The 69,384-nt window shown below is 39.3% G+C and overlaps 2 protein-coding genes across 7 annotated transcripts; both read right to left on the bottom strand.

Annotated features, from left to right (window-relative positions):
* Positions 1-24,854: 24,854 nt before the first annotated feature.
* On the bottom strand, positions 24,855-35,369 carry clta (clathrin, light chain A). Of its 2 annotated transcripts, XM_012866957.3 has the most exons (7): positions 35,083-35,369; positions 34,394-34,422; positions 32,866-32,983; positions 31,808-31,919; positions 30,004-30,057; positions 27,019-27,054; positions 24,855-25,961 (listed from the first exon to the last, which is right to left on the bottom strand). In XM_012866957.3, exons 1-7 carry the CDS (start codon positions 35,258-35,260, stop codon positions 25,790-25,792), a joined length of 699 nt encoding a protein of 232 aa, XP_012722411.2. In that variant the 5' UTR covers positions 35,261-35,369; the 3' UTR covers positions 24,855-25,789. The 2 variants fall into 2 exon arrangements, with proteins under 2 accessions (XP_012722411.2, XP_012722412.2); XM_012866958.3 differs by lacking the exons at positions 27,019-27,054; positions 30,004-30,057.
* Positions 35,370-38,318: 2,949 nt separating this feature from the next.
* gne (glucosamine (UDP-N-acetyl)-2-epimerase/N-acetylmannosamine kinase) lies at positions 38,319-66,616 on the bottom strand. Of its 5 annotated transcripts, none has more exons than XM_021318737.2 (15): positions 61,461-62,209; positions 57,275-57,298; positions 57,090-57,164; positions 55,667-55,815; positions 55,294-55,540; positions 54,124-54,331; positions 53,230-53,382; positions 52,141-52,353; positions 50,635-50,722; positions 49,665-49,875; positions 48,192-48,321; positions 47,863-48,096; positions 46,863-47,045; positions 44,219-44,335; positions 38,319-40,031 (listed from the first exon to the last, which is right to left on the bottom strand). In XM_021318737.2, the coding sequence occupies exons 1-15, from the start codon at positions 61,500-61,502 to the stop codon at positions 39,796-39,798; spliced, it is 2,310 nt and encodes a 769-aa protein (XP_021174412.2). In that variant the 5' UTR covers positions 61,503-62,209; the 3' UTR covers positions 38,319-39,795. The 5 variants fall into 5 exon arrangements, with proteins under 5 accessions (XP_021174412.2, XP_012722407.2, XP_021174414.2 ...); XM_012866953.3 differs by having other exon boundaries at positions 47,875-48,096; positions 61,461-61,717; XM_021318739.2 differs by lacking the exons at positions 57,275-57,298; positions 61,461-62,209 and adding an exon at positions 66,462-66,616.
* Positions 66,617-69,384: the final 2,768 nt, after the last annotated feature.

Here is a 69,384-nt window from a genome sequence, read left to right as displayed (position 1 = left end):
AGAAGGTCCCTGAAAGGTGTTATATACTGGTGAGATGCAAGGTTTCATTAAAATGTGTATAAATATAAAACTGTGCTTCTTCTTTTTGATATTTATGTTATGTTTGTATTGTTACTCTGATCTTGGTATTTGTCAACAGAATATCTCTTTAATGCAATGCTCAATTTGTTAACATCATAGCATTGTCTAACATCTTGACTTCCCCTCGAATAATTTTCTGACTGTATATATATATATATCCACGTCTCCTCATATTGATGTGCTTTCCGTCTTGCTAATTGCCTATAGTTTCCACCTATTGTCTATTCCATTTAATCATAATAATAATAATAATAATAATAATAATACATTTTATTTAAAAGGTGTCTTTCTGGACACTCAAGGTCACCGTACAAAGAAACAGGGAAACACATCAAAGATAAAAACACATCAATGTGAAAAACAAAATCGAAACACAGGATAAGAAACATTTTAAAAGATACAAAGGCTGCTTATTTAATTAAGAAGTGTACAGACAGGTTTGCTTCTCAAGAACAGGTACAGCCATGCAGATCATAAATCACTGCAAAGGATTCCAACTGCAGGCGTTAACATCATTGGAGCAACAGAATTTCACATACAAACAGCAGATCAAAAACCAACCAAACACGTTAAAAAAACGGCACTTAATATCTTATAGCAGATGCCAAAATCACAGCCACACAAACGGTTAACTTGTATCAAGAGTATCAAAGACGCACGCCGCCACTTGCCCAACTATAAAGGCATCTGCCCCACCCATTAATCAGTGGTGCGATCTGATCAGCACCTGGCACCCACAGAGTGAGACACCATCTCACACAAAAGGTAATACTATAATAACACATCCTAGATCTGAATGAATGAAATATTTTTACTAAATAATTTGTTCTTTCCATAGTTTGAATGTGCCAACAACAAAATCAAACAAAAATTATGAATGTATGATTCATCCATTCACGCACACATTCACACCCTGACAGCGGTTAGATAGCTGCTCATTAAATAAGAAAAGTACAGACAGGTTTGCTTCTCAAGAACGGGTACAGCCATGCAGATCATAAACCAGCAGCAGCTGTGTACTGCCAACTGTCCAACTGCAGGCGTTAACATCATTGGAGCAACAGAATTTCAGATACAAACAGCAGCTCAAAAACCAACCAAACACGTTCAAAATCGGCACCTAATATCTTATAGCAGATGCCAAAAACACAGCCACACAAACGGCTACTGTGCATCTTCTCAAATCATTCTGCAGATTAGCATTCTCACTCGCTGTTACGCAGGAACAACTTACTGTTTTCCTGTTTTTCTTTATTATTATTATTATTATTATAGGCATAGGCGTAGGTTTGAGTTCAACTTTGGTAGGGACACTGGTCTCACTCAAGTTTCATTGGTTGGATGTCATTGGTCCTACGCAATATGCATGCCCCTATTTTTTTTATACTTGACGTGAGCATCAGGGGACATTTCGTTTAAAGAGAAAAGCAGCATTTTTTGCTACATTAATACAAATTTTTTAAGCACTATATATATATATATTGTATATAAATAAAAAGCTGCTCCTTAATTTGTAATTAAAATCAATTAGACATCACCTGAAGCACTGAAGGGCCAGCTGCTTCACCTCCAAGCTGCCCTGCATCATTATTACAGAATATCTGTGTTTCCTATAATCATATAATGTTACTATTATACAAGTGTGTTTTTAGTATTGAAGGATTAAATGTAACACAACCTTTTATATCATCCTATGATACTTACTGTCTGAGTGTTGAAATAGCTCCTTATGTCTCTTTTCTTTTTTGGTGGCATCATCTACAATCACAACACTAAGCATGAGCCTAAGTTTATTCAAATATAAAATCGGTTTTAACAATTATTAAAAGAAAATATAACACTATCGTATCCGTAATGTAGTTTTCTCCAAAATAAACAGCCAGATTCAAGCATTTTTACCAGACACTAATGTTTGTACTAATTTACTTATGGACTGTGTGGAAATCTATGTAAAATCAAACCAATGTGTTCCTCTGTTTGTACTTTATCCTATTTCTAAAAGTAGAAATAGTCAATTAAATAGCACTATTATTATGTGGAACCCTAATTATGCTTTCTAAACAAAAAAATAGCAATGTTTAGGCACCATCTCGTGTTGTTATACTCTATAAAACGAATAACACCTGCAATTTATATCTGAACCGATTTAAAGGAATTTTTTTGAAAGCTTACATTTTTCCAGAAGTCTTCAGAACTCCTGCCTGACACAGAATATTTAGTTTTATAAAATAAAAAAAAGTTTTTTGTTGATAAAATGTATTATACTTCTGAATTAAATATTATTTTAAGATGCTAACGTTGGTTTCTTACATTTCTTAAGTACCACAAATCAAAACTACTCTCTCCTGCTTCTTCTATCACCTGTTATAGCGTAGATAGTATAATTTTTTTTAATTGGGACTAGTTTCGTAGTCTAATATTCGTTTAATTCACACAGTATTCTAGCGTGAATTAAATTTAAATTTCGGAGTGCAAGCATGCACGCACATGCACGCACTAGAAAACAGCCAACCAGGGAGAGAGAAGGCGGGACTTAAGGCAAAACAACCAATGAGAGTGGAGTTAAACAGCACAGTTACGTGCGCTGCTAACAGCGCCTGGCTGCTAAGTTAAAGCGACAGGAAAGACCGACTGGACACGCAGGCTGGCAGACGAGCTGCAGCAGCAGCAGCCGCCGCCAAGCAGCGGAGCTGCTAGAGGAAAATAAGCGAATGCTGTAACAACGCTGTATTGTAAATTATAAACATGTTATTCACATCGAATTATTGGTAGGGACAATTAGGTCGGTCCAAAATTTTGGTAGGGACATGTCCCTATGGTCCCTATACAAACCTACGCCCATGATTATAGGTGAGAATGCTATACAGCATTCTCACTTGTTGTTTTCCTGTTTTTCTTTATCAGTGAGAATGCTATACAGCAGGGGTTTTCAATAGGTGAGGCGCGCCTCCCCTGGGGGTTGCCAAAGAGTCACAGGGGAGGCGCGAGAAGACAGAGAAGACAGCGCTGCCGCTCAACTCTGTGAAACTATAGCTGTGTCTCAAGTCGCAGGCTGCGTCCTTCGAAGGACCCAGCCTACACAGCCTTAGGAGGACCCAGCCATCGGAGGATGCTCCGGAGGATCCTCAACCGTTGGTAAATGGGACGGTCTAGCCTTTGGAGCACTTCCTGGTTGCGACATGACGTCCCCACGCCCGGGAAAAACAGCGCCAGACGACAAAAAAATGGATATGGAAATTTGTTTATTTTTTTATTTACTTGTTATTGAAGGAAGAGAGTTGGTTTAGACGGCTTCGGCAGCAGCAAAACCGGCGACAAATTTTTCTCATGCTGGGAGAGCGCAGTGGAGAGGTAACATTTACCTGCCATTATTTTCACCCAGGGGCCTGCTAATGATCATACCAGTTATAGGGCTCGGGATCCGCGTTGCATTGTGGGACGTGGCGGCCATATTGACAGCAACGCAACGTTAAAATACCTCTGACATAACGTTGTTGAACGAAGAGACGTAGAAGTAGAGTTGAGAAAGAATAGATATAAAAAATATGTTAAAATCCCGAAAAGGATCTGAAATTTACCGGGACACATTAAATAGAGAAATCAGGGACCAGTATGTTGACAAAATCAGCATTATTATGGAGCGCCGACGACCACTTGTTGCCACTGTTTTGCATATCGGACGTCTTCGGCTACCTTGTTTGCGATGTGAGCGCCTAGACTTCAGAACAGTTCCAAAGCTACAACTCCTTGGAGTCTCATGTGCAGTTCATGAATGGATGGGTTCAGGAGCTGCAGATCATAAAGCCAGTAAACAGTGGGAACACAGTAATTCACACAAAGGTAAGCTGTGCTCAGACGGGCTCTGGCACCTGCTAACCGTCAGTGCTAACAACCACTCACACATGTAATGTACTTTTAACTAGCTGCTATGTGTTTCAAAGGTTTAGTTAGTAACATTAACTGCCAGCCCTCCCTAAACCCTCCGGGTTTCTCACGTATTTGAGCATTTTCCCGCTGCCGTTTTAGTATTTATGTGCATGTATGTGGTGTCGCGGCTGAAGGAAAGAAACAATGTAGGCTATAAAATAAAACCGTGCATCTTTAACTTACCAGAATGAAAATGCAGGGAACACACTCTCATTGACATCGGGATACTGTGGAAAGTTATGATCGGTAGTCTTAAAGCCGCGATCCAAGCGAGCCGACAACTCCATTGCGCTTGCTGTCTCTCCCGTGGTTGCGCCTCCAGGCAGGAAAGCGGTGGAAAGTTAACCCGTTTTCTATGTTTTTCCCATGGCGATCGTGTGTTGCGCTGTTACAGACCACAACACAGCAACGGTTTACCATAGTTGAAATCAAGTTACGGTAAAATTAATCAAATTAAAACACGGCTGAGAGAGGGAGTACAGTATGCGGTAGTCATAGGCAGTAGTCTGAGTAGCGGGGGCGGAGCCGCGGAGGCTTTCAATATGGCGGCCACACAAAGTAATACGTCATGACGCCCAAGCCCTATTATACAAACGCTTGTCAGCAGATTGATGAATATGTTTAAATATAAAATTTTATATTTATTTGTAAGACTTGATATAAGCTTATGTTTGTAACTTTAGTAATTTGAATTGAATAGTTAAATGTGTACAAACCCTGTAAATAACTGACTTAAATCATTACTTTCACTATCACTAAAAAAGCGCGCAAAGCACCTCGGGAAATCTTATGGCAGGCGAGGTCACTAAGGATGGTAGCGGTGCATCCTCAGAATTCGGGGAAAAGGAGGACGCATTCGATGGCTGCAATTTAAGCATCCTCAGAATTTTTGGGACAGCCTCCCCGCATCGTTGTGACATCACTGGCCTTAAAATGCGTCCTTCTAAGGACGCAGCCTGCGAATTGAGACACAGTTTATGTAGCAATATTCGTGCCTTCTGTTTGAGTGCGCAGGAACCAATCCAAGCGCGCAGTGAGACAACTCTCAACGCTCAAAACCGGTCTGGCATGGTCTGAAAAACTCTTCTCAACCTACTGTCCTCGCGGTGAGTTCCATCTCAGCTCGCGCGCTACTTTGCTCGCGCGCACCTGCTCATTCCATGCTCAACACCAGCTGTGCGCTCGCTCGGCTGTTAAAGCCAATCACAGACAGTCTTCTTTTCCATCCAATCAGAGTATGGTTTGCAAATACTGCATTCAGATGAATTAAATCAAAATGCTGCAGCCTTTGGCAGAAATTACTAAACATCATCAAGGATTGAAGAAAAACAAAAAGTGTAATATTTTAGCCTAAAATATTTTAGGCTAAATTATTTAGACTAAAATATTAGAGTTACTAAGTGAGGTCAATGGTTTCTGCATCTTCTGCTCAATCATTCTGCAGATTAACATTCTCACTCGCTGGTATGCAGGAACAGCTTTTTCTAGTTACAAGTTGTTTTGCTGATTTATGACTTCCAGGTTTAGCTTTAGCTTTTCTACTGCTTAGTTTGGATATATGAAAGTTCCTCATGAAAAAATAGAAGTCAGTAACTGGAGAACAAGATCTACATGATCTGAGAACAATGGAGGAAGAGATAACCGCCTGTTTAATGGTCATTTATTATGTTTCTGCTTGTAGCTCCTTGGAATAATGTAAGATTGATACAACAGGAGAGAGGAAGAGAATAGGAAGATAGAAAGGAGATTAAATAGGTGGAGGAAAAAAGGGAAAACTGATTGGAAGAACGATTGATGAGAAGGGAGAAAAATTTACTTAGAGTATTATTAAAGTTCAAGTGATAAAGCGTTGACATGATTTAAGTGATAAACTAATGTATTGAGTAATGTAGTGTGTTAAGTATGCTATGTAAAACAGAGTGACTCAGGTTTGAGTTGAGAAGCCCAATGTCTGAGGATATAACCTCTTTCTGAGTCTCTGCACTGAACATGAGTTTCACTGCACTTTCCTAGCTGTGGCAGAAAGAAGAGGCAGTTTTTTTTGTGTTTTAAAAATTTCTGTTCTGCACATAATATATCCTCTTCTCCTCTTATTTTATCCAGACCTCTGGATACCGTGGCTGATGGCTCTTCAGACACAGAAGGCCTTGAAGAAACCAGAGATGATCACATGTTAGCTGACTCACTGACCGGAGTTAACTCACCTTATAGGAGCAAACAATATACTTGCACATCAACTACTACCATACACATACACATAATGTAGTTATACACACTTTATGTAAGTTTATACATGCTCATGCTGCACTACACGCACAGTCACTTGCATTCATGTCAAGGGGATTTCCAAGTCTGTGCTTTTTTGAACATGTTTAACGCCTTTTCACCTCACATCACCAAAACCTATTTTCTCATCCCAAACAGGCTCTATGCACAGCCCCACATCTTCCTGAACTTCAGCAGCTCCTTTGTTTCCTGCTTTTCATTACTGGACAGACTGATTAATCCAGGTATGTCTGACCTCAGTAACCAGCCACACACACCTGGATTAATCAGCTTGTCCAGTAATGACAGGAAACAAAGTAGCTGCTGAAGTTCAGGAAGTAGTGGAGCTGTGCTTATAGTCCATTAGTGGGAGAAATTAATCTGCTACTTTGAGATGCACAGGCCCCTGATGCGGTCAGCTGACAGTAAGAAACATTTATAATCCTTTACCTGCGGGCTTGACCTCTACTTGTTTTTAATCTTAACGCAGAAAAACCTATTTCTCATAGGTATGTAGAAGTGAACAGAATAAGTATTTGTTGCACTTTTTTGAAAAGGTGGGGTAACTCTGTCTCCACAGACAGCCACAGGCTAAATGTTTGTATTTACTGGTTTTTCTTTTCCTCGTGTCACTCTCCCCTTAGGAGGCACCAGCTTAGGAGGCCCCATCAAATTGAAAAGCCCTGCTAACCACCCTTGACCCATCCACTCCCACTCCCACCACTTTGCCCAAGAGACTCAGTTCTAGTTTTCTATTAATAACACGATTGATTGATTTATTCATTCTATTAATCTTATATAGATATACTAAAAGTGTGGAGAGGCATACTCCTGGCTTTTACACTTGATTTTTGTTGTTTAAATATTAATAAATATGTTTAAATATGTTTAATATTTTGTTTAAATATTAAATATTGTTTAAATATAATAAATATGTAAAAATAAATGAAACCATTACTGTCCCCATTTCCTAATTTCATCTTGATGAGATGTATTGATTTTTATCCACGAGCAAGAAATGTCCCCAGATTTGATTTCAGAAATCTGGTCACCTTAGCTTTTATATTTTAATATTTATACAATAATGACCACCTGCCCTATTTACTAGGGGGCAAATATAACTCAAGTCACTTCAGCGCGATCTCTCACACACGCGCACATATATATATATATATAATATATACATATATACATATACATATATATATATATATATATACATATATACATATATATATATATATATATATATATATATATATATATATATATCTTGGGGGGCCTGACTGAGTTTGCACTGCAAATAAGTCCGGTTTCTGTCAAGAAACTCTTCTAAAAATTCCATATCGCTATCAGATGATAGCTCCACGGAACTCCCATCACTGTCACTAAGTACTTCATCACTCTCTGCTTTGTACTGTTAAAGATTGGGTTTACCGGCATGCTGTTACATGTCTATTGAAAACCCATCTTATCCCGGTTCCAGATTTGGCCGCAAGTGAGAAAACATTAATCAAGAGGTAGAACAGTTTAATTTGCATATTTAATTCATAGAAATTAAATATGTAGACAGAGTTTACATTACCAATCAAGATGATTTCACCGTGCAGTCACGAAGTCTGTCTGAAGTCAGTTTTACCAAGACATTCCTTTTATCAACTTTAAAACTCCTCCTGCAAGCTCAGGGGAAGATGATTGACCCCCTCTCCTTCTGACCAATAAAACTCCATGTTTATCTTACGCTGGAGCAGGGAGAGACAGACACCACTCTGCTTGACTAAGATATTTTCTTAACAGTACAGAGCACCAGTCGTCGCCATCTTGGAAAATAGTGCGTCGTGACAAACAACAGAGCGTTGGGACTTGCTCAACAGTGGGTCCGCCGAGTGACGTCACAAAATGGGAGGTGACAGTACTATTCTTGAACAAGATGGGTTCCTCCACATAAACGTGATTAAATGAAAATTATTCTTAATTAAAAAAAACGTATAATTTATTGCACAGTATGTAGTAGTTTTATATTTAAAGTACTTTCAGCAGTTTGATTTCTGATTTTGACTGGACTTCTCCTTTAAAAACAAATCAATCGTTAGGAAGCTAGACTAACAGAAAAGGCAATTATGGATGCCAAATTTAATTATCTGAAGGGTTTAAATTATTTGAAAGACTTCTCATTTTAATAACAGTGGTTTGAAGAAGCAATACTTATTGAAAACATGCAAATCCCAAGCATTTCTGAGATTACAATGGAGCAACTTTAATGGAGTGTTATGACAGCTGTGTAGAGTTGATCCTTTAAGCCATATGTTGAAGTAGTATTTTGCAGGATGTCACGATTTGTCTTCGATGAACTCAGAACCACACACGGAGCTAAAATTGAAAGTTTATTGAAAAGGTTGATGGAGTGGTGGATGATGAAACCAGAGAGTCAGGACTGAACTGGAACGGGGGTGTAGATGAGAGCAGGAGCTGACGGCCCGGAGAGGGAGAGAGTTCTCGCAGGAGCTGAGTGGAGACAGGGATACACAGGCGGAACCACCAGCACAGAAGAAAGGGTTCTTGCAGGTCAGAGTCACAACGGGATTATTAGCTTGGCTGGATGAATACTTGCAAGCCAGACCCACAGCAGAATAAGCAGACAGGCAGGGTGAGTACTTGTAGGCCAGAACCAGAGCAGGATTAGCAGCAAAGCGGGGTGAATACTTGCAGGTCAGAGTCTCAACAGGATAGTAGCTCCTCCTGAGGTTCAGAAGGGAGACAGGGTTAGATCCAGTAGCAGGCAGAGACAACAAGGTAAAACTAAGGCAGGAAACAAACATCTAGCAGGAGCAAACCAGGCAGACAGGCGGGAAGAAGTGGAGTACTGAAGACGAACCAGCAGAGGAGTGAAAGCAGAGAGAGGCTTAAGTAGGGAGGCTGGCAGGTGAAATGAGTCTGACTGATTAATGACCAACAGGTGTGACTGACTGCAGAGGGGGTGAAGGGAAAGCTGAGTGAGGGGGAGGAGGAGCTGAAAACTAACAGAAAATAAAGTAAAATCATAACTAAAACGAAAGTAAAATCATAATTAAAACCCTAACAAGGAGGAAAAACAGAAAACTAATAGTAAACAAAAGCCAAGTCAAAACTAAACCCTGACACAGGGTAGTATTTTTTCGTGGTGATCCAAATTGAACTATTTCACTCTTAGTGTTGGCTGTTAGGATCTGCATGTAATGCCCTTCTATGTCCATCTGTGTCAGTGTTTTAGTCAATTCATAGAGATTTAGTAAAATCATTGAATACATGTTTTGGTTACACTATGAATCATATCTAATTATTACCAAATAATCTAATAATTACATCTCTTCAAATTATTCATGAGTTTTATATTTAAAAACATAATAAACTAAAGCTCTGTTTCAATTGAAACTAATGATACAACTACATGTAATTTTAATTGACCACACCCTGAAGTAAATCCTTGAATTTTAGTTTATGCAGAAACATATGTTGACCTTTCAAACTGCTGTATTCGTTTGCTAATGTTTAAATTTTTCGGATACGTGCTAGAACATATATGTCCTCTTTGCTATCCAATGAAACAATCAACACATCCGTTGGCCATAGCTTATTGTCCCTGCGCTCTCTTCACTCGGGACACATAAACCTTTTTCTTTGTTTTACGCCTTCCCTTCCATTTTTCCTCTATAACACGAGAGGACTGAAACAGAATTTACAAATAAAGGAATTGTCATAGAGCAGTTTTTATTTCTTTGTTTATTGTGTAGGTGTTTGTCTGGTTTAGCTGTAAATGTTGCTAACAAGTTCAATTTTATTCCAAAGGTTATTCTTGAATTAATTCTTGAACAAATAATCAAGATTTCTGAAACCAAATCTGGGGACATTTCTTGCTTGTGGATAAAAATCAATACATCTCATCAAGATGAAATTAGGAAACAGGGACAGTAATGGTTTCATTTATTTTTACATATTTATTGATATTTAAACAACAAAAATCAAGTGTAAAAGCCAGGAATGTGCCTCTCCATACTTTTAGTATAACCTAAGATTAATAAAATGAATAGATCAATAATGTTATTAATAGAAAACTAGAACTGTGTCTCTGGGTTGGGGCAAAGTGGTGGGGGTGGGAGTGGATGGGTCAAGAGTGGTTAGCAGGGCTTTTCAATTTGGTGGGGCCCAAAGAGCTCTGCCGCCTCCTAAGGAGAGAGTGACATGAGGAAAAGAAAAAACAGTAAATACAAACATTTAGCCTGTGGCTGTCTGTGGAGACAGAGTTACCCCACCTTTTAAAAAAAGTGCAACAAATACTTATTATGTTCACGTCTACATACCTATAAGTAATAGTTTTATTCTGTGTTAACATCAAAAAGAAGTAGCGGTCAGGCCTGCAGGTAAAGGATGATATATGCTTCTTACCGTCACCTGGCCGCATCAGGGGCCTGTGCATCTCAAAGAAGCAGATTAATTTCTCCCACTAATTGGCTATAAGCACAACTCCACTACTTCCTGAACTTCAGCAGCTCAGGAAGATGTGGGGCTGTGCTTAGAGCCTGTTTGGGACAAGAAAATGGGTTTTGGTGATGTGAGGTGAAAAGGTGTTAAACATGTTCAAAAAAAGCACAGACTTGGAAATCCCCTTGACATGAATGCAAGTGACTGTGCGTGTAGTGCAGCATGAGCATGTATAAACTTACATAAAGTGTGTATAACTACATTATGTGTATGTGTATGGTAGTAGTTGATGTGCAAGTATATTGTTTGCTCCTATAAGGTGAGTTAACTCACGGTATCCAGAGGTCTGGAAAAAACATAAGGGGAGAAGAGGATATATTATGTACAGAACAAACATTTTTAAAACACAAGAAAAAAATACAACTAATCTGCCTATTCTTTCTGCCACAGCTAGGGAAGTGCAGTGAAACTCATGTTCAGTGCAGAGACTCAGAAAGAGGTTATATCCTCAGACAATTGGGATACTCAACTCAAACCTGAGTATATAGCCACTCTGTTTTACAAAGTATACTTTGCACACTACATTACTCAATACGTTACTTTATCACTCAAATCATGTCAGCGCTTTATCACTTGAACTTTATTAATACTCTTCTAAGTTAATTTTTCTCCCTTCTTGTCAAACGTGTTCCAGTGTTTCTATTTTTCTCCACTCTCATTTAATATCCTGTCTTCCTATCTTCTTCCTCTCTCCTCTTGTATCAATCTTACATTATTCTTAAAACAGACATTATATAATTAAAATCACTTCCAAAAACATTAGAATGTACAACATGAAAACCTCCTATTATTATTATTATTGTTATTATTATTATTATTATTATTATTATTATTATTATTATTATTATTATTATTATTATTATCTCATCTGATTAAATACAAAAAATGCTAATTGCTGCGGGGGCTGTCGGGTCGGATCGGTCAGCTGACGGTTGCTTTCCTCACCTGCCGGCAGAATCGCCCTTCCGCGCCGCTTCCCGGCGTCATGTCTTGTCCAACGTATTGTACGAGATTACAGCTACTGGACTGCAAAGTTGGTTGCCATGGAAATTACAGATAAACTGACTCTGAAGGCAAAGTGTCTGACATACTCAGACTGGACAGAATCACTGTTATGGGTGATATGTGTCAGCAAGGAAGTCTGCATTACAGATCTTCTCCACCAATGGGATAAATGGAACTCAGGGACCGGTTGCATTGCGTTGTTATGAGAACACAGTTCTGTCTGTAAACATTCCTCTGTGTCATGGTGCAGTTTTTGGCCTTCCTGTCTCCCCATGAACTTTCCAGCACTTTTCACCTCTCATCTAGCCCAGTTACTTCATTCTCCACTGCACCTTCTGATTAGTTCCACCTGCCATTCCTAATCAAGCCCAGACTCGGTTCACCTGTCAACACTCCTACTTAAGCCTCCCTCAGTCTGCTCCTCCCCGCCGGATTGTCTTCACCCAAACCTCGTCTGCCAGTCAGAGCTTCCCACGTCTGCCAGTCAGAGCTTCCCACGTCTGCTAGTCAGAGCTTCCCTCGTCAGCCTGTCAGAGCTTCTCACATCAGTCTGTCAGAGTTTCCTTCGTCTACGCCTCCCTGCCCGCCTGCAAGTACTCTCTTTGCTGTGCTGTTGGTTCTACTGCTACTCCAGCGCTCCAAGTAATCTTTGCCTATTAGATTAAATATGGAAAAAGGGTTAGGCCGAGAACAGGTCAATATGTGAACAGATGGTGCCCAAACCTCGGTCTGAGTGGTGTTTGTTTTGAATTTGAGTCAATCTGCAGTAGAGATGGGCATCACAGCGGCTGCGTAGAAACACAATAAAGTGAGATTTCCTCTTTTTTATTAAATCTCTTGAAGCTGTGATGTCAGGTCCCATGGAAGCAGAATATTTTGTAACTTTTAAGGGCAGAGGAATGTTTCAGGATAATTGTTTGCAAACGTGACGGTAAAATGTAATTTGCATGCGGTTACAATAATGATAAGCCCCGGGGGACCCTGGCCAGGTCTCTCAGAAATACTGTAACTTTGAAAATGTGGGTTTAGAGCTCCCTTGTTAGGCACAGGGGAAAATGTCTCTTCCTCTGTGTTTAACATTTAAAGCTGCCATTCTGACAAACAGGCACGTGGTCGACTTGGGGTTAAAGTTTGAACATCCGTAATCGAAGCCAAGTGTTTCTGTAAAGATAAAAGGAACAACTTCACCTTGATGGGGAGACCCCAAGTCGTGGGTGGATATTGGGTTTAAATGGTTCCCTAAGGGTCTCTTAAAGACACTTAGAAATAGACTTATCCACAGATACTTGATGAAAGTACAAGTAAATGATGCTGTAGGAAACTGACCAGTGTAAAACAGTAGGATGAAAACGTAGAGAGAAAAAAAGTTGGAAGCTGAAATTAAAGAGAGTGCTGTGTGGAGGGAGTGTGTCAGAGAAAGACCGGTAATCTTTAGAATCTATGGTGTAAATGGATGTAAAGGTGTAAAAAGGGAATTTGTGTCCACGTGTTTGTGAAATAAAGACATAAATCCTTATGGAGCCAAAGCAAAATGAATAATGGCAACAGTCGGCTTGGTTAAACTGCCACACCCTCCCTTCTTGGATAAGCTGTAACAAACTAATTATTTTGGCAGTTGGAACATTTAAATCATGAACAACCAGAGATCTGTGTGTGTGAAAATGGTGTGAAAGTGCAGGCCTGCATGTGTGTGTGTATGTGTTTGTTTAAATGTCTTGTTGGCATGTTATTAACTGTGTGATGTTTTCTGTGTGATGTAATTCAGTTTAAATTATAGAATACCACTGTTTCAAAATGTTTATTTGTGTTGAATGTCTGCAGCATTTAACATTAATACATTTTGGAGACCTCCAATAAAAGAGAAAACGTTTAACTAAAAGTTTGAAAGACGAAAAAGAGAGACAATTTAATAATATTGAAGTTTAGTGTTTTACATTACATGTCTAGCCAATAATAAAGTGATACACGGAGAAATGAACGTGGTTTGAACGGATAATATTTGAAGTTTGTTAGAAATAATTAATTGGAACTGAGAATAAGCTGTACATGGTGGCTCATTTTGGTTACAGAATTAAGCTGCTGAAGCCTTGAGGCTGTGTCCTGGTTGTTTTACACTGTAAAATTGCTCAGAAGTTGTTTTTTTAAAAATGGATTCATGATAGTTGCCTGTAGAAGAGCCAGATTAAACACTAAAATTATAATTATGGAATATGAATGGTATGGCAAAGCAGTAAAGCAGAGATATATATAAAAGATTATTGAGATTATGAAATTGCTTTTAACAATAATGATTCCTCACAAACCAGTCCACTGGAAAGAAGTCTTTAAATATACTTTGCATAAAGATTTTCCGAAAATATATGAGAGGAATATGACAAGTGCAAGGCTCATGGTTTTTAGTTTACTTTATTTATTTAATTAAAATAATAACTTTAAGATGCATACACACAACACTAGCAAATTGATTCATCCCTTGATATCTGCCCCTTAACTTATCTTACTACAATGGTGCATCAGTTCTGTTATGGAATTATGTTTTACAGTATTTATATCCATCTTGTCCCAGTTAAATCATGCATTCTGAGTATTTTATGTCGTATGAATAATGGATTGGAAGGATCTCTAAAATGACTATTGCTAATTTTTAGGGTTTTTAATCCAAAATAAATAATGGCTGTATATAGGTTTGTATGACAATCCCAAGATTTTTAGGCACTGGAATGGGTTTGAGACAGCCAAAGAGTTGGCAGGCCAGAACTATTTAATGAGAGTTTTGCTTTAAATAGGACAGCAATTGTTTTCTGATGTTTTTCTTTTTATATGTGATTTCAATGTAGGATCTTAATCTATCATGACACCTAAGAAATTTGGTTTGCTTTACTCTTAATTTCCAATCCATCTGGATTTGGTGATAAATTGTTTTTCTGTCGTGAAATAATATGAAATTTGTCTTTTTAAGATTGGGTGACAATTTGTTTACATCAAACCAACATTTTATTTTTCCAACTCAGAGTTTAGTACCTACATTACTTCTTGTATAAAATAATGTGTCATAAGCAAATAATAGGCTGCAGAGTACATTTGCAAGATCATTGATATACAAAATAAAACTTGGTTTTTCAGTTAATACATGTTTAAATTCAAAAATTCATTAAATTCTGGATCAGCTTTGGCTGAGATTGAAAACTATAAATTTGCTTTGGATGCAGGAATCAGCTGTGTTGCAATATATATTCAATCACTAATAAAAGGAGTCTTAGTTAAATAATAAATATAACATAAAATAAATTAATTGAAAATTAGTTGCTTTTCTAAAGGACAGGGAAAAAAGGAAATTTGATAGCATTCAGGTTTTCAACAGGCCAGGTCTGAAGTTTTGCTAAAAGCTGAGGAAAACCTTGAACAATTTCCAGACAGGATAGCTCAAGCCTGGGAAACAGAAAAAAAACAAATGTTAAGACTAATCTAACATCAAGGTAAACATCCGAATATGTTGTGTCAGTGTTTTTTGGCCTTCGACAGGAACTGCAGCAAGACATATCAGATGGTGTCTGCAGGACGGGGTAAGAGGTAACTCCTAATAATTATTGAAGGACAGAGTGTCTGCCATCAGATTAACCACATGTAGCGTTCATTCATATATATATATATATATATATATATATATATATATATATATATATATATATATATATATATATATATATAAAAAATATATAAAAAATATATATAAAATATATATATATATATATATATAAATATATATAAAAATATATAGCCTGTGTTACCACTCTGCAGCTTTAGTGTGTTCAGTTTTGCAACATGGTGCAGCCTTAGTTTATTGAAGGCAGATACAAGTAGTGAAATCAGCCAGAATACATTTCCATGCAGCACAGGAATGAGGCATCGTCTCTGATTCACGTTCACAATACAATACAATACATACAATATGGCGGTGACGTTGACGTGCGAACCTGAGCCCTATGACGCGTCTACGTATATATGTCTGTGGTTGGCAAGCAACTTAAAGGTATACTATGCAACCGGGGTTGATTTTCCAGCGAGGCTCCCCCCAGAGGGTGAAAGTAAAAGTGCACTGTCATAAAGATGCTCAGCTGTTCTGGTTTCTCCGTCAAGCCAGGCGCGGTTGTTTTGAGCTTAGCAGACAGGCGAAAGCAACGAAAAGTTGAAAAAACGGCAGTACAAACAATGACTAACACAGTGAAAGTATGAACATCAGGGTTTCCCGCAGCGCTATCTTGGTGTCCGCCTCGCCAAACTCACGCTACCGCCTCGCCAACATTAAAAAATAATAATAATAATAAATAATAATAATAATAAAAAAACTCGATATTCTTGCATATTTATTTGACGTTAACACGCGGTTCTTTGTTGTTGCTTTCGCGCGTGCATATAGTGAATGGCAGGAGCCTGTTTCAGAAAGGAGGTTAAGTGAAAACTCTGAGTATGTTAACCCTGAAATGAGGGAAACTCTGGGTTTTCTGTTTCAGAAAGGGAGGTAAGTTAAACCTGAGAAAGAAGAGTAAGTCAAGCCCGTTTCTGAAAGAGAGGTAACTTATACTCAGAGTCAGTTACCATGGCAATTTACTCTGTGAACCTAACCTGGTCGGGAGCAGGTTTTCTTCAGAAAACCCAGAGTTTATTTTGGTCTCCTCCCCTTTTTTAAAGAGGAAGTGGTGTTTAAACACCTCATTGATTTTTTGGGGGCATATTAATTGCGCACATTTCAGTCACGCAGAGCGCATCAAAGGGAATGAAATGACATGACCTTTTATGGATGATCCTGTTGACGAAGAGGTTGTATTACTTCGTAGGGAGTTACATTTACGTCGGGAAAGGATTTTGAGGCCCACAGTGGATTTTTTGTCATATCCCTATCCTATCACAGCAATTTATATGGTGTTGTTCATCTGCTAAAAAAAAAGAAAACAAAAAAAAAGATTTTAAAATAGTTTCAATACTTCCTAGAATTCACCTGTGACCATACACTCACCTCTCACTTTAGTTTCAGAATGTCGATTTCCAGATCTGCCTTTTGGATCTGGCGGTCCAAGTATACAAGTTCTTTGCTGTTTTTTTCTATCTTTTTAATAAGAAGAAGTCTATATAACTCCTTAACTGGCAACTGAAAATACATTAGATTAGAGTTACATCATGAATGTAGTCTAAAATTCAGAATGAAACTGTGGCATTTACTGTAAATCACTGAACTGTGTCCATCTGTGCACCAGAAGTTGATGGACCTTCCTCCTGCCGTTCTTCCATAACTCTGGGGGGTAGAGATAAGAATGACCATTTATAGATATAAACTTGGATTCTATAGGCTACTCCACATATAAATGTGAATGTGTAGATTGTTTGATGTGTAGACATATAATATTAAAATTACCTCTGTAGGCCTGTCTGTGGCAGCAGAAACGGTTTCTTCATCCCCATCATCCTGTGAAGATGAGCATTTCATAGAGTACACTTTATAATACTATTTATCATAATTGATGGTGTATGGAGTAGGCTACTGACAACTGTATGGGGTACTGTTGGGACAGGAGGCTCCAAGAGGCAGATATTACCATCTGAATCTGTTGGGACCAACAAAAAACCCAACCCAAAGTAATATAAATGGAAATATCACATTTAGTCTATATAAAAAAATAACACTGTAGGTAGACCTCTTACATTTTATGAAGGCACTTAAATCTTCTGGAGTGACTGGCTCTGATTAAGTCCCTCCAGGAATTCCCTCAGCCATTGGCCTTCCAGCATTTAGGCTCAGAGCCATCTCTTCTGCTTTTGTCAGGGGTGGTGGTGCAGGTCCTCCCCCTGTTTTACGAGCCTCTGCCTTCTGTCTGTTGGCTGAGTAGAAGTCAAATGAGAATGAACATTTAGACATATGTCAAAAATGCTACACTGAATGCCATTTAGTCATTTAATATGTCAATTGTTTGTAAAGCCAGGTAGCAACTTCTATGATGTGCTCAAGGCTTACCTGCTTGAAGTATGTTTTTATATTTCATTTTCAGCTGCTGCCATGTTCTTTTGATGCCTGCAGGATTGCACCTATCCATGAAAATTAAATTAGGTTTAATAAAATACTGTTCTTCCAGTTTCACCTCTGATATTATAACAGTTGGGTAAGTTACTCTAAAATAGTTCTTAATTACTAACTACAAATTTTATCTTCAACAAGTCTAATTAGATTAATGTAATAATTACTGTCTCGAGAAAGTATTGGTCTACTTACTAATTTGTTTTATTTACTTATTAATTACTTTCTAAATCCCAAATCAACCTCAACCACTTGAACAATACAAGGAGAGACAAGAAACTGCACTTCTAATGCTTTCAAATTAAAACAATATTCAATTGCATGAATTAATCTTAAATTGACCAAAGTGTATTATAGAGTAAGAAAGTTAAATTAAAAATATACCTTTTAAAATTTGATATTAAATCCACTATTGTTTTATAGTCTTTAATTTAATTACAGTATTTAGATGACTTAGTAACTTAATTCATTACACCCAACACTGTATAAAAGTAATTAAAATGTAAACTTACGCACTGACTCGAGCAGCTATTTTCACCCAAGCTAACTCTCTCTCCTTCGCCGCTGCAGCCGTGTTGCTTTTTTTTTTAAAATACATGCTCAAATTCTGCATATGCTTGCATAAGCACATCCAGTTCTGCTGGTGAGAAATATGCACACCTTTTTTTGTCTGACGCTGTTGCCATGGTGACTCGTAATATCTGCGCTCCATTGATAATGGCTTTTTAAAGTTGTGGTGCATGCACTTAACTCAGAGTCAGCCAACTCAGAGTTGATTGAACTAACTAATTTCAGCTGTTCTGAAACCCAAAACTCAAAGTTTCCCATCTCAGGCTAAGTCAACTCAGAGTTCAAGTTTTAACTCAGAGTTGGTTGAACCTCCTTATTGAAACAGGCCCCTGGGCAAAAACACATGGAGTTCTCGCCGTAAAGCAAGACCGACTCTTGCGGTCTTGCACGAGACTTCTGAGCCTGTGGGTGCGGGCCGAGTGCTCTTGCAATAGGGGGTTTTCAGGTGACGTCACGCTCAGGTGACTACTCAGCGCGTCCGCCATATTGGGTGTCAGTCGTTTCGCTTCGTTGACCCTGCATTGTATGACGCCTTAGGCAGTATTGAAAGTGAACAATGGGGAAAACGTGTTTAATGGTTGGTTGCACGGCCCGTGGAGGTGGAGATCAACGCTCTTTCTATCGCCTACCAGCCGTAATATTGAATCAGTGTGAAAAAAAAAACAGCTGTCTGAACAACGCCGTCACCTATGGCTGACACGGATATCCAGGTCCGATTTGGACGGTGTTAAGCTGGAATACGCCAGAGTCTGCGGTGCTCACTTTGTCACAGGTAATTAACTGTTAAGTATTTAAAACATGTAAGAATATATTAATAATAGGGCTTGGGCGTCATGACGTATTACTTTCCGCGGCTGCCATGTTTCTCTGCCTCCGCCGCCTCTACTGCCTATGACTACCGCGTACTGTACTCCCTCTCTCAGCCGTGTCTTAATTTGATTAATTTCACCTTAACTTGATTTCAACCATGGTAAACCGTTGCTGTATTGTGGGCTGTAACAGCGCAACACATGATCGCCATGGGAAAAACATAGAAACAGATTAATTTTCCACCGCTTTCCTGCCTGGAGGCGCAACCACGGAGAACAAGTGTCAGCGATAAAAAGAGTCGTCGGCTCGCTTGGATCGTGGCTGTAAGTCGACCGAACATAACTTTCCACAGTATCCCGATGTCAATGAGAGTGTGTTCTAAACCTTTGAAACACATAGCAGCAAGTTAAAAGTACATTACATGCGTGAGTGGTTGTTAGCGCTAACGGTTAGCATGTGCCAGAGCCCGTCTGAGCACAGCTTACCTTTGAACGAGTTACAGAGATAACAAAGAGTCGTCGGCTCGCTTGGATCGCGGCTGTAAGACCGAACATAACTTTCCACAGTATCCCGATGTCAATGAGAGTGTGTTCTAAACCTTTGAAACACATAGCAGCAAGTTAAAAGTACATTACATGCGTGAGTGGTTGTTAGCACTGACGGTTAGCAGCTACTAAACTAGCATGTGCCAGCCCGTCTGAGCACAGCTTACCTTTGAACGAGTTGCTGTGTTCCCACTGTTTGCTGGCTTTATGATCTGCAGCTCCTACCGGCGCCAATACGGTAAATACAACTTAATTTTGCACTGGTCATTGTTCTGCTTAAATAATTAAAGCCGCGAGCGGCGTCGATCGGCCTTGCAGCCAAGCGCCTTCGCGCACCGCCGGCCGCCGGCCGTCAGCCACCGCAGAAGCATGCGCCGCATTTGCGTCGGATTGTTTACATTTTTACCATCTTATTAAAACTCACCCGTCCACGTATGATGGCGATTTCCTTGATGTACATAACCAGATGTGAACTGGTTGTGAGCCTCTAGACCCTTGTAAGCTCTCATTTCCTCAAGAGTGTGCAGAGGGTTTTCACTGAACACCAGGTAATGCACTATGTCGCCGTGCTCTACATTTGGCCAATCATCTGGATTAGTGCTAAACAAGGCACCGTGGAGGGCATAGGGGTCCATATGGTCGATCACGGAACATTTCCTCAGATATACGTCCTTATCTGGTCGCTCTAGCGTGCTGGCGTACTTATCCATTCGCGATACGATAATACGTGTACGACAACTAGAGATAAGGAAGTGTGCCACCCAATATGGCGGACCGGAAGTTGGCCAGTGACGTCAGTGAAAACACCCTATTGCAAGTACGGTATTTCCTCCACAGACCACCAGGACGGCCGAGAAAACCTTTGTTCGACCTGAAATGACTCATTTAATCATCCAAAACGGTATGGAACACATTAATTAACTGAAAAATGTTGCATAGTATGCCTTTAATGATGTGCACTACCGCCATCTACTAAAGTAGAGTGTGGATCAGGATGCTGTGTATATATTTGTCAGGTTTAAACACCTAAAACATTCATTAACAACACAAGAAGGAGAGACAACAATGAAGTTGGTTTTCAAATAATCTTGCAAGGAGATCGAACGGAGATGCTTACTACCTGTCTCCAAATCCGATCTGAAGCAAATCTGTTGCCTCCTCTCTATTTATTAGGAATAGGAATCCCTGGTTCCATTGTCAAGCTAAGGGTAGATATAAGCAAAACAACTGTGACCTTCGAGATAAAACCAAGCAGTTCACACAGTGCAGCACTCCAGATGGCTGAATAGAGTTCATAAAAACACTTATCATGGTCACAACATATTTCTCTGCTTTCTGCAGGCCTTCTGCAACTATTAGAGAGAGATCTAAAACCTTAAAACTTCTTAGTAGTAAAGAGTAAATATATATGATAAATACAATGAAAATAGTAAATAACATAAAATATGTAGAAGATAGAATAATTCTATCAATATTCTCCCACCAAAAAAAAAAAAAAAAAAAACAACTGACGCCCTCCTCCTGGTTCCAGCTTCTAATAAAGGGTGGTAATCAGCTCTGATGTGGTGCACCTGCCCGTCCAACCCTGCTGAGGAGAGGGAGAAAACAACCCAGACCTGAACCTAGACCACAGAGTATGACAAGATGCTCAAGGAGGATGATGACTTTTCACACACGGGGGTGTGTGGAGACACCCAGGACAAGCTGCTGCGGTTTGAAACTGTTATGAAGTTGTCACAGGTGGCGAAATTGTCGATGGCTGAGGCACTTGGAACCAGGTTGGACACAGGAGAGGATGAGGTGGTCCCACAGGGATTACCTGTAACCTAACACTGGCTGTAAACAGGATTTTCATTTTGGGTTTGCTGGGTTTGCCAAAACGAGGAGCATCACATAAGACTTTCTCAGTCCTGACCAGGTCCACGCTTAAAACACTAAGATCCAATTACAAAAACCTTTAATTATTGACGTGATTACTTGGATGGGACAAAATGTAGTGCAAAAAATATAAGGGTTTATAGATCACTGAGTGATATAATTTAACAAACTCTGCGGCCTAAAGTTGGGAAAAACTAGGAAATGCAATAGTAATAATAATGGATAAATGAAAATAAAGAAAATCACTCTGAGTAATGTTTGCTTTTTTTTTTCAAGTTTAGAGTGTACACATGAGAACTGGAAACATCATACTTAATAAAGGACAGAATTGCATGAGGTTAAAAGTGTGATTGTGTGTATTATCAATGAAACAATAGTTTGATGAATGAAACAGGTTTTTCTTAGAGCTGTATTGAGGAGTTAAATGAACAGGGGGAGATGCTTTTAAAGAGAAACAATGGGTTACTGTTCACAGCATGATATTACCGTTTAATGGTTTGTTTTAAAACCATTCAACCAGGGGGAGATATATTACAACCAGGGTTGAGCAGATAACCTGTTAAAGCCAACAAATTACTAACTTATGGAATAAAAGGGGTTAGAATTGTTCTTCGCTTTAGGCAAAAGGAGTACTGTATTCATTTAGAAGTCATTTTGGTTTGATGCATGTCAAGCTGAAGCTGATTCACAGAATTCCTTCCTGTCTCCTCCCTATGCTACGCCTACTTCCTGAATATCAACCAATTACGACTTGAGGTGCTCTAGGGCGTGAACACACTTCCTTTTTCTCAGCTGAGCTTTTCAAAATAAGACAAAATCTATAGAAATGCTTATGATTAAAATTCTGGAAATCTACATAGTGGTACCTGTTTTACTGTTTAAAAATTAAGAACACATATAAAGTATTTTAGAGCTGGTTCAGCAAGGGGTTTCTGAAAGGTTTTTGTAGAAGTCATTGTTGAGACTGTGTTGAATGAGATAAGGTGAAACCTTGACAATAGGTTGCAGAGAACTTTCAACTATCAGACATTGAAAGGTGAGACACACAGTGGATGAATTCTGTTAAGAATTACAGAGAAAAACTGCTGCAGATACATCTGAAGTTTAAGATTACTCCATTGATATAATTCATGCAGGAAGTAATAAATACAATGCAGGATTTTAAGCTTAGAGCTAAATAACTGTGGGCAGGAATATCTTGAATGTGAAAGTGTTTGAAGAAGGTTTTTAATAAATGACACATGAATGGGGTTTTTGATAAGAACACCAATTGCACCTTGTTTCTGGGGAGAAATGCCCAGGCCAGAACTGAACACTCACCGCCATCCAGCTCAACCGCCTCTGCAAGCGGGAAACAAAAAGAGGACTTGGGATGGAGAAGCCAGAGAACTCTGATTCTTATTCTTCAACAGGAGGAGTTGCCTAAGAACCCTAAGCATGAATGGCCTAGAGGCTTTCTTAAATTTGCATTCTTAACGTACGGACTCTTTGTATATTGTGTTACTGTGTTTTTCAACTGCCCTATTCCACTGATTTACGATCCTGTTGATCAAACAGGATCGTAAACAGGATCCTGATGATCCTGTTTGATTTTGTGTTATGACATTTATACTGTGATGTTGCATTATGTTGAGCATTATGGTTTCATGATTAGGAATGGAAACTGCCTTCTTTGGATCCACACACCAAGACCAACATTTTATGCAATCTTTTTGCTTTGATATAAGAATGTTGAGCATTATGGTTTCATGATTAGGAATGGAAACTGCCTTCTTTGGATCCACACACCAAGACCTACATTTTATGCAATCTTTTTGCTTTGATATAGGAAAACCAAGATCTGGTTTTCCTAAGTTTGTTTGTAAAGCACATTTCAGCAGCAAGGCGGTTCAAAGTGCTTTACATCATGAAAACCTAAAAACATCATGAACTCACCGAAACAGTCACTGGTTGTGAGACCAGTTACAAACATTAAATTGTATCAGGTGAAAACATCAATACACATCACATATGCTGGGCAATGTTCCTGTTATTATTGGCCAAAAGCAGCTCTAAACAGATGGGTTTTCAGTCTTGATTTAAAGCAACTCAGTGTTTCAGCTGATTTGCAGTTTCCTGGAAGTTTGTTCCAAGTTTTTTGGAGCATAGAAATTAAATGCTGCTGCTCCAAGTTTGGTTCTGGGTATGCAGAGTAGAACAGAACCAGAAGATACAAGTGGTCTAGAGGGTTGGCACACCAACAGCAGTGGCTTCTCTTGCATGAATTAAGTGGGGCACAAAAACAACACCGATTGGCAGCAACTAATTTGTTTTGTGACGCATACAACTGACTTTGATTACTGAAAATCCATTTTATATAAAATGGCTAAATGTAATTTAATTTTTACATATAAAATTACAAATAAAGGCTCACTCATACTGTTCATTTATTAATCAGAAAAGATTCACATTAATCCTTCAATGAACCAGCAAGGCCAACCACTCGATTAATATTTGCTTTTAGTTTACATTTTCCTGTTTTATTTTGTTTAAAATTTCCTACATTTATTACAACAATTTTATACTTTTTATTTTCCAAGATTTTAATAATATAAAGCACTTTCCATTGCCCTTGCACTGAAATGTGGCATATAAGTAATTTTGCCTTGCCCAGATGGTTGCACACTATCCAGCAGAAGTAACGTGAACGTTTCCAGTATTTTGATTGGACGATCCAAGCTTGGGGCCGGAGTATTTGTGCCCCACAGCTGTCTACTGAGAGCGTGTTGAGCATGCGCACTGCGATTTTAGATGTCCATTATTTAAACAAACACTGGTGGGCCAGCCCCAATATCAAGGCACCTCAAGAGGATTTAGCCTGCTGAGCTTGTCAGTATTCTGGCAGACTTAGATATATAGACACAAATGTTTATAACAGAATTTTATTGGTAAGGGAATCTTTTTTTTTTTTTTTTTACATAATACTGCTCTAATAAAGAACAATCAACTCCCACATTTTTGCTGATTTCCATGAAGGGGCTGTGCTTATGGCGGCGGGAGGGGTAAAATTTAGCAAAAATGAAATTGGGAACCATCAGCTAACAGGGATTTACACAGATGTGTAATAGATCAGGATTGACAAACCCATTGGTCTTCTACAATCACTACATAGTTTTATTTAATGACCAAAAAGATGACAGGATAGCGGCTCAGATCTTTCTTCATTTTACTGATATTGAAATCAAATGGACAATGAATACACACGGTCAAGGAACAACTGGCTAGTATCTTTAAAACCACAACTGTCTAATTTCAGTGACATGTTGTATATACTGTATATATTGCCTTCTGTATATGTACATAGGTACACTCATAAAGTACATACACACACTGTTGGGGTTTCAACACATATAAATGGGTCATGTACATTTTGTAATGATTGGACTCTGTTCAGTTATGACTGGGGGGTGGGGGGGGGGGGTTCCCCAACAAGAACGAAAAAAAAATAATGCATAGACTGCAAATTTGAACACCATATGCCACAAAGGGACACTACACACGCTAAGTACACACTGATTTGAGAGTTACGTTTGAGGGTTTGGTCCTTTAAAAAAAAAAAAAAGAAAGTGCACTCTGATACTTCATTAACAGGAAAACATGAAGTGATATGTTGGAGGACAAAGGATGTTTGAAACCATTGAAGGATTCACTGGACTGAGATGTTAAGGTTGTACAACAGCATTGTGATATGGTTTGGAGGTGATAGAGGATGCTCAAGCAAAACAAACAAACAAACAAACAAACATCAATGTTTCCCTTTTAGTGTCCCAGCTCACCACCCTTACAGCGTTATGAAGGACCACAGACCAAACTATTTGGTCAAATCTAACAAGACTAACATGCGCCACAATACATGAGGTCCCGACTAGACTGAGGTGTGAAGAGGGAAAAAAAAAAAAAAGTCTTCCAGGTGGGATAATCTCTAAAGGCCTGCAGGGAAGTTTAAACACTGGGCTGTCCCTGTCACCGTGGAAGATAAATGTGGATTCAGTAGTTGGTTTGTCTGTGTGTGAGGTGGACAAAAAAAAAGTAAAATAAATGAAATGAAATGGAATGGAACGACTTCACACGAGCTCTGTGGTCTCTAACGGACCAGCGGGGACTGCTTTAGGGAGATGAGGACGGAGCGCATGCGGGACACATCTTTGGCCTGCTTGCTAGACTTGGGGTTGAAGTCGCAGAGACGAGCCACCCGCTCCCACTCGGTGCCGGGATTGTTCTCATCCAGATCTGAAATCATGGCTTCCTCGGCCGCCCTGACAGAGGAGCAGAGGGAAACAGGTCAGTCAGTGGAGGAAGAATTAAAAAAAAAAAACCCCACTGAAATCATACAAATACCATGAGAAAGTCCCCTGCTGAGAGCCAACACAGGTTATGCTAAATCATCTTCACATCACTGCTCAAAAAGCTTTAGCTCATTACTTAGAACGCTAGAATCTAAGATCAAAGATCTTGAAAGATTCGTGTTAGATCAAAATGTTTTAATTTTCAAAGCTTTGGGCTGGGTTGGACTATTAGCTCAGCAGAGTCTTACTCAGGGCAGGTTAGTCCCATCATAAACATCGACTGCAACTACACCCACAGCTTTTTTTTTTTTTTTTAATACCAGCAGCATGGCCCCACCTTTGCTCATACATAACGCCGCAATTACCCGACTATTCAAACAAGCCACAACAGCCAGCGGAGGTCGGCCAATACCACCAATTTTAGTAAGAATTTAATTTTTTTTTTTAAAAGAAAACAAACTTAGCCAAAATTAATAAATTAAAGGTTTGAAAAGAATTTCGGTTGGTCAAACAAGATTTGCTTATAAAGTTTGCCTCGTGATTGCACAGCTCCTAAACAAGGACCAAAAATAGAGAAAGAAGAAAAAAAAAAAAAACATATAAATGGTTCTCATTAAATACATTACCAATAACACCAAGTTCTGTTTCCTTTTTTTCCTGAACAAGCTACTCGCATATTACCACCACCTGTTAATTTTTATTTACGCCAACTTACTCGTCTTTAAGTTCCCACCCAGTCTGTAAACACAAACTCGGCTCCAAAATAAAAAATGGTGGAGCAAACGAAGTAAAACGGTGGATGGAAAGCTAACCGACATTCACCATCAAACCCATCTACAAAACACCAAGGACTAGCAGGACGACGACACCAAAGGGACATGACATCACTCAGTGGGGCTAAACTGCACCACATAAAAAAAATTAAAAAATAAATAAATAAAACCACAAGTCACACAACGGAGTCTGTCCTCTTGTAAAAATATCAAATACTTAAAAAGGGTTCTGGGGTTTCATTTGTTTACTTAACTGGTCTAGGCGGTAGCAAGGATGGTTAATGTGTGTGCTTTAAGGTGCAGAGGAAAAGAAAACAGGGAGAAACAGTTTCACCAGTCAGAATTCAAAAAGAGAGAGAAAGAGAGGGAGAGGGGGTGAAAAATAAATAAATTAAAAGAAGACACAAAAATGAGCTCATTGCAGATGCCGAAGCCAACATGCCATAGTGACAGTTTTCTTTAGTTTTTCCCATGAAAAATCATTTCTGTGCAGCTTTAGGTTCAGTAACCAAACAACTCTTTCCAGATTTTCTGAAATTTGCAATTACAATCATTTTATCCAGCTCTCACCTGGCACTTTTCAGATGAGGCTTTTTTTTCTCTAAGCGCAATTGCTTTTCCTGCAAATGTCTGAGTTGTATGATTCAGCGTCAATCAGGGGACAGGGTTCTGAGCCTGATTAAGTCCCGTCTATAGTCCCAATGAACAGAAGCTTTAAACCAAAGGCTGCACGTGTCACAGAGCTGCATTAGCTGAACATATCAACCCGTTTCATAGCAGACAACCTGATTTAAACGCTGTAGGGATTCTCTTCTTAGCCAAAAGTTCGCACAGCCAGCGCTGCTAAAACAGCCTTCTCCCTTTATTTTCCCTACAGAATTTAGATCTGGAACATAGATTTTCAAAAGGCTGCCAGCAGCTACAGATTATTGTTGTCTTCATTAAGTTCTCTGGCAATACATTGAACCTGAAATTAAGTTCCTGTTTTCAGCTGTAGTAAATGCCAGTTAAATTAAAAGGAATAATAAATAATAAAAAGTAACAAACAGAGAGAGCTGATTGGCTGATCCACCACTTAAACAGTGGAGGAAATGTGCACATAAATTTCTTTTAAAAATCATATAATTATAATATTTAGATACACTAAACTTTCTTCCCCATAGAAGGAAATTATACTTTCAGCTGCCCGACGGGTTAAAGGCAGCTCTGCCTGAAGATGCGTCTCCACGTTTAAACAGCTTCCCCTTTAAAATATTCTTAAATCCCTGCTTTCCAATGTCATTTTTAAACCCCTCCCTGAAAAATAGCCAACAGTTTTAGTTCTCCACACCAAAGAGTGTAGTTGTCTATGGGATCAGAAATAGTTTGGATCTTTGAGTTACCACCCGGCTGGTCTCTGGTTAGGGGTTATCAAGACGAAAATGATCCTAATCCTTCAATCAATCCCCTTTGCTGCGCATCTTCAAATAACTAAGTAAGACTTTTTTTTTTTTTACAGGTTTATCTGCTATGAAATTTGTCGATTAGCATGTCAGTAGCTACAAAGCACTCACATTTCTAATAAAGCATGAGAGCTGTTTTGCTTGAAGCAGTTGTCCATTTACTATCAATTGAACAGACAATAAAATAAGGAAAAGAAACAACCATAGGAGAATTTATGGGAAAGCTATGCTGGAGCTGATATCAGAAGTAAAGATATCTTCAGGGTCATAAAAACTGCCTTTGCAACAAAAAGGTATAAAAAGCAATGATTATCTACAAGCATAGAAATAACAGACTATGATTAATGCCAACACAGGAAGTTTCGTTGGAAGTCTAAACAACTGCTTCAAGCGACTGCTAAAGATCCTTACTCATCAATTAATTTTAATAATTTAAAAGAAAAAAGAAAAACAACAACAACAGGAAAACGCTCAAGTTTGAAACAATAATACAAGAAGATCATTGTTGGAAAGGTTGCCTGTATTCTGATACAACTTCAGGAGAAACGGCACAGATATGAGTGATGAACAGGGAATGAAAACAGGCAGTTTTGGAAGAATGGAGGGGATCTGTGTGAATATGACTGAAGACTCATAAAGCATGTTTTATTGTTGTAGTAGAGCAAAACTAGAAGCCAATTTTACATTTACAAAAAAAAAAGAAAAAAAAAAGAAAAGAAAGAAATGACGTTCACCTTTTAACTGATTAATAACCAAACCATATATCTCTATGAATGGTTTAAGCAGCAAATAAGAGTGTTGTATATTACTCTAATGATAATCCAATCAGACCTTTTTGACTCTTACGAATTGGTCTGTAACGATAAATTTAGCCATACGATCAATTTTTCTAAAACTTATTGCAATAGCTCATCGTCATTTGGAGACTTTTTTCAACTAAGATGATAATGGCATAATGATGCAAATATATCCTCTTGACCTACCAGCTCAGACAAATTAAGCGGGTGGTGTCATTTGGTTTAAGTCCAAAAAACTGCCACGTTGCAATGCCCGTGTTTGGCTTTGACACCAATTTAATTTTGTTTTTAAACTAGCGTTTCTCTGGCTCTCCCTCACAAGGCTCTCACATTAACTTTAAGCATGTGCCTACCTGACAAGCTGGGTTTCTGTCAACGTATTATAAACCTGGCTTATAATTTACTCACCACAAATTGATTTGTTTATTATCGGGACAATCGTAGTTAGGAACAAAAACAAGGCCTGTACTTGTACTTTTTAAAAATAAATAAATAAAAAACGTGCTTCTTATCCATATTCTGGGAATTATTATGGCTTATAATGGTATTCGTTTGTCTGCACTAAACTGGACTAAATTGTTTCAGTGTGGGGGGAAAAAATAACTGAATTTTTTGATGGTTCAGCCCCTATTAAGAGTCAATTTTGATTAGAAATCAGTTAATCGGTCTACCTCTCATGTAAGAACATGCAGGTGATTGGTTTAGCATTTTAATACTAAATATCAGTAGCTTTAAATAAACATTGTGAAAATAGATCCACTCACAGATGACATGCAGACAAATGGGGCTAAAGTCATTACTAGACTTGGTATTTGAAAAGAATAAATCAGGACGGTTAAAACAATGGGAATTAAAAAAAAAACAAAAACACGAAAATACTGAGGGGTAACTATTTTATTATCTTATGAGATGAATGTGTGCAGGTGAAGGAGGTAAACGTAGACAATATGAGCAAAATAAAACCATATTAAAAAGGAGGATGTTAGTTGGAGCAACATACACATAACCAATGAGGTCAGAGAAGGGCTGCTTGTAGAAGTCCTCGTCCAGCACTCTGGACAAACATCCGCCCAACGACAGAGCAGCGAGAAGGCAGGAGAGAAGAGAAAGAAAAAAAAAAGCAGTAACAGAGAGGAGGGGATAGAAACACAGGCATTATCGGTTACCACTCAGAAATAAAAAGGCAAAGGATCAGGCTTTTGACCTCAAAAATAAGAATTTCACCAGCGCCTAGAGAGTGAGGGAGGCTTGCAGGTGATTGTGTTTGTCGTCTTCAAGAACACAGCAAGGCATTATACAATATTAAGTCTCATTATTTACCACAAATACATGAAAAGATACCTAAAAGACTGTGCGCCATTTAATCCAATCTTAAAGCAGAGGTGTGTAACCTGTGGCCCTGTAGCTGCTCCTTGAACCACATTAGCACCTTATAACTTTCGCTAAAATATAAAGAAGCAACTAACGCTTTCAAATATAGAAATAAAGGTTTTAGCAATTATTGTATTTTCATTAAATAAACGCATTGAATTTTCTCAACAGAATGACACTAAAAGTAGCAGTAATATCAATTTAGATCCGGTTAGGTTTGAAACTATGTGAAAAATGGAAAGGTACAGGTTGCAGACCCCTGTCCTAATCTAAATTGTCCACATGCAGAATTTACTTTCTGGGATTGCTGACAAATTAACTTGCTTGGTTTGAAATAGAAAACACGTTGTATGCTTCTCAGGCTGCATATATTTTAGGTCCAGTTAACAGTGGAGGATCATCCAATAGTACACCGTTTGGTAACACCAGTATTTGTGAGTCAACTTTAGGGCCGAATCATCGGCCCTGAAGCCTGTAGCGTTACTGTATAAACAGACAGTCAGGAGCCTGCATTAAAAAGCATAAAGGATATCATCACTGCAGTATTTTAAATAAACATCTCTTGAGTTGGGACAATATGATCATGTTTGCAAAGCTGTCTGTACCTCTGCCCCTTGAAGTACTTCTCACGTCGTTGACAAGTGCTTCAAGGGCCACCGGAGCTACACTGAGACGGGACCTTGCAGTACTTTTTAGACCGAGTACAGTCGGTCGGTCGGAACTCATTTTCAGCAAAAGCCTCTCATGGCGGGAATAAAATAGAAAACATCCTCTGGGTCTGTTAAATCTAACCTGATTCTCGCCAGATGGGTTTGTTCCACAGAGCTCCACACATCTATCTGGGATCGCTCCATTGGAGATGTATTTCAGAAGGAGGGGACTTATCAAAAATCCCAGCATATGATTGGATAAACCATCTACGGAGATCCCGCCCGGCGATCCTGACTGGCTCGTCTATCTTATGGGGCATTGAAATCCCTCCCAATGGCAGCGAGTCCAGATGGATGTGTGGAGCCGCGTGGAGCTGGACGGAACGACATCCATCTGGCGATTGTCAGGTTTTGTTAAATCTACAATAACTTAAACTCATGGATAATCCACTTTAAATGCTCTTGTATCTGTTTTACGTTTTAATGTTTTCTACTGATTTGTTGTTATTGTGATTTATGCTTTTTAAATTCTTTAAGCATTTTTTTTTTTATTTTAAAAAGATGTATCCGGATTTTAAAACTTAACCGATTTTGAGACCGAAGTACCTTGCTGATCTAAAATGTCTTTTCTTTTATAGTTAATGCATCTTAAGGAGCACCCTGAAGGACTACAGACAGAAACTAGCCTACATGGCTTATTCTGGCATCTTCTGAAAAGTGCTTCGTCCCCTTTGGAAAAAAAAAAAAATCCTCATCATCATCATCCAGCCACAAAGCCACTACCTGTTATTGGATTTAGTTTTCTCCAGCTGCTCGTTCTGCCTGGCATGCCACTCCTCCAGCTCCAACTTGGCCTTCTCCTTCCACTCAGACTCCTGCTTGCGAGAATTAGCATCTGCAGAGGGAGATGACAAGGACCAGGAGGAATAAACGAGAGGAATCAAGAATGACACAAAGCAACAGCAGAAGATACAGAGGGGGAGAGAGGAGACAGGAGGCACTAAACTTGGGCTCCGCATAGAAGAACCTGGTGTACGGTCGATTTTTTTAATGCTTTTTTTTTTTTTAAGCTCATTGCAGGGTTAATTCATTTGGACACAAACAAAGGATTTTGTTTAAACACAGGTGTCTCTTTTCCCAAGTTTATGTCTGTCAGGACTTTCCAATTCAATTAAAAAAATGTTTATATAATATATATATATATATATATATATATATATATATATATATATATATATATATATATATATATATATATATATATATATATATATATATATATATATATATATATATATATATATATATATATATATATATATATATATATAAATAAAGAGGAAATTAAGTTGTGGAGATTAGCTCACACTAGAGCATATTGATGCACAACAGTTAAGATTTTAGGTAATATTTCATTGCGGGTTACTTTTGATTAAGGCAATTTCATAATGTATTTCTGTGTACTGTTTTACTGCACAATGATAATAAATTCATTCATTCAGATATAGCCGTGGTAAGCAAATGATGATTGTTTCCAGCTGTCAGACATACCAACGCCTGACTGTTGGGTTGCTGGGACCGATTACTAGACACACAGCTACACAACTCGGATGTGGAAGTGCCTCGGCTCTGACTGGCAGGAACAAGGGATTAGTCAACTTGTACTCAAGCTGTCGAGAGACTCAATAAATCACGGTGACAAAATCACAAGTCTTTCTCCACATTATATGGAGAAAGATCTATTGGCTTACAATCTTTATGCGTTTTCACTTGTCGCATCAGTGAAAGCAATGACATGTCGATTATCCCCTACTTCACAAATTACCCGTCTCCGTACGTACCTAGCACCTCCAGCCGCTCTCTTTGTTCCTCCCTCCACTTACGGAGACTTTCCGGTTCAGCCTGCAGCCGATCAGCGTTGGAAATTGCTGCATAGGCATCTGATGGACCGTTGCTCTCCTGCAAAACAAAATTGACTTTTATCCCTTTTTTTAAGAACACAGAAACAAGCAATTAACTTTCTATGAAGTTTAAATTGTTTCTATCGCTCTTGTTGAAGCCGGACACTGCGCCTGGTATCAGCTCTTTTGTCTTATTTCTAATGAGCAGGCACCACATCCGTTCCAAAAAAGTGGGCTTCTGCACTGCCAGAAGTCCTGACAGTGCAGAGCAAAAATGTTGCAATGGCAGCACAGGAAAAGGAAGCTGGAGTCATCAACTATAAGGACCTCGACCCAGAGGGTTGTAGACTAAAGTCATGCTGTCGTATTGCTGAAATACAATGTTTTCTAGACCCAACAACATTAATGTCCTATATTTTAGGCAATAAACATGCTACTGAAAGTACATTCTGAAGCCTAAATAAACTGCCTTATTGCTAAGCACCATCTCATTATTTCAGAATAAAACTTAAACTGCAGACTTTTATAAGACCAAAATTGTGCTAAACGTGTTCCTATTGCACTAAGTCCTGGTTATTTTCGCCTTCGCAATTTCCCCACTTTTGTTTGTTTTACTACCAGACTGACCGGACAAAAAAGGGAGCAGTTTAATTCCTGCTCACCCGGAGGATGTTTTGCATCTAAATTGGACATTTAAAGAATTTTCCAAGATTCTCCTCATCATCTACTGTAGGAGAAACCGTTTTATGACTCCAGTAAATTGTACCCAACGCCAGCAGGTTGCTTAAACAGTTTGGTTGCATCAGGAGTCATAATTTGTCAGAATTCAAAAGGCATCAACAGGTCCAAACAAAACCAGAAAATGAATGAAAACTGGGTGTAATAAAAGGTCTTATATAAATTATTATTATTACCATAGTCAGATTTCTCTGTTTCATGCGTCTGAGTTTTGAACGCCAATCACAGAGCTAAGGTAAGGATCTACATCGTCTTAGGAATGCAAGCAGCAATGCGTGTTTTAGTAAGGCTAGCAACGCTAAGCACAAAATTAGGATATTAAAGAGATAAACCATCAGCTCTGTGATCGTCTTGTCTCAGTGAAATAGTGAAACCTTGTCTTTTAGTGATTCGGCCCTCACTCACTCTCTCTGCAACCAAAATTTCAAGAAATTGACCCGACAGGAAGGCCAGAAAAAGACACTTTGTATCTGCTGTTTTTATACCTTGTCATGCTATGCTTCAAAATATGAAAGTGTAATTAGGAATAATAGGTCTCAGCAGATCAAAGCAATAAAAAAATTAAATTAAATTAACCACATGGGTACCATAAAATGTGTTTAACATGTAAAAAATGGCAGCAAGAATGGATAACTTGCAAAGATGTTGCTAAAACGCTGAATAATTGAAATAGTTACAAAAAAAACTCTGGGAAAAACCTGTAAAAAAATGTAAGGAATGAAAGTATTACCCCATGAAACTCTCCATTGATGGCACCATCTATAAAAAACAAAAAACAAAGAAATTACAAAAAGTTAGAAACAAAAACAAACAAAAAAAATACACAACAAAACCCAAAGGGGGATATTTTAAAAGCAGAAACTCCTGTTAAATAAAGATAACTCCTTTAGTGCTTTTAAACGAGTTTCGTACGGGGACAGTTTTCAACCATGACATGTCAGCATATCTAACCAACAGTTAAAGTGACTCAATACTGGTCAAAGGTTGCAGGGTTGTATATAAACGTCCTCCTACGGTTACTTTAAACATAAGTGCCAACGGCCATAAGCAATGAATGACACCAACAAGAAAGCTAAGGCTGATGTTATCAGAAACCCTTTGCCTCTAAGAAACGACGGTAAATATTGTATTTATAGCACAAAGCACGTTTTTAAACCACCCCCGAATCTCCATATAATCCCTTAAGTGACTCAGGAACTCGCTGTCTCAAATTATTTTAAATAAAGCCGATAGCAAATGAGAGCCCTATTAGCATTAGCTAAGACTAGGCGCACCAAATCCCGTGTCGAATTACCGTTTGTGTTACCGCGAGCATTTATAATTTAACGTCTAACAAGTTCATCATGCCTCCAGGTATTAAGCCTAACGGTCACGAGACCAGTGAAATAACCCTGAACGCAGGGGTCTGCGTTGACAAACCGTTAGAGTCTCTGAGCGACGAAGGAACCTCTCCACCGTCCAGGATGCTGAAGCCCTCGTCATTCTCGATCCCCGCTATTTCGCTCTCCTGCTGGGCCAGGAAAGCGGCGGCCGGGTCCTCCTCCGAGCCCACGCCGTTCCCAGCGGCGGGTGCGTTCAGCATGTCAAAGTCATCCATGTCGGGACAGCCTTCGGGTGGAGAGACGGCAGAAAGGACAAGCAGGTGTTGGAGGTCCACGGCGAGCTATCAGCTAAACGGGAAGAAGAGCGGGGGGTGGGGTCAAATCCGAAGCTATCGAAGCGGAAAGAGAGGAACAACCAATCAAAAAGCAGGCTTGCTGATTGGCAGTATTGGTGGCCAATCAGTGAGCAACTGCCTCAGAATTTGACCAATGAAATCCTTTCAATCTTAGCATATGAGTCCCATGATCAACTACGTGTATAAAACCTGTAAAAAATCCGCAGTCAGTCAAAGGGACCTGATTAGGCTGGTTTTATGTGCAGCTCGATTGACTTACTGTGAACAAAACACCTTGTTCTTGATTTATTTAACTAAAAAAGTAGAGAGGAAGCACGAAAAATTACTTTTAGGCACATTTAGTGGAAAACAACAAGTCATGAACTATGTTTATAATTTCCATCATTATAACCATCATTATAGGAAGGATGCAGCGTTTGACAAAATTTAGTAGAGGCTGGGGATGCCAGTCCATCATGTCAGTGAGTCAATGCGCCTTTGTGAACACGGTTTATGATGACAAATTAAATCACTACTAATCAGAAACTTTCTAAGTGATTGAAGTCGAACTGTGACCATCTTCAAAATCCCATTAATTTGGATTGAGAAATGTCCAAACTAATAAACACCACACCACAACCACATCCCCCAGCCCCATATGATAAGGGCTGTGGGTGCTAATGGTTACACCTCTCTCTTCACATTAATAATACAGAATTTAACTGAATATTTCACATTTTGATTTCTCCCTCAATACGTTTTTGTTTACAATGGGTTTGAGATGGATCCCAGTGTAATCTGGCATACTTTAGCCTTTTTCTATTTCCCAAACTTTCATATTAGTCTGGATAGCGCAGCCATTTCATCGTAATTCGTTGATTGGTTCATACCTTTAGATCAGTTTAAGCTCTCTCTCTCTCTCTCTCTTTCCAGTTGTGTTTTGCCTTGTTCTGTGTTTTATAAACATAAATGCTAGAACAGCTGTCACTGCATGCTCATCCAGGAGGGGTGGATGCTGTAAGTCAATAACTTGATGCAATCTGCTGGGTCTCCATGAAAAAATAAAAACCTTTTGACCAATCTATCTGTATGATTAGAAAGAACTGACTCTGTCAGGATTCAACTGAATTAAAATATTACCATGAAGACCAGGATATGGGGGTAAAGAACCAGGGAAACATGGTGTTGGAAGCACCAGGCTGTGGGTTGGCTTATTTGTCTTTAGGGTCACTGTTTAGAGCTGGTGGATGGACCTAAATAGAGGTTCTCCTGGAAGAAAACATTTTAAAGGTGGCATACCATGCTTTTTAGTTATTCCTTTTCACATCAAAATCATTCACTTGTGGTCTTTATGAAGTGAAACTGCAATGCTTTGGTCTGAATTCCCCGTTAATTTATCGCCATGTTTCCCTTCTTACCTCCTGTTATGAGATGAGTCTGAGAGCAACTCGTTTTGGTGCTGTCTCTTTAAATCTAAAGCAGGTACATCACTCAGCAGGGGGGGGGGGGGGGTGAGGTAATGAACAACTGAGCATTTTCACTTATCCACTTGTAGTTTTAGCTTCCTATAGCTTGGTCTACAAAATTCAGAGGATTCACACGACTGGTAAGCTGGAAGTCAATATCCTTGTTTAGCAGCTCTGCAGCAAGTAGTACTGTGATGTATTAGTTAAAAAAAGAACCCTGGGCAGTGAGTCACCTACCAGCACAATGACAACTCTAAGCATACAGCCAACACAACAATAGAATGGTTTTTAGATTGAAGTAGACTCATGTATGTCAATGGCTTAGTCAAAGTATAGGTATTGAGGCTAGGAAGATAAGTAAAAAAGTTTGCTCTGTTTTCCTCCATCTTTCAATGCAATCATGTGCTTTATTGTGTCTAGCACATGGAATCCCAATAAAATACAATTACCTGTTGATGAAATTTTACTATATTAAGGTTTAGAGGTATGAATACGTTTGCAGAGCACTACATTTTTCAAATTTTATTTCAGTCGTCTTATACAGGTCTGTGCCAGGTTTCATTTCTCTGCTCCTACCACTTTACATTTGGTAGTTGCACTATGGTGGGGCAAATATATATATATATATATATTTTTAACCATTTCTGTAAAATTCACAGACATAGCAATACTTTAATCTGACAGCAATTTCTTGTTCTGCTCTTATAAAAACCACACAGAATTGATTTTTGCATGGCTCTAGCTTTACCCAAGTCTTCTGTAAAACACAAGCATGTGTTCCTGCAACAAAATAACTTTGTCCTGCTATAGCACAGTGCCCCACTGTTTAATAATTGACGAATCCGATAGTCTCCGAGATCTCAGGTGACAAGCAAACATTCACCTGACTCTGGAAGTGTGCATCTAGGAGCAAGAAGGTTGGGTTTTACAACATGAGAACAATCTCGGAGTGACTCAATTAAAACAGCTAGAAAAATTAGAAAATATGAACTCGAAACACTTGAAATCTACACAGTGAGCAGAAAAACTACAATTGGAGGTACACTGCAGTTCTGAGGAATTAGTCAATTATGCTTTCGTTTTGGATAGTAAATCTTTCCCTAAGCTCTAAGGACAGACCCCAAACAAAAGCAAAGACTCTTTAATATCTAAAATGTTTATTATTTGGACCAACAGACCAATAAAAGTATAGAAATATATTTTTAATATTTAAGCAGCATACAATGTACAACACAGTATGCAGAGGTAGATACTAACCTAATCATTTATGTTCAAAAAGCATCCTTTCAATGTCTTCATTAGGTCAATAGTAATGTAGCATTACTACATTACAATGTGTGTAAAAAACTGAATGATCTTCAAGCCCTCACCAGCATGTAACAGCTGTAAAACTTAAACAGTTCTCATCTGTCAGTACAGCCTTAGGCCTCTGATGTGCACCCTAAATTTAATTGATAACAAAACATGGACATATAAAAATGACTAGAATAGCTGGCATTCCACCTGAAAGACAGAAACAATCATACAAGATATAGAGAAAACTGACAAATTTATTCATCATAACGGAAATAGAAGCTACTGTACAGCAAAACGCCTTGACAAAACTTTGGTCACATCTGAGTTTTGTTTAAAAAAAACAAAAAAAAAAAAGCTCTGTGAGCTTAAATAAAGCTTCATTTTACTGTAGGGAGCCAATAAGAGATATTTCCAGCATGTTGCACACTTCCCACCATAAGTCAGTTTATAATATCCAGGATTCCATTCCCCCACCCAAGAAACAAAAGTACTTCTTTTGTGGACAACCCAAATAGCAGCAGAAACACAAACATAATACAATTATGTTAAAATTTGATCAGAACAGTTTTTAATTCCAGTAAAAAAATAAAAATTAATCGGTCCACTGTGTCAAAGCAGTTCTTGGTGATGAAGAACTACAGTATGGTTTTATTACCCCAAAACATTCAGGTTAAAGTGATACAATGACTTTGGGATTACAGAGAAGACGATAATCTTTAAACCAAAGCAAATAAACCCTAAACTGAATGAATATTTTGGGAACTTTAACGTGGGAACGTCTGGGGACCATTTCAAGGGCGCCATTTGGATTTGGAAACAGTTTCTGACAACTCACAAGACACTAGCAGAGGTTTGACGAAAGTGAACCATACAGCAAAACAAATCTGCCAAGAAGATGAGAATATCAGGAGGGGCAAAATGAAGAATTTGGCAAGTTCTGAGCAAAAAAAAAAAAAGAAAAAAAGAAAAACAAAGAACGACTAAACACAACAGGAATCTCGTCATATAAAAATAATCGCCAGTGAAGTGTAGGTTGCAATTCAGGTGGCAGACATCAACTTTTCGCTGCTGTTCTCCATCACCAATTTTTGCACACCAAACAGACGCAGATTACAACAATAAGATTGTCTCCAACAAAGTGCACATAGTAGCCTTAGTGCTTTAAAAACTGTCATAAAAAGCTCGGATAGTTCCAGAGCTTTTTTTGTTTGGACTGGCAGAGCCAAGAACTAGCACAAATGTTTGTGTGTAAAAAAATAAAATAAAAAATAAAAATAAAAAAAGTAAACAAAATGGTTCACAACCTTAACCACAATGGTGTCAACATAGCTGTCAGTGGTGACGTTAACGGAAGAAACACGGATGGATAAAATCTGTGGTTGCTTAAATTCAGCAAAACACAAAGGCAACTGGTAAATGCTTCACAAATTAGATGGTAAAAAACACACACAAAAATAATTTAGCTTTTCAGACAGGAAAAAATTAATATTCTGTTATAATCTAGTCTATCACTCAAGCCCTCCCCCAATTAAAAACTAAACCAAGTAAGACCCATAAAAAAAAAACAATCCAAGTTTAAATTAGGATAAGGATTAATTGCAATATTTGATTCAAGTCTTTACTAGAAGCCCGTGCTCCTTATCAAACATGTACTCGGTATGTTCCGGTAAAACGTGTTCAAGTGTGCTCTGACATTTTCAGAACCGACACTTTTCAGTATGTCCTTCTAGTTGCGTAGTCTAACACCATGCTAGCAGCGCCAAGTAAGGCCGGTTCTTCCAAGTCAGATTTGAGGACCTTGATGCTCTGGGCGGAGACAAGTGCTCTCTCTTTGATGACGTCCTGCACTGGGGCCTGGTAATACGAGGCCAGGACTCCAGATAAAATCACCAGCGAGGGGTTGACTATGTGGAGGATGTTTACAATCCCAACACCGAGTGCCATGGATGCTGCAAAAGAAGGAAAGAGACACAGAACAGTTGGATTTTTTTTTACTACAACTTTTCAGCTTTCTTTTTAGCTCCAATGCAGTATAAACCTACAAGTCACTGGCAGTCAAATTCACAAAGCTATTTGCAAGTCGTAAATGTGTAAAAACAAAAGCTTGTGTGTCGCAATTCTGAAACTAGGCCAAGATGTGGATCTGCTCCGAAAACAGCTCTACTGAACAAAAAAGTGTCTCTCTCTATTGACACATTAAGCCCATATTTACAGGAGCAATAAGCGGAATTTCATTATTTTAGATAGAAGAAATGAAAAAAATAGTTTTGTGAAGAACTAAAGGTATCTTTTCAGATGGAATATGGTATGACATCACACACCATCTCTCTGTTGTTCTCAAGTATACAAAGCTGGGCCGGCCGCGCAAGCATTTACGTCTATTTAAGCAGCTTTTACTCAGGACTTAGCCACTCCCTCATAAAACGCCACCGCCGCGTTGACCTGAAGACGATCAGGACAGATTATTACCACAAAGAACAGCTGTCTTTGACAAAGAAGTTGTCAGAAGAAAAGAGACAAAACAAGGATTAACATTGGTCTCGCCTTTCTGAGGTGGAGAGCATTTTGGGTGCAGAAGCAGCTCCGGTTTGACTCAGACGAGTAACAGCATGAAGTCAAACGTCTGTTTTTGTTGGTATTGCAGTCTTGTTTGACTTGCGTATCTATGCTGATTTGATTCAGTGTAATGCTACAGATGTGTCATGTGGGTTAATTGTTGGAATTTGACCAGCAATGGGCCAAGTGTTACTGTTTTTTATAATTTTTTATTTTTTTGGGGGGGCTTTTTCGCAGCTCTAGTGGCTCGGGGTTTTTTTAATGAAAAGTAGCCTGACAGGAAAGGGGGGAGGGGGGGGGGGAGAGGGGGGGAGACATGCGGCAAAGGACCACAGGTCGGATTCGAACCCGGGTCGACCTCGTCGAGGACTAAGGCCTCCGTATATATGGGTCGCGCTACCTGCTGCGCCACAAGGGCGCCCAGGTGTTACTGTTTATGTGATGTTAGTAGCTGGTAGCCCAGCTAACACAGTTAGCATTGTTTAACGCAGCCTGGTGGGCTTGTGAGCTGCCCAGAGTGATCCTCGCTTAGCTTCAGGGTTTTCTCTGTTTGACAAAGTATGTTAAATTGAAGCGAATAACTGGTGGTGCTTGAATTGTGTAGTTGGATAAGGGCCTGGCTTCTGTTATGGATTAGTTGTTGTATTAATCAGGTATTTTTATGAAAACAATAAGAGGTACCTTTTAATCCCTAAACTGTCTTGGAGTTTACAGGTGGTGGGGGTTTTGCAAGAGTCACTCGAAAGCAATTAAATTCTTTCAAGCTCTGGGAGGGCAACTGGCACAGCTCACAGGGTGTTTGTTGTTAAGGTCTGAAAGCTATTTTATGGTTCTTGAGGTCATCTAAGTTGACCCCTGATAGGACACTTGGGTGCTAACTCAACCTTACTTCACGAAGACTCTTGGGAGAACAGTCTCCTTTGTTTCGGAGCAGATCGGACCTGGAGCCTCAATGCCTGGGCCCTAACATCCCCATACTAACAGGAAGGGCTGCTCAGCCTATTAAAACATGCGATTGGGGGTATGAGAGCAGACAAATCGCTGGCAGCAACATGGGGTAGGATGTCAGGTAAATATACCAAACAAGGTGGTATGAAGCTTGCAAGTGTTTTTGTCTCCAATTGGAAGCAATTCCAATTGTAATAAATATGCATATTTTAAATGTTTGTCTCTGATCATTTGTTTCTCCTTTTCTACCAAATCTCCAAACCAGGGGGAGTCGGACCTTCAATGAATGAGATAGGAAGAAGCAACAGGCCGCGTTTGTCACTTGCCACACATGTTTTAGTCTACAGACAGTGCTCAACAGCCCACCTAGTGGTGAAATTTCACTTATTGCTTCTTTAAGGGATTATTCGTCCATGCAGTAGAAAGTGCATTCTAAAAATTACAGCCAGAACAGATAGCTTTGAATTAGCATTGAAGAAAATGTATCATCCTGTTTTTGCAAAAGATTTTAGTTTTTCTTTAATTTAAAACCTACAAATAGAACTAAAATGTTGTTTAAAAAAATTACAGCAGATTTTCTATTGTAAAAAAATTAGGGCTGGGCAACGATTAAAATATTTAATCGCGATTAATCGCCTTGATTAATCGCGATTAATCGCGATTAATCGCATTGTATTTACAAACTCCAAGAATGAATTCAAAAGTAGTGTAAAGAGCACTTTTATTTTAATGTTCTGCTGCCATATGAACAAAAGTGTTGTAACATTTGTAGCATTTATTTTATACTGGATATTTTCAACCCATCTATTGAATTTAGTGCACTAGTTGATCTTTTCTTCATAAGAGAACAAGCACTGCAGCCAAAATATGGCCTTTTTTGACCTGCTGTATATTAGCCAGTCCCTAAGCTTGATGTATCATGAAACTGTTGACCTTTTGGGTTTTGTGTTTTTTTATTTTATTATTACAATTAAATAATAATAATAATAATAATAATAATAATAATAATAATAATGTTATGTTCAGTGTTTTTTCGCTAATCCACCTCTTATATATTTCAATCCTTATGTAATTTTGTCTGTGTTGTGTGCACCTGCCTGTTGCTTTAATCCTATAAATTTCCCCGTCGTGGGATAAAAAAAGGATTAGCTAATGTTATCTTATCTTAAATAACACATTTTAATATATGTACTGGGTTCTTTCAATGTCTTAATTACATGTTATGTGTGGGCTCCAGTAACATCCATCCATCCATCCATCCATCCATCCATCCATCCATCCATCCACTGATCTACCTGGATGTTCCATGGAGGACTGAAACGCCTCAGTCAGAGACGTCTGTGGGTCTGTCGGGGCAATGAGAGAAGTTTCGTCTCCTCTCTCCGTTTCTGGGGCTCGACGTTTTCATGTTTTTTCACGTGCTTAGATAAATTTGTTGTGTTTCCACTGAAATGAACCGGCTTTTTACAAAACATACAGCTTGATTTCATTTACGGTATTAAAATAAAGCCAAACGGTGCTACTTCCCCTGTTCGTGTTTTTTCGCTGCTGCGGTCTCTCTCTAACCTGACAACAGCCAGCTGCATGTATCGCTCCGCCTAGCTCCACTCACATACGTGAGTGGAGCTAGGCGGAGCGATACATGCAGCTGGCTGTTGTCAGGTTAGTCTCTCTCAGCTGTTTCTTTAAGTTTGTCAGATGGCGCTGAAGTTTGTGTGAGAGCTGAGTGGGCGGGCCAGGCTGAGCCTGCGTGCTGATTGGCTGGCGCCGCTGAGCCATGTATGAGAGGGGAGGGGGAGCAGGAGAGTGCTGCTGCAGTCAGCGCGCTGCAGTCAGCCCGCATGCTGACTGACACTGACTGAAAGCATGTGAGCAACATGCGTTAATGCGCGATAAAATAAATATCGCCGATAATAGTCTAATGAATTAACGCGAAATTAACGCGTTAACTTGCCCAGCCCTAAAAAAAATAGAAAATAATTTGTGGCTCTAAATGACTTATTTAGCAGGGCTGGGGGCAAAAATGGCCGAGCAAACCCCGAGCTCGGGGAATGCCTTTTATTTCTGAATGATTTAGTTAAAAAAGGGACGCATCATAATAATGTCTTTCAAAATCTGCATTATTAATTATTGATTTGAGAAGGCTTTTCTGACATGGTTTCTCCAGTCAATTTGTCCTAAATTTTCGAAGAACGCCTCATTAGGCAACAACCTGAAGTTCTCTTGTTAATTTAAATGTAAACTGAAGCTGTAAAATATTTTTACCCATCATTTTCAAATTTAGCTTGCCAGTCACACATGGTCTTTTTTCTTAAAAATAATTAGATAATAATGAGTGAACTAATATTTGAATACTTATATTTAAAGTTAAGGCCTGTTAGACTATTGATACATTGAAATTAATATTCTTGGAATTTGGAACCCGTGTTATATTAACAGGGAAACCGGAGCTGCAGATACATTTCCTTAGCGCAATCATTCTAAAAGTCAGACATCTATCTTTGTATTGATCAAATTATCTATTACTACATTTTAATCCTGCTAAATCAAGACTATAGTTGGAAACATTTATTTAATTTTTGTTTGTTGTGTCACTCCTCAGCAATGTGCGTGTCAGCGTTTGTGCTTGAACCTTTGTGCAGGACGGCGTTGGCTTTGGAGTTGCCATTATTGGCTGCGCTGATGAGGTGGGCAGCAGTGATTGGCTCAGCAAGGTTCATATCCATCCCCTCCACCTTCAGCAGGTCCTCTGGAGAGCAAATCACAACAGGTTAGATGTAATAGTAATATCATCTTTATTGTCATTTAAACATACATTGAAACATACATTACAATGAAATTTGGTCTCTGCTTTTAACCCATCACCCTAGGGGAGCAGTGGGCTGCCATGTGCGGCGCTCGGGGAGCAATCTGGGGTTAAGGGTCTTGCTCAAGGATCCAGAGTGCCGGCACTGGGGATCGAACCGGGTACTTGCATCCTTCTTTGAGTGCAAGCGCGCTGCTCTAACCACTCGGCCATGACCCCCCCATGAATCCACATACATTCTGTCTATCAAATTTGATTTAAAAAAAACAAATGCTTAACCCGGCCAGCCAGATTGAGATTGTGTAGCACTCTGGTTCTGCACATTATAAATCTGGGGCTGCTCCATTTGCATCTGTTTGGCGAAAGGAGGACATTTCAGCAGAACTCTCTGAGCTGATTGGGCGAAGCGACACCTAGTGCCTGCCTACAAAAGGTTGGTTTTAGCTAATCATGCAATCAAATTAAAACAGAAGCAGCAGACGTCATGAGAAACCACAAGTATGTAAGCTAGTCAAGGCATATCTTGCTGTTCTTTCAAAAGATGAAATCTTGGATTCTTACAAAACAGGTGTGAAAGCAGCAGCTACGCGTGCGTCCTCCGATAGGGATGGGTACATTTCACATTTGAGCCGATACGGGGCCGATAACCCGGTACCTGGGAATTGATACTGGTACTTAATGGTACCTATTTTCGGTACTTTTGTGTGTTTATGTAGTAATAAATGTCAGTTTATTACCGTATTTTATTGGGCACTTAAAATGCTTAAATCTTCTCAAAAATTGATAATTAATATATATATATATATATATATATATATATATATATATATATATATATATATATATATATATATATATATATATATATAAAAAATGATCAAAGTTGTGCTTACTGAGCAATTTTATGTGGTATGATGTGCTCAATTTTTTTTTTTAAATGTGTAAGTACACCGCTCAATGGATATTCAGAGCATTACGGTACACTGTGTCACTACCTGATTGGTCCCCTGAGCTGTCTACAAGACTGCCTGACTGTAATGTTGAAACTAGAAGTGCATTAATGTAAAGGCCCCCCACATACACGGGTGTACTTCACTCCGCAAAGGTCCACGCGTACTCGACGCGTGGACCTCCTCGTTTTAAGCATATGTTTCATAAAAAAAACAACTATTAAGAACATCTCACTTTGTAAATCAGGGCAGGATACATTTGCAATGACGGAACAGAAGCTTTCCTCTGCTCGCTTTGCTCTGACTACAGGCGAGTTTCAGGACAAGGCAGCATCAGCAGCTGTCTGTGAGACAAGGCTTGGAGAAGTAAGATGAGGCTCACAGCAGCACTCGCCGCACTCCCAAGACCATAACTGCAGAACAAATAGTGCTTTCACTGAAAGTCACCGATAACTGAAGAAAGTTGATAGATTTTTTGCTAGTAGCTTTTTTGAAAAAAAAAAAAAAAAAAAGGTTACTAGATGCGTCCAAAAAGTCGCTAAATATATTGAGAAATTTGCTAAATTGGCAGCAGTGTCCAGGTGCTTCCTCAGATTGGAAGTATTCCCACCGCTGGCCTTGGTCTTCGCCTTATAAATATTGCATTGAGTGTAATATGCAGCGCTTTTTGGAAAGTGGCGCCAGACTTTCAGGTGCTTTCTGTCAGCCATGCTTTGCTTACTGGATCAGAGGCTACTGACGTCATCACGCTCTTGTGATGTCGTCAGTAGCCTCTAGTCAGCTGTGTTCATGATCGACATGGAAAATCGACCACTCTTCAGATCCCTGCACTGCAAAAACAGAACTTGAAATAAGTAAAATGTTCTTAAAATGAGTGTATTTGTCCTTGATTTGAGCAGGTAAATAAGATGATTTGCCAATGGAATAAGATTTTTGCACTTAAAATAGGAACAACTCTTCTCAATCATCTTATTTCAAGTGCAGTATGTCTAATTATCTTATTTTAGGGGTAAAAATACTCATTCCGTTGGCAAATAATCTTATTTACATGCTCAAATAAAGGACAAATACACTAACTTTAAGAACATTTTACTTATTTTTAGATCCATTTTTGCAGTGTGAGTCACAGTGATGCGTTGAGGTACCGAAACATGTTGCCATTTGATACCACGTGAATTGGTAGTACCGACAGGATTCGGTTGGTGCCTAGAAAAGTACAGAATTCGGTTTCCATCCCTGTCCATGTTTATGTTGGTTCAGCTGTGGGCTCCGCCGCACCGGTACGTCCCGCCTTAAACCATAATGCGGCTCAACCCGTTTTTGGTTTAGACACAAACAATTGAAGCCGGAGCAGTACAAGATGGCTTCTCATGTGTTTGTGAATGCAGAAATACCACAAGAATTCCTCTTGCAGGTAAGGTTAACCAAATGCTATATGTGGGTTACACGTGTGCGACTTTTGAATAATACCATCAGCTGTTATTTTAGGTCAACAGCATAGAGGAGGTGACGACACTCACCGTCATGCAACCGTTTCGCCTCCCTCTGCAGGGCCATACCAGACGCAAAGGCTTCTATGCAGCCCTGACTGCCACACGAACACTCTGGGCCTTCCAGGGAAACCTTGATGTGGCCCAGCTCAGCAGCACAGAAGGTACTACCATGGATCAGCTCATGGTTATGGATAAGCCCTCCTCCAATACCTACAGAGTCAAGATATACATTCAGTGCCCATGATAACAACAATTTAATAGCTAATTAGAAATGAAGGCTTTAATTACTAAACTGGCAATAATGTGACTGGTGGATAAAATATTTAAACTGACAAAGCATGCACTAAGCTACTGTTTCTCTTCAGGACAGGGATCGGCAACTTTTTTAATCGTAAGAGCCATTGTTTTATTTTTGCCTTCAATCATTTTAAAAGAAATTCAAAATATTTCACCACTGCATACTTTCAGTACCTAGTGGTTTTGTTAAAAACAACTATTTCTATAACGCATCAACATGCTACCCCTACTCAATAAATTAACTGAAACTAAAAGGATGGATTTTTCTAAAACGCTTCATGTGAGATTTTTCTACTGCAATTAAAGATTTGTCACTTTTCTAAGGCTTTAAACGCATCTTCACCAGGGGTGACAATAAGTGTTTTCAGCACAGAATCTTGACCCTTGGTAAAAAAACAAAAAAAATATATGCTGTATAAGGTTATATCAAAAATATAAATACAGTATATTGATATATTTTCATGTTATTTTAAAGGAGCAATAAGCATAATTTGACCTGTGACTTGTTACACTTCTTGTTTTGCTCAACATGTTGAAATTTTGCTTTTTGCTCCTTTATTGTGCAGATAATTATGTTTAACTTTTAGTCATTATAGTTAGAAATAAACCATCAAATTCCCTTCCAACAATGTTTCTGAAAGCATCTTTGGTTAACACTGTTCAGTTGTCCAGCAGGAAAGTGAGAATTATATTTGTGATAAAAAAACAAAAAAGTGATTTCATGCGATACCTTCTTTCTCACCTGTTCCTGTGATGACTGTGACAAAGTTTTCTACCCCCCTGCCGTGGCCAAACTTCTTCTCGGCCAGCACGGCACAGTTGCCGTCGTTGTCGACCCAGACGGGTAGACCCAGGGCGTCCGAGATGGGGGTCCTCAGGTCCACGGAGGACCACTCGTGGATCAGCTTGGTAGAGTGAAGGACGATGCCTTCCTGTGGGTTTACGCGTCCACCGGTGGAAATGCCTACAAATTAAAAAAATTAAGATTAGTGTGCCTCAGCTTTACAGACTTTTTTTTTTTTTTGGCTTCAGGAGGGTGAGCTGCACGTGTTTTCATACCAACGCCAAGGATTCTGCAGTTGAGGTGCACAGCATCTCGCACAGCATCTTTGCACGTCTTTAATATCAAACGCATCCTTTCCTCGAACGTCTTAGGGTTGGGCTCAGTGTATTTCTTTACTATGTTGCCCTGGAAAGAGAAAATTGGAAAAAGAAAGAAAATGAATAAATGATTTCATTTTTACAATATTCTATTAAAGGTTATAAAAGATAATATTTTTCTACAATGTGTAAAATAAAAAAAAGACTGCTGGAGTCAAATAGTATTTGGATTTAAGAGGATTTGGGATTTTATGGAAAATTATATGAGGGCCAATAAAACATTGGACAGAATTTAGCTCCACAATATCTTCTCTTCATGACGTTCCAGCTTTTTCACAACAACTTAGGGGCATCTTGACAAACCGGAATATCAATGACAAGGAAATGTATTCCAGTAAATACATTTTAAAATGTGAAGACGCTTCTGATGTTGTTCCTGGTTCAGGAGGGGCTTAACAAAAAAACGTGGTAGCTCATGTCCTAGACACATCTGAGTGGTTCTTTAAGCATCGGCTCCAGCTGCAGCCCAATTCTTGTAAATCTCCCTCAAACCAAATCAAAGCTCTATTGCAGTCTCAAATACATAGAGTGAATTCGGTTGGAAAAATGTGGTCATGTTTTTTTTTTTTTTTTTTTTTTTTTTTTTTTTTTTTTTTTTTTTAATAATCACACCCATTCAAAAAAGTCATCAAGGCATTGGCGACTCATGTTTGAGACTCTGCCACTTGACAGGGGCCAATCATTTCCATATTTTCTTTTGGATGGTTTTGTTCTCAGACCTTATCGGTATGTGGACCTGTTGATAACGTATTTGGATGTGAAATACCTTGTTATTGTGATACTGTTCAAACTGATCAAACAAACTGGAGAAAAGAAGAGAAGCACCTGCTCAGGATACACTTGGTGGCGTGTAAGAAAGCCATAATAAGGAAGTGGCTAAAATCGGACCTCCAGCCATTGAAGAATGGATCCACATTATTCAAGAAATCTACATGATGGAAAGACTTATTTAGCCTTAAAGTCAACCTGGACAAATTCTACAAAATATGGTCAAAATGGGTAAAGTATGTCAAGCCCATAAGTTCTGACTTCATATAGATCACATTATTTTGTGAAGTAAATGTGAATTATTATTGCTAAAGGCACTCTCCTCGTTTTGTTTGCCCTGTTTTGCTTTACCAATGTGTTGCTTGTGCACCTTATTTCCACCAGTTTTTCCTTCTACTCAACTTTCCAATAAAATGCTTGGACACAACACTATGAAACTTCATCAGCAATTCATTTTTGAGGCTTTTCAATCAGTGACTGTTTGCTGTCAAATCTGTAGTCATGACTTTTTGAATCGAATTACTTTATAAATCAACTTTTCTATCATATTATAAATTAGAGAGATGGAATCTGTCTCTTTAGGCAACGGTCTCTTAGCCCTACCCTCATGCAGACAATGGCCACCCTCAGGTTGGTCCCTCCCAGGTCGACGGCCAGAGCGCTCTGTGTCTCCAGGATGTGATCGATGTCCTGCGATATGGGGTCTTTCACAGGGGGGAAGCAGAAGGTCTTTTGGAGGGGCTCTTCCAGGTCAATGTCACTCAGAAACTTTAGGATACGAGGCACCGCGTTTCCGTCGCCATAGATTTTAGAGCTGGGTTAAAAATAATCATTTGTGTCACTATATTTCTTGGAAACATTGGAAATATTTCTTCTTTTTCACCACACCAAACAAAGATTAATATGAAGTTTTAAGACAAAAACATGTAGTAAAATCTTTAGTTATCCAAGTGACAGATTCACATCTTTAAAATGATACATATTCAGGGATAATTGCAGTTGTCAAACTCAAGGCACAAATTCCTTCATAACTCACTAAATTTGATAATTTTTTTTACTTTTACAGAACAACTCTATGAACTTAATTTTCAGGCAATATATTTAAGGTCAGAATTGTTTCTCTTAAAGCTATATTTGGTAATCCTGTTCAGAAACACTTTGTTATACTGGGAAAAAATCATCCTTCCATCCGGAAAGTAGTAAATACATTATGTATTCAGAAAAAGTGGGTTAAAAAAATCTATTTGTGGGAGCTGCAGGCCTGATAACTGTCTATTTGGTACAATTTGTTTTATGTACTGTGGATTCAGGCAATGTATTAAAATTCGTAAATTTCATAAAAGTCATTTGTATCACTAATTTATCTTGGCAAAAGCTTCTTATTCCTACAGCCTGGGTTACAACTGTATCAACAAATATGCAAATTAGATGATGACATCCTCTGCTGTGCAACTTACAACTGGAATCAAAAATTAAAAAGATGCAGTTAGACCTTCCCACAATAAATAAATAAATTTCTAAATAAAATAAAGTGGAGCCCGACAACCCGGCGGGACACTCGGGAAGTACACACCCGGGGTATCGCTTGCCAAACTGAAGCTCGAGGGCATGGTAGATCTTGTTATGGGTGTCAGCGTCTCTGACATGTAGAACATTTTCACCTGGAAGACAAATGATGTAGTGGTTTTAAAGATAACCACAAGCAAAATTAGAAATAAAAACAATTTGATATTAGGTGACTTCATAGTTTGTGGCATCAAGATAGTGTTACAGGAAGTGTTGCAGCATTAAAAATAACCAGCAACAACATAACTTCATGCATTTCCTGATGATGACTAAGATGGAAAAAGCATGTGCTAACGTTTTACATAATGGGTAAAAGATGTGTGTGGCGCAAACTTGTGGACACTGTGCAAATGTTCTGCTTGCACGGACTGGGAATTTCTTATAATCTTTTAAAATAGTCTTAATACTTCTCAAAACTTTTTGAAGGCATTTCAGTGCTTTTCTATGGACATTTGCTCCTTTACCATTCATTATTTTGTCCGTTTCCAAACCATTATCGGACTGGCCATTTCAAGTCAATAACACAATCACTTAGTAATAGTAATAATGTACCTGACATTTTTTTTGCCAGCAAACATGTATCTTGCCTATAAGTAACAACATACAGCATTTATATAAACAAGACGGATTGATAATACCTTTTTTTTGCAGTTTTTCCACAGCTTGCTCATCAAAATTAGGTATAGTGGATCATATACTTATATTGATTCGTCCAAGGATACATACCTAGCAGCACCGTCTCCTCAACAATGGTTGAATCCCTCAATTTCAGAATTACTTTTGGTATTAAATTCCATTTACAATACAGTAATCTAAATACGAATAAGAATTTCTTTTATGTCCCGCAATGGGGAAATTCGGGTGTGACAGTTGCACACAATTATAGCAATGAGGAAGAAAATAGAGCAAACCGGTCTTATCTAAGGTTATCTCTGAAGAAACAACAAGAGTAGAAGATACGGGTACATACCAGAGTAAATATTGAACAAAGGAAAAACTATTTGACAGTGGGGGAAACAAATGCAGGGAGAAACGTTGCTTAAATTGCCGTGAAGTGCATTTTATATCTAGATCGCTTAATGGATCGTGTCAGAATTCAGTTGTCGTGTGACCCACATACGTTTTGGCTTAAAAACTTTATTACATTATTGGCAAGAAATTACTGTATGATACTGGTTTCATCATATTTAAAAATAAAAATAAAAAAGTCAAAATGATTATATTATTGACAGCTATTGAATCCCTGGCTGCTGCAACTTACTTTTGCCTTAATATTAATCATACAACTGGTAACGTTGCTTTTTATCACTAGAACTGCCTCCATAAAGATAAGGGACATTTACATACTTTATTGCTGAATGGCAAAATACATTCCTTGACATATTTTCTAAGCAGTAACTCAGGATAATTTTCTTCTTAACACATTTAAAAGTTTAAATATCCGATATAAAAAAAATTTTTTTGTTAAATCTAATGCAATCCTCAATGCTTTCTTACAGAAGGTCAAACCTACCTGTTTCTCTGCCTGTTTGCCTTGTTCCCAGGTTGATGACCGGCGTGCCGAAGGCCCCGGCCTCCCGCACTCCGCAGCTGCTGTTTCCTATCATGCAGCCCGCGTGGCACACCAGCTGGATGAACTGCTCAAAGGGAATGTGCTTCACTGCCCGAAAGTTGGGGTGCTGCTCGATGCCTTTCTTTCGCATGACACGCACCATCTCCTTACTCCCTGTTCAGGTGAGGAGGACGGGGTTTTAGTCCCGATGCCATGTTTTCAATCAACTACCTGCATTAATAAGTACATCTGAACACATCCTTTGGGTTCGACAAGCACACAAATGCTGATTTGTGTGCTTGTCGAACCCAAAAGATCTCAGTGAACTAAAATATAATTGAAAAGTTAATTTTAGAAATTTGCTTGAAAATGTGAAACTCAATGGTCTCAGACACAAGCGAGAGAGACAGAGTGAGAGATTCATGACGCACAGAGTCGTTTATTTCAATTGCCTACCTATTAATTTTGATTAATTTTACCTTGCGGCTAATGGAAACCCAAAATTCCCAGATTCAGAAAATTTGAATAAAGATTAAGGGTTAAAAAGGGTTTTAAATATACAACTGTGCTGCCCATTTTATGGCCCACACAACCAACTGACCGCACTCCACACAGCGCCCAAGCCGTGGAAAGTCATTGCTTAAGCTGTTGGCTGTTCAGAGTGCTGTATGGAAGCATATTAACAGAAAGTTCAGTGGAAGGAAAACGTATGGTTGAAAAAAGGTGCTTAACCAACACCGCCGATCACCTCCATCCCAGGACGAATCAGCACAATATGTTCTGCAGGTGTCCAGAGAACATGCTGAACCGTACCTGCCATGTCAATACACGTTCTTTTTATATAATCAAATTTTCTGAGAAACTGAATTTTTCATTTGCTGTAAGACAGTCATTAAATTAACAGAACTAACGACCTGAGTTGTAATGAATCTACATCTGAGTTTCATTTTATGAAGTGAATTACAATAATGAAACAAAAAAAATCAACATTTTAATTATTTGTGGAAAAACACCTGTGAGTAAAAGAATAAAGTCATAAAAGTAACAAACCAGCATCAATATTAGGAAAGAGAATGAGCGTCTTCTTGTTGAAGGAGATCAGCGCGTCCAGCATCAGTCCGTAGATTTTAATGGAGTGCTGGATGTCTGTGGTGACTGGGTGCTGCAGCGCCACAATGTAGTCACGGTCCGTCGCCTTGTCGCCTGCAAAGTGAAGACAATTCAAGCGTGCGCAGTATTTTCAGTGTGAAATTAAAATTACCTGCAGGCCAATCTGACTTTCAATTTGGAAGAATCTTATCTAAACTTTATAACCATAACAATAAAATGTTTTGCAGAGACTCAAGCTTCAGCCACAGAGACAGTTTTTGATCTTTATCATAGTCTGTAGGAACAGACCACGGTAATTCCAACAGTTAAGGGAAGATTTGCCACGCTCGTTATGCATTTCTTAATTGTTATTGATGATTTGCTTTGATCTGCTTCAATCCTCGCTGTGCTTTGACCATTTTAAATCTGTCTAGAAGACTTTATAACCGGACTGCAGACTGCTGTTCCACTTAGCTGTGTTTACTCTACTTTTTTTCCCCCCATAGAAACTAGACCTTTCAAAGACAGCTTGTTGTCTGTGATCACGATCAACGGCACTTCCACAACAGCAACTACTTGCTCTTAGAGAGAGCTGGGAGCATTTTCAAAGGCACGTAGAACTTGGGGATTTCTTTTACTGTGATCAAGATTCCTTTTTATGTCAAACAATAAATGAAAAGTTGTATTTAAGGAGCGACAGCCTTACAAATTGAAAATAATCTGCATGCAACTCCTCCATAGACGTGCTATAAAGATAAGTGTTAACATAATAGATACAGAAATTAAAAGCCAGTGTTTCACAGGACCAAATCCCGTGCTGTATATCGAATCCATCGGCAGTTCGTCCGTGCCCACCTAGCCAGCTCCTGATGATGTCCATGTAGTCGTCCCGGTGATGAGTGGACAGCAGCTTGTCGTATGAAGGGCAGCCGGCCAGGAGGATGCGAGAGTGGTCCTCGCACATGGCGATGAGGTGCTGCTCTGCCATGCGCGTGCAGCAGGCATGATAATGGGCCAGCTTGCTGATCGCGTGGCGGATTGAATCGTCGATAGTGCCGCTAACCTGTTGGGGGTTAAAGAAGATGGAATGGTAAAAGATACACGTTAAGTTTTAATTTTCAGAACAAATGCCATGGAGTTCTAACCTGACTCTAGCCAGATGAATTTCGCTCCGCCTAGCTCCACTTACATCCATCTGGGACCTCTCCATAGGAATTGCCTTTTTTGAAGGCTGGACCTTATCAAAAATCCTTGCATATGATTGGATAAGCCACTTCTCTGTCATCTTTATCGACGTGCTATTTCAACCGCTCACACCGAAGCCAACCGTGACGCTGTGAGAGCGACGCAGGAAAAAACAAAACTTTTTTTTTTTTAAATGTGTTTGCGGCTCTAGTGGCATGCGTTTTATTGACAGTGAGCTGACAGGAAGAGGGGGGAAGACAGGCAGCAAAGCGCCGCGGGTCGGAGTCGATCCCAGGCCGACCGCGTTGAGGACTAAAGGCCTCCTAACATGGTTAATGCTAACCGCTCCACCACGGGCGCGCCCTGGAAAACAAAACTTGCCAAATCCGGTCGGGAGAAGGGGGAAAACATGGTTTCCACCTACAAAAGCCTTCAGAGCCGTTCTCTGATGTTTTTTTAATGAAACAATATTAGATAGATTGGACAACACGGAAGAAATAGCAGCATCAATGTTAACGCTTGCTTCCTCGATGCGAGCCGCCATTGTTGTTGTTTTTTCACGGTCGCTTCTCCACTACGTCACATCTATGAAACTCCAGCTCTGCGTCCTGATTGGCTGGACAATAAAATTGGTTGCAGAAATCACTCTCTATGGGAGATGTCCCAGATGGATGTGAGTGAAGCTAGTCGGAGCGATATCAATCTGGCTAGGGTCAGGTTAATAGAGTTCTACCATGGTGGAAACGTTTAGGGCGCAAAAGATGAACCCAGTTTAGTTTGAGACAGAATTAAAATATCTTCTTATGACGAGGAACTCGCTAAGTAACACTTTCCTCTGACCTCTCCTCCTTCCAAATGAAGTATCCGAATATTCATCAGCGCGGCAGCGGTTGCCAGAGCGAGCGCGTCAAAGCGGTCGCCGTGTACGACCAGGATGTCGGGGTTGAGTCTCTGCAGGACGTCGGGGAGCTTCACCAGGGCCAGCCCCACGCTCTCCACCATGGCTGCTTCGTCTTCTCCTCTTACGATGGTGTGGAGTTTGGAGCCAATGTCAAAGTGATCCTGCTCAATCATACGAAACGTGTTTCTGGAGAGCAGAAGGAAAAAGTTAAAACCTTAAAGAGAACAATGAAAAACAGATGGAAGCTCAACCACAATAGGCTGACGACGTGTTTTTATCAGTTCCTAAATAGGTTATTACGAAAGTTCTTACCCGTAATCATCAATGAGATGGGAGCCGAGCACCACCACTTCCAGTTCAAACTCTTCAGGGTGGGATTTCAGCCCAAACATGATGGGAGCTAACTTGGAGTAATCGGCTCTGTTGCATGTCGCCACACACACCTTCAGTTTCCTCTTGCCCTTCAGAAACATAACAGGAAAACACGGCACCCATTAGCTTGCTTGAATTTGAGTGCACACAAACCTCTACACCTATAATGGCCTGTTGAGGTTTCATCGGACTAGCTTCGATTAGAAATAATCCAGACTATCTTTTTTGGTATGAGTTCCATGATAACTTCAGTTGCTTGTAAAAATATGTTGACTCGCCTGTTCTTGTCTACACAGCTTTGAACGCCTATTTACTGCCCATTGTTGTCACTCTCCTTTATTAGCCTCATAAATGAGCCTCCATAAAATATTATTTTTAAATTTAACTGACTAAGTTTATTTTTAAAATGTATATCCATCCACCCATCCATCTATTTTCCATCATGCTTGTCCCTAGTGGGTCGCGAGGTTGCGCACCTTGTGGTGCCCATCTCCAGCATTCAATGAGCGAGAGGGACACCCTCACCAGTCTGTCGACTAATCGTTACAGCCCAGTAGATGACATTGTTTAAAATGTCTTTGTACCGACAACTTGACATGAACCAAGAAATCATAACCCCTCATAAAAACGTCATGTCTAATCGTAAACCTTTAAAAAGTGACTGAAATGTATGTTTTAAATCATAACCCCTCATACATACGTCATAACATGTCTAATCGTAAACCTTTAAAAAGTGACTTAAATTTACGTGTTAACATTACATTACACTTTCATATTAACTTTGGCTTTCATGAGACCATTTTAATGATGTCAATATTTTCCCTTTACCACAAGTTGAACAAGTAGGACCGGTTGCAAAGATGTCACCAAGTGGTATACTGACAAACTACATTTTGGTTCAAGTTGTCATAAAGACATTTTAAACAATGTCAACATTGCATTAAAAGTGTCAGAATTTACCGAATGACACTTTATGATAGTTATAAACACAGACTTGTGTTCATGACAGGTGTTATGTCATGTTTAGGACAATCTTAATCTCAAGTTAAGTGTTGCCAACTTTTCCACACATTATAGCCACAAATTTTAATATGCATGTGTGTTCTTGGGATTTTATGTGATAAAACTACACAAAATAGCAAATACTTGAAAGGAAGGGAAAAAAGGTCTGAGGAGTGGTACCTTCACACGTGTTTAGCCTTTATTAATCTGATTGATTAAATAAAAACCAGGAACACAGCTTTTTGGTTTTAATGTGACGAAATGCAGAAAACACAAGGGTTGCCTTTGCGCGGCACAATAGATGGCAGCAAATCCTTAAATATTTGCAACTCAACATTAAGGGAAGTTCTTCAACTCCTACCTGATACTCGTTTTCGTCAGTTTTCTCCCGCTCCATCTTTTCTTTGCTTCTCTGCATTTTCAGGTAGTACAGCTCCTAGGAAACAAAAGGCCAGAAGATCAGATGTCGACCCTCCAGGTAAGATTTCTGCTAAAGCAGGTTAATCGTTGCTGTCCTTCTAAAGTCCAACCACAGGTCATACTCACGTGAGCCTTCCATGTATTCAGAGTCTGAAGCATGAAAATACAACAAAACTACACTATAAATGCAATGGATATGTAAAGGACAGACGCCAACAAGCTTTTACAGAGTTGGTGAGCAAAAGGAAGAGGAAATGTTGCACCTTTGAACATCGAATCAAGTCTCTACTCAAATGAAAACATACACTTTTCTTAACAGACAAACATTTAAATGCCTAATAAATTTGGGCAAAGTGTCAACTGTACACGGAAATGTATAAATTATATTGATAGTGTTTTTGATATTGTCTTTTATTCAACATGAAATCTTGACGGGAAATCTCAACTGGCTGGTGGAACCTGTTATAACGACTCGGTCTGAACAAATGATGAATGCAGGTGTGACAGACATCCAGTCATGTGAATAACTTCATTCATTTGAGTAGGTGTGTCAAAACGGCCATTCTATTCTTTATCCACAAAGGACAATGACAACCAAACATCAATTAAACATTAAGAACATGTTTCATACAGGCACCAGGGGGTTTTGAGTAAAATGTAAGATTATTATACAAACAATGAGTTTTTCAACTCTTTTTTGAAAAGCTTGGTCAGCGTAATAGTGAGCATAATGAAGCAACATGATCATAAATACATCAATTAATCAATCAAGCAGCCAGAGGTAAGAATCTACCGATTCTCCGTTGATCGGCACCAAAAGGTGATCGGCAGGTCAGATACTGAAATTTGTTTTTTTTCTCCTTGTTCATTAAATTAACTGAAGCTAAAAAAAAAAAAACAAGAAGAAAATAAGAAAAGAAAATGTTAACTCTTAAACCAAGAAAATTGAAATTAATAAACAGTTCAACCAAAACTTTTAACTCACATTTCTGTGTTTAGTAAGAATCAAATAAAGGTGACGGGCATATGCTGCTCTGATGAACCTGGTAATTCCTCCATTTTTAGCTGGATTTAAAAATCACCTTGTCAATCAAAAAACATTTTTCTCTTATATGCTGAATTTTTTTAGAAGAAGAAAAAAAGAAATTGGCCGGCGCCAGAGCTAAAAGAAAACCACATATCGGTATCAGCCAGCAAAAGCCTGATCAGTTCATCTCTGAACAAAACACAATGATTGCAAATACAAAAACGGAGCGATTGGTTTATTTATTTATCAAATCTAACCACAAATTTAACCACAAAACTGGTTTAAGACTTAATTAAAGCTGATTAAAAAAAAACAATTGATCAAAATGCCTCAAAGAATTAAAACCTTTTTATTTTACTTTTATTTTTATAGTGTGTAGTAATAAAGCTATAGCTGATCTGAGTCTGCAGCCAAATTCTTCTTTTAGGAATTTAACCAGGCGCATTGCCAAGCCACAGCTAGATGCCCAAGGAAACGGTTGCAATCATTTTGAACCGTCGTCGCTTTAGGGGTTTGTAAGGTTCATGCCAGGGATTTTTTTCACCCCCACTAGCGTTTCAAGTGCTAATCCAGGGCAGGTCCCAGAAACGGCCAGAAAACCACCAAAATAACCGGTTAGTGTCTCCTCAGCCATAAAGCCACGTCATGCCTCTGTCAACGCCTTTCAGCACGTTTGACACTCCCTCTGGAGGGTTCATATGATAACAACAATTACAAATAAATTAATAAATAAATAAATAAATAAATCAGAAAAGATAATAGCGCTCGACTTCAACTTCAGCATTTTGGTCCCACATTCAAATGCAGCCTTTCTTATCAGTGCCTCGCCTGAGGCTTCAGCAGTCAAAACATAAAGAACTGGTTTCAAAGCAAAGCTCTGGTGCCACCACCCACCTAACAGCATCTAGTCAAATAGTTGTTTAGTCTCTTTTACGGTTTTGGTCAAAGCAGAATTTTTTTTTTTTAGACCCAAATCGGTGTCATTCTCCCCGGGATGCTCTGCACCGACCTTGGTTTGATTCATATCCACCTGTGGAAACGTTGCACACCTGCTTTGCTAAGAGAAAATTACAAATATTTTCTGTATTTCACTTCCCAGCTTCCATAGGGAAAGTGGTTATGTGACTCCAGTTAATAAAATGCACCTAAATGTCGCTCGCAAGCCATTATCTGCCCAAATGGGAAGTAAAATCCCAACAATGAAAGCGGAGCGTAACACAAAGCATTTTCTTTTTAAGATCACTTATCTCATGATAATATTTAACGGCAATAAAAAAGTGAGCTTGCACATCGGGGCTTAAGGGCACGATAAACTGGTTTACAGGCATGAAACAAATGCACAAGGAAGAAATGCCCTTTTCATAACTCACTTGAAAATGTTGACTTCATCAAACCCTTTAATGTCCTCCTAAATCACTTTCTACAGCTCTGAAGAAGAAAAAGAAGCGTCACCAGATATCCTACTGGCATACAAGATTCATTTGTGATATACTGTGAAGCCCTGATACTGGAAAAAAACATATTTACACATAATGTGCATTCCTTGGGAATGTTAAGATGGAATTGTCATATAAACATGTTAAACACATCTTATATTGGGCAAACAATTTAAATCAGGTTAAAATATATCTATTAAGGGGGAAAAAAAACTTCTAATTTAAATATATGGAGAGGCTCAGACACCAGAAACCCAATACAGTGGAGAATGTAGCGCCACCACACCCGACAAACCTATTCCCCAGGGCAAAACTACTCATGTTTTGACATTTCTGCTGCAAAACAATTGCATAAACATCTGAATACTTGAAGCAATTCCAGCTGTCAATCCCAAAAGGCTTGTTCTGTAATAACTCAGAAAAGGGAGCCGTTTCCTGAGGGACTTTTCGGCGCCCTACGACCGGCCTTTCGGGTCTCGCTGACAACATCGGTTTTGGCAATGAACTACAAAGCATGTTCTTCATAGTTGCACCTCGGATCAATCACTGCCCGCATCCAGAAGTCCCTCTGCTCACCTGCCAGAGAGTTGCGAGTTGTTACTAAAGCGCTCCACTCAACCGGTTTGTCCTCCCTTTTTGTTGCAGCTGAGAAACAGGACGGACACGTCCACCTCGCCGACGGGTTTTTTTTTTTTCCCTCCTGTGCAGCAGGAGTCTGGTTAGCAGCAGGTCCTCCTGTTATCAGAAAAAGCAACGGTCTGGTGGATGTAAGTAGCAAATTTGCGGCGGGGGCTTGGGGCTTCATCTATCTCGGTTCAAGGTCTGATTTTAATGGTCACATCACTAGCTACTTTCATCTACAGACAAAGTTTGGTGCTCATTCGGAAACAATATCATCCCCTTAATTATTCCCAGCCGGTGTTTTTAGACCCTGTGTGAAACGAAGATGTAAAATATCAGTCAGCGGTGCCATTTATTATCCGCTGACCCCCGACTGTTGTATAAAAACAGCGTTTATGCTGTAATTAAAATCTGTTTGCTGTGGTAGCCGTACAAACCCTTGCGAGCCGTCTCTGCCCCAGTCCTTTAGAGAACCTGGATGCAGCGGATGGAGCGCGGCAAATTAAAACGGTTTGATGACCCGCCGGTGAGGTAGACTTGTCATGTTCTCAGCTGTAACAAAGTGAGGACAAACCGGGTTGAGTGTTACGGTTTAGTAACAACTCCCTCTCCAGTGGCTTTATGGCTGTGGAAAACGACCCTTGTTCTCAGGTGTTTATTGTAGAACCTGCTGAGAACCAGCTTCAATACCTGCCCTGAATCAGGAACAGTTAGATCGGCAGAAAAAAAATAAAAATAAAATGGAAATAAGCATCTTTTAAACTTGAATCAGGTCAGGTGCATCTCTACCAAAAGCACCAGGCGAGGCATCACAACTAAACATGGTGCATAACAATGAGGGAACGTGTCGGCATTCATGCCTCAGACCGTTCTCAGCACGTGCGAAATGCGGACTGATCGGTTTCACAGAGCGGGTCTCGCGCCCTGGAGACGAAACTCCCCCGATCGCCCTGAATGAAATTGATGCATGCCGCCGCTTCCGCTGGAGCATCACAAGACAACATCAGCAGCCGACGTTATAAAAAAAAAAAAAAAAAAAAATGGGGGCAGGGATGCAAGCAGGAAGCAGAGAGATGACACAGCAGCTGAAGCAGAACTACAGACCGGCTCAAACACACAAACATAACAAGGGAAATGAGGACACCAAGTGAACAAGAGGAAGATTAAAAAAGGACCACGACTAAAAATAGGAGAAAAAAAAAAAAAAAAAAACGGCCATCTGACTCACATGAGGGTTTCTGCTCAAAGCACACGGCTGCTGCTTTTCCATCTCTCACCTCTGCTGATTAGAAGCTAAAAAAAATTTAATATAAAAAAAATCCCACTCTTGGTTTTTCCTTAAACCCTTCTATTCAATTCTTTTTTTTTTTTTTTTTACCCAAAAAAAATTAAGCAGCAGAGAGAGAGCAGGTACCAACCAGCAAACCCATGAGGAGAAAGGAAGGGAGAAAGGTTTGGCGACAGAGACGTGGAGTCTGGGGCGGGGAGGGGCTGCGTGTGATGAGGGCAGGAACCATTTGAGCTGCAGCTCACCGATTGGACGAGAGCAAGGAAGAAGAACACAGCCATCATTCCAGACGCACAGCGAGGAGCTGACCCCTCCCTCTTTCATTCATCTACATGAAAATCCTTTTTTTATTTTTCCAACAGTCTACGGTAATCCAACGGCATTCCTATTTCCCCAGCAACGTGCTGGACCTGTGTGGCAGCAGAGAATGGCGGACAGCGCGATACGCTCCTTATTTGAGTTGAGGGAATGGCATCAGCTCTGCAAACTTAGCCGGAGAGGCAACGCGCCAAGTCAACGAGCCTCTCTGTTCATGCTTCAGTGACATCCTGGTTTACTCCCGGACAAAAGGAAGCGGTTTCTTATGCCATCAAAGCACACCAACATCGAGCTCTGTCAATAAAGCGAGAGGGCAAACAAAGCGACGGACCATGAACTCTGTCCGCAGGATTACCATGAAATCAGACAAACTACCATCTTTTTTTTTACCTTATCTTATCGCCACTCCACCTCATCTAATCCATTTCAGATTTCTCCTTTTATTAACTTTATGTCCTTTCGCGCTTTCTAGTAAAAGGCGCAGTAAAGCTGTAAATTAATCACACCCCAGGCAGATTTAGACATAAGGTTTTATTGTTTAAGGGATTTGTTTATGGTCGGAAATGACGGGGATCTCCCAAAATATAAAAAAGAAAAACTATAAACAAAGGGTTTTTAATTTTTGGAAATTAATAGTTTTCTTATTTTTTTGGTTTACATCTTATAGCAAAACATCCTAGGCAGAAATGTATGCATACCCTTCTCATTAATCAGTAGAATTGAAATTAGAATAATTTAGCCGCTGTGGAGCTTTTAGCAGGTTCTCATCAGCATTTTATGACGATTCATCTTCTGCAACGGGCTCTCGGCTGCGATCACCTCCGTCTTTAGTCATATCAGCTCTCTGGCTGGGACGCCCCAAGACATCAAGACTACTGCTAGTCAGGAAATATACTGGCAGAATTAATTACTTCAAAGCATAATATTTCAGGAATAGGAATTAACTGAATGAACTGTGCTGTGAGGGTCATGGTGTTGCGAAGGATTTTACAAAGAAAAGTGAAATATTTGAAATAACCGTTCCAATAATTACAACTATGATCTAATAATTTCCCATAGATAACCATAGGGACCAAGGCATCTTTAAGCTAATTATGTTCCCTGGACGGAAAACATGTCGAACTAAAGATTTAATAATATGGATATTTTTGAGAAACTCTTTTAAGAATCTGTTTGAAATAAACCAGTACAAGTCCCCCCTGCCCTCCCCTTCACAGATTGTGATTATACAGTCATTCAATGAATTAGAAAATGATCAAAAAGCCAATTTGTTTCAGTAACTCAATTAACTAAGGTAAATGCATTATACAAATCTACTCACAGACGGGTGATTAAAAGCCCTTATTTCTGTTAATGATTATTTTTTTTGGCTTACATATAATGAAAACCAGGCGTTTAAGATTAGAATATTACATCAGACTGATTGGAAATTTTGAAAATAGGAATACAGAAATGTCGCTTAATGAAAAGTATGTTTTATACTTGCTTAAAGGTTTATGTCCAATAGGTACTTTTAATATGACAAATAAGCCTCATTGGAACCCATATTCTAATTTATTGAATATGACGGTAACGTATTTTTCAGACAATAAGGCGCATTAAATATCCTTTCCAAGTGTGTAATATCACTCCGCCCCTCCACGTACAAAGCTCTCTCCTGAGAGGGAGAGCTATCCGTTTCTGCTGGGAGGACAGAGTAGTTGGACTACACTGCCCTGTTTCTAACATAAAGTCAAAATAAACTTTTATACTGCATTAACTTACTAGGTTTATTGTTGCTTAGTCGTACTTACACACTTGTACCATTGTACCACATAAAATCGGTCAGTAAGCACAACGGCAATCATATATAAAGGCGCATCATCAATTTTTGAGAAGACGTAAGGATTTTTAAGTGCGCCTTATGGTGTTGCTGAATATACCAGACATAACTATTGTCAATTAAATCCTCCCAGACAGACAGATTTCTGCCCGAGTTTGATTACTCTCGTGCAAAAGATCAATTTCCAGCTGAGAGAGGGAGCTGGGAAAGGTGACTGCTCCTCCTTCCTCCTCTGTGTGGCTTTCATCAACTCACACAAGAACAGGAGGAGATTTCTCAAAACATCCCTGACTTCATCCTTGATCCAAAGTTAACACCACCTGCAGAGTCATAACATACCCGGCATTGTTCTGTTGCCGCTTCTCAGGTAGCCTAGGAAAGGAACAGTATATCTACAGAGTGACGGAAAAAAAAAAAAAAAAAAACACGCATTATGTCCGACTCTGTAAAGGAAACATGGTGAAGGGTCATGTTTAAAGACGGCGAGTGAGGGGTGTTGCTCAACGTAGAGACCATAACACAAGCTCCTACTGAGAAAACACGCCGACACAACAGTCTGTGCGAACAGAGTGGTCCTTAATCTTTCTTTTTCTTCACAGGTCTGCCCCAAAAAAATTATAAATAAATAAATAAAATCAGACAAATGCAGCTGATCCAGAGCACGTTCTCACTAAAACCAGGAAGATAGAGCACATCGCCCCAGTGCTGAAGTCCTTCCACTGGCTCCCTGTAGCTCAGAGAATAGACTTTAAAACACTTCTGTTAGTTTATATATGAATGGCTTAGCACCAAAATACATTAAAGACCCGTTGTTGCCGTATCAGCTCTCCAGAACACTCAGATCTTCTGGTTCTCTGCACACCCAGAACCAAACATGGAGCAGAAACATTTAGTTCCTGTGCTCCCCAAATCTGGAACAATCTCCCAGAAAACAGCCGAAACACTGAGTTCCTTTAAATCAAGACTGAAAACCGACCCGTTTAGAGCTGCTTTCAGCCATAATATCAGGACCATGGACCAACATATTGGAGATGTATTGATGTTTTCACCTGATACAGTTTAATGTTACTGGTCTCACAACCGGTGACTGTTTCTATGCGTTTGTTTCTTTCACTTTGAGCCGCCCTGCTGCTGAAATGTGCTATACAAATAATCCTGACTGGACTTCTTAGATTTGAATGTAAAATTTCTAACATTGTTAATAGTACCAAAGCATTTTCATCCGGTCTGTTGACAGAGCTCCTTTGTGTGCAGCTGATTTTACAGGACAAACCTGTCTGCGGAACAGGGAACATGAACATGTCTGAAACAGCGTCAGGGTTTGTTTGCTGTTGTTGTTTTTACATTTTGGCTGGCTTGAATCGTTACCGCTGACAATGTTCTAAAATTTTAAATACACACAAGCCACAGCCGTATCACGGTAAGCAAAAAACGTAGGGATTAATTTTTTTTGACGAGTGGAAATGCATTCGGCCCAGGTTGATTAGCGTCAGTTAAGCAATACTGACATCAATCTACAGTGGAATGTATTATTATTATTGTATGTATTATTATTATTATTGTAAATGAAACTGCCGGTCAGCAACAGTAGCATTTGCAAAAAACTAGCAAAAGTTTACTTATATTTTAATCCCATTTTCTGGCTACCTCTTCCTTTAAATGTTAATCTTTTTAGTTTAGTTTAGAAAGAGGAAAAAAGGCTCTTGAAATACTTCCTCGTACCCCCATTGAACTGATCACTTCATGTTTCCGCCACATTTCAGAGGGATCGCTTCTGATTCAATGAGTCTACAGGCCAGATCGGATTTAAACATAACTTAAAACTTTACATTTTGATTTTTGTTTTAACTGCATTCCTTTGTCAGGATGTCTTGTCGGGAGCGCAAACTGCAATTTTATTCGGAAACGTAGTACTTATTTATAAAAATATCAGAGAAAACGCCAGGCGCCTATCATGCTGTAAAATGGATGGCTGCTTTTAAGGAAGTAGTTTATCACTGAACAAGTAATCTTCAACAAATCTATTAAAAAAAATACATATTAGGGGTTTATTTCTTTAATTGTGATAATCGTGGCTTACATCTAATTCAATTCCTAGGGTCGTTTGTTTTAATGCACAAAACAAATAAACCAAGTGTTTTGTGTTATCTCTCTTTGGGGGTGTTGATGAAATCCATTAACTTTTAGTGACTTTTACTTTGTTAAGCTGCACCTACAGCGTGTCATTTATAATCAGATACTAGCAACATGAATCAATCAAACTTGCACTGCAAGTCTTGAAAGTCTTTTCATCTGCTGCTGATTTCAAACTGGAGTCATGGCTCCTCCAACCAACAACAGGCTTCTTTACAATCTTATAGTGCCATCTAATGTCCTTTTTTTTTTTTTTTTTTTTTTAATCTGTCGTTGCACGCGAGGTGTCACAAAGCAGATTGGTATCTGAAGCTGAACTGCCGGCTTTCACACTTTCTGGTTTGACTGGCTGCGTCGCATCTGTCCTCGCAGAGAGATTAGCGAGCGGAGTCAAGCTATCATCAGCTAGCTTGTTGACGGGGGGTAAACAAAAGAGATAATTACACCCCCGGCTGGCGGAGCCGCTTTTCCCGTCTGACCCCTCCTCCTGCCCTGCGAGGGACACGTTGCCTAAACCATCCTCTGTGACTGGCTCCCCCCCCGCGCGAGTGGCCCGGGTTAGCTCATGCTAGCCGGTGGAGGGAGTGCGGACAAGTTCGCCAAAGTTTCGCTGTGTTTGGATGCACTGTGTCCGTACACCGGTGTGGTCTAAATGCGACGAGGGTTACCTTCAACTAGATGCGTTGTGCGTGTCTCAGACTGAAGTCATCGATAGTTGGGCTCAGTGGCTCCACTACGGCGGCTTTTTGCGAGATAACAGCAGCCAACACGCAGATGATGCAGCAGCGGGGTTTGCCCGGGTTAGTGGTGGAGGCGCGTTCGGCTCGTTCAGTGAACGCACCTCGGAACTATGCCGGATGTTCAAGGCGCGGCTTTCAAAATAAAAGTCCACCCCCCGACTCAGCGTTTTTCCATTGCGTCTTGCTTGAAAATACACCAAAAGAGAAGGAGCAAAACCAGAAATCAAATCAGAAATAAAAACAGCACGTCAGCTGTGTTCTGATCGCCATTCCCTCATTGCAGGTCAATTTAAAAATAATTAAAATGCTTGCTTTGGCTTGGTGCCCACAAGAAGCAGCATCTAATTTTAATGTTCCACTTATCTGTAAAAAAACAAAAACAAAAAACAAAAACAAAAAAAACAACAGAAGACTGACACCACGAGTTCCTTTAAATCAAGGTTAAAAACATATTTGTTTACAGTTGCCTTTGAATTCTAATGTAGAAGTTTATAGTCCAACTTAGCTTATATATTGACCTGCTGGTACTATTCCACTGCAACGTACTTCTGTAATGTTTTCTTTGTTCTGTTCATTTACAGCACTTTGAATTGCCTCGTTACTGAAATGTGCTAAACAAATATACTGGCTTTGTTAAAGCTCCGCTTATCTGGAACAAACTTCCAGAAAACTGTAAAAGTGCGGAAAGCCTGAGTTCTTTTAAATCAAGATTAAAAACACATCTGTTTAAAATTGCCTTTGACTGTTCTAGTTAAACTGTTTTACTGTTTTTAATGTTCTTCTTTGTTTCTACATTCTATCCCCACTTGCTTTTATTCTATTTTCTATCTCCTACTTGTTTTTATTTTGCTATATTTTAATCATGTAAAGCACTTTGCATTGTCTTTGTACTGAATTGGGCTATATAAATAAATTTGCCTTGCCTTGCCTTGCCTATAGAAAAATTTACATTTGTATAAAATATGGTGTATTAGCTAATAATATTATTTAAAATGCTTTATCTTTATACTTTTTCTTCGGTATTATTAAACTTTTGATTAATAATATCAAAATAGGAAGGGTTTCTGCAGTTTTATTTCTTGGAGTAAGAACAGAAAAATATATTATAAGTCACACATCAATTGAATAAAAACGGTCTACCAGTCTAAAAAATAAATGCATACTGTATATGTTCTATACAGCTTTTTACTTTCATGTAACTAGCAATTTGAAAGTGAGGGAAAGTGCATTTAAAACCACTTCCAATACAGTTTTTGCTTTTTAAAACAAGCCAAAACAATGATTAGCAAGGTTGTTAATAGAGATTCGACATATGAACTTTGTTAAATTAAATGCATTAAAACTTCACATAAAAAATACGTTTAAAGCAAAACACAAGGTATTAGCTACCTGTAAATATCAAAACATTGTTTGAGAAAATACAGTTTTATAAAACCTCCAGTAAGAAATCATTTAATGTAGTCAAAAAGTACAAATCTGTGTGTTTTGGAAAAATAAAACAAAAAAGACCATCAAGCTAGTTTGTCGAGATTGCTGGGCACTCATGAGGAATTTATTACTTTCATAATTATTGCCTTCTGTCTTATTTGATTTCCAGTCTGAAATGAAGCCTATACTTCTGTATTCAAAGCTTTTATTTTCTGGACCAGATAACGGAAGTTGTAAAAGTTACTTCTACTTCATTGCTAATGCAATGCTCAGCTGCAGGGACATAATATTCGCGCCTACACCTGTATGTAGGTGGAGGTTGTCAGAAATGCACTGCTGGGGATGCTTTCAAGTGTTATATCTGCATAGGACGAGTAAACATTGATGCATCTCAGCATCAGACACGTGTTTGCTCTGTCAGGGGAGGGGGGCATAATGTAAGGAAATCTGGATCTGTAAAAAATGTAAAGATACCTATATGGGTGTATTTGGTAAAGGCATAAAGGCTGGTGGAGGAGCTTTAAAAATACTTCCATTGAATAAAAAACTAACCCTTTTTCTATAGGCAAATAGGGAAAGAAAGAAATAAAAAATAAAGAACCCTATGTGAATTAAAGTTTTTAATCTACCAGAATACTGTACACAGCACTTGCCACGGTTGCAGTGCTTTTGTCTGGGCTGCCGCCCTCACACGCTGCTGTTTATTTCATTACTCTGCTGCATTGCAGGGCTGTTTCCCCCCCTCAACCCAGGAAGGGGTTGCATAAGAACTCTCCTTCATGCTGGTTCGGGCGTTCCCTGGGAGTGAGCTGGGTACGGGAGACAGGGCTGGGATTACAAAGTTTGGAAAGAATGGGGTGGGTGGGTGGGGGCTGGGTTAGGATGGAGGGCCTAAAGCGGAGCGGGTAGTCACGACAGAAAAAGAGGGTCAGTTCCAGAGCGCTTACAGGTCAATAGCTGGGTGTGGAGGTTGGGAGGGGTGATGTGTGAGTCACAGTGGAGGAGAAAGTGTGTGTGTGTGCGCGTATGTGAGACGCAGTGAGACGTGCACAGAGAGAAAATGTCTTGCTGTATCTCCTCCGCTTTGATTGTTTCTTCTTTTATGGATTTCACAGAAACAAAGCTCTGCTCTTTACGACTCCGGACTCCTATTCTTGTGAGCGATTGACGCAAATCCGAGGGGATGCTCTCAGTCTGGCCGGTGCGGTGGGATCTGACGTTCAGCTCCATCAGCAACGTTGCTCTGCAGGACTGATTGCTGCCTCTGATGATGATGCGTTCCCTATCTGCACCTCCTGACTCCTTCAGTTTATTGACATGCGCATCAGCGTTCAAGGAAAGCAGAAGTTTGTTGTGGAATGAACTGGCAGCGACTCTCTGAACCCTGTGCTATGATTTAGCAATTATCTTCATATTTGCAGCC

This window comes from Fundulus heteroclitus, unplaced genomic scaffold (assembly GCF_011125445.2).
Source record: "Fundulus heteroclitus isolate FHET01 unplaced genomic scaffold, MU-UCD_Fhet_4.1 scaffold_74, whole genome shotgun sequence".
NCBI lineage: Eukaryota > Metazoa > Chordata > Actinopteri > Cyprinodontiformes > Fundulidae > Fundulus > Fundulus heteroclitus.
The sequence above is the reverse complement of the archived record's forward strand: the minus strand, read 5'-3'. Positions and strand labels throughout refer to the sequence as shown.

Excerpts from the sequence above, each read along its gene's own strand:
- clta (XM_012866957.3), bottom strand. The coding sequence starts at position 35,260 with ATGGATGACTTTGACATGCTGAACGCACCCGCCGCTGGGAACGGCGTG. Across the intron at positions 32,984-34,393 it reads TCAATGGAGAGTTTCATGGG|GAGAGCAACGGTCCATCAGA; the intron begins GTAATACTTTCA and ends TTTGTTTTGCAG. Across the intron at positions 25,962-27,018 it reads CCTTGCTACCGCCTAGACCA|GGCGGCCGAGGAAGCCATGA; the intron begins GTTAAGTAAACA and ends CTCCTCTGTCAG.
- gne (XM_021318737.2), bottom strand. The coding sequence starts at position 61,502 with ATGGAAAAGCAGCAGCCGTGTGCTTTGAGCAGAAACCCTCAT. Across the intron at positions 55,541-55,666 it reads CATCTCATTGATGATTACGG|AAACACGTTTCGTATGATTG; the intron begins GTAAGAACTTTC and ends TCTGCTCTCCAG. Across the intron at positions 48,322-49,664 it reads TGGCCATTGTCTGCATGAGG|GGCAACATAGTAAAGAAATA; the intron begins GTAGGGCTAAGA and ends TTCTCTTTCCAG.